General features: G+C 28.8%; 4 protein-coding genes across 11 annotated transcripts; 2 read left to right on the forward strand and 2 right to left on the reverse strand.

Moving 5' to 3' along the window:
- The first annotated feature begins 3,644 nt into the window (after nt 1–3,644).
- LOC109802713 (uncharacterized) lies at nt 3,645–3,992 on the forward strand. The gene has a single exon (XM_020364124.1). The coding sequence runs from the start codon at nt 3,645–3,647 to the stop codon at nt 3,990–3,992; it is 348 nt and encodes a 115-aa protein (XP_020219713.1).
- Nucleotides 3,993–4,722: 730 nt separating this feature from the next.
- On the reverse strand, nt 4,723–12,061 carry LOC145956946 (uncharacterized). 4 transcript variants are annotated; one of them, XR_014433359.1, is made up of 3 exons: nt 11,400–12,061; nt 6,074–6,183; nt 4,723–5,169 (listed from the first exon to the last, which is right to left on the reverse strand). XR_014433359.1 is itself a non-coding variant. In XM_083072954.1 (3 exons), exon 2 carries the CDS (start codon nt 9,550–9,552, stop codon nt 8,527–8,529), a length of 1,026 nt encoding a protein of 341 aa, XP_082929080.1. In that variant the 5' UTR covers nt 9,553–9,555; nt 11,373–12,058; the 3' UTR covers nt 4,777–5,169; nt 8,508–8,526. The 4 variants fall into 4 exon arrangements, 2 of the variants coding, with proteins under 2 accessions (XP_082929080.1, XP_082929079.1); XM_083072954.1 differs by lacking the exon at nt 6,074–6,183 and adding an exon at nt 8,508–9,555 and having other exon boundaries at nt 4,777–5,169; nt 11,373–12,058; XM_083072953.1 differs by lacking the exons at nt 4,723–5,169; nt 6,074–6,183 and adding an exon at nt 6,197–9,555 and having other exon boundaries at nt 11,373–12,058.
- Nucleotides 12,062–22,127: 10,066 nt separating this feature from the next.
- On the forward strand, nt 22,128–36,678 carry LOC109801767 (SPX domain-containing membrane protein At4g22990). Of its 5 annotated transcripts, none has more exons than XM_029272192.2 (13): nt 22,128–22,213; nt 22,371–22,487; nt 27,581–27,697; nt 27,792–27,868; nt 28,528–28,648; nt 29,908–30,219; nt 30,389–30,502; nt 31,091–31,545; nt 32,590–32,891; nt 34,025–34,197; nt 34,715–34,905; nt 35,694–35,827; nt 36,180–36,678. In XM_029272192.2, the coding sequence occupies exons 4-13, from the start codon at nt 27,816–27,818 to the stop codon at nt 36,416–36,418; spliced, it is 2,094 nt and encodes a 697-aa protein (XP_029128025.1). In that variant the 5' UTR covers nt 22,128–22,213; nt 22,371–22,487; nt 27,581–27,697; nt 27,792–27,815; the 3' UTR covers nt 36,419–36,678. The 5 variants fall into 5 exon arrangements, with proteins under 5 accessions (XP_029128025.1, XP_020218482.1, XP_020218481.1 ...); XM_020362893.3 differs by having other exon boundaries at nt 22,162–22,295; XM_020362892.3 differs by lacking the exons at nt 22,128–22,213; nt 22,371–22,487 and adding an exon at nt 26,758–26,992.
- A 10,632-nt stretch (nt 36,679–47,310) lies between these two features.
- LOC109801772 (uncharacterized) lies at nt 47,311–53,147 on the reverse strand. Its single transcript, XM_020362900.3, has 5 exons — nt 52,611–53,147; nt 50,043–50,139; nt 48,430–48,579; nt 48,048–48,155; nt 47,311–47,578 (listed from the first exon to the last, which is right to left on the reverse strand). The coding sequence occupies exons 2-5, from the start codon at nt 50,121–50,123 to the stop codon at nt 47,480–47,482; spliced, it is 438 nt and encodes a 145-aa protein (XP_020218489.1). The 5' UTR covers nt 50,124–50,139; nt 52,611–53,147; the 3' UTR covers nt 47,311–47,479.
- Between the last annotated feature and the right edge of the window lie 7,801 nt (nt 53,148–60,948).

A 60,948-nucleotide genomic window follows, 5' to 3' on the forward strand; every position in this document is an offset into this window, starting at 1 on the left:
TTTTTAAGCCCAAAATGTTACCAAGGTCTGATACAATTCGGTTTTTATTAAATATATAAGATCTAAAGATTAATAAAAAATTGTAGGATTTAAAATAAAAAATTGTGATTTTTAAAAACTTTAAACACGTTTAAATTGATTTATTTGGTTTAAATCAATATATTGAAGACTCTGCTCTTATGTATTTATTTTAAAAAAATATTTAAAATAATTAAAATTAAATATGTATGAGCGGGTAATAATTAGAGGGTGCAAACTGTTTTAAATTGTTATTTAGAAAGTGTGAGAATCTTGAAAAATAAATTTACAGAAAAAGTAGAAAAAAAATAAAAACTAAATAAAAAAAGTATGAGATAAAAAATGTTTTGAAAGCCAAAAATATGTATTGTCTTTATTAATACTACCGTAAGAAACGCACTTTGTGTCTCCATGCCATGCACTTTAAAAAATAATAATAATAAATTATAAAAAAATAATTAAAGTTAAATATGTATAGTTGGTTAATAATGAGAAGGTATGATCAAATTTTAGTAGTTATAAAGATGGCGTGGAAACAAAATAAAAATAAAGTATGGGAGAAAAAGAGTGTTTTGAAAGTTAAGGAGTAAAAAATTAACAAAATATACAGGCCCAAAAAGCATATAATCTTTATTAATAATACTAATGAAATAGAGACACTTTGTATTTTTATAAATTTTATTTAAAAATTAAAAATTAAAAAATAGAAATAATAAAAATTACAACTTATACCATGTAAATCGAGTGAGATAATTTATAATTAGAAAAAAAGGTAAAATAATCTTAAATAAAAATAAAGGTAATTACAAAATAAGTTGATAATTTTTATTTATTGATAGAGTAGTAGTTAATTTTTTGTGCACATATTTTTTCTTTCTATTTTACACTTGAGATATATAATGGTGAGAAAATGATTAATATATAATAAAAAGATATAACTATCTAAAAAAATTGTGGAAATCAAAAGGAAATATCCCTTTTACATATAAAATAAATAACTAGTTATTTACTATATTATTTTACTAAGAAAAAGAGACATTTCGTACATCTCTATTTAAAAATAAAAATAAAAAAGAACACAATGAGTGGTTACTCAAAGGGTGACAGATTGAAAGGTTTAGAAAATAAATGTTATTGAAGTAGAAAAAAGAGAAAATAAATAAATAAATAATGAAAGAAAACGATTTAAAGGTAGTTATATAGATAAATTGGTCTAGAATTTGTATATTTTATTTAAATACAAAATTTGAAAATGAAAGTACAAGAGAGATGGTTAATTATAAAAAAAAATAATCACCTTTATTAATAGTATAAATAAAATTATCTATATATATATATAGTGACAGATCTTCTTTAAGACAGGAGAGCCAAGACTCTCCCATATTTTTTTAATTTTTTTATATATATATACTCATATATATATATATATATATATTATTTTAATATTATATTTGTATGATTATTTTATGAAATGACTAGTAAATAATAATACTTTTTTTTAAAATTTTATTATCATGTATGTTTATTTTAAATAGAGAAAATGAGAAACTCTGTTATCTTTTTAATTAATTAAAAATTTTAATTTATATATAAAAATAATAATTTGACACAAGTTTTTTATTCAAATTTCGTCACTATATATATATACGTATATAAATTAATAAACTCAAAAAACATTCCTATTGTACAACATTTTATAAAATATATTTATTTCATTATTAAATTTCTAATTTATAAACTAGTAGTAAGTGATAAGTTTTTGTCCTCATTTTTTATCAATTAAACTGCTAATCGTGACAAATGATGTATGCTCAAATTTCTCAACCAAAATCCAAAGCACTCAAAATGGTGACAACCACATTTTCAAGTCAACAACCCACTTACAACACAAGTCCTAATTATAATATCTTTCATCAAGCATGCGTTAAATTTGAGTAATCATTAATTCTTGTGAAGGAACACTTTTATAATATTTTTCTCCATATCAATAATCTTACTTTTATAGTTTTTCCCTCTGTCTTTATTATACAAAAATATTATATAAATAAAATTTCTTTTGTCAACATACTACTAGTCTCCTAGTCACCCTCCATTATGTTTTCAAGAATATCAGCAATGCAATTTTAATTCGTGGCTCTAACCCCATAATGATTATCGATTTGAGATCCTTGTGGTTCCACTTGTCCCACTTATATTAACACAAACTTGTTTAAACAAAGTTGTGGAGAGCACCGAAGAATAAAGATGGATGACCAACACGTTTATCTTATTCAAAATCTATACAATGTATCCACTTTTGAATCATTAAAACTATATTCAAATTTTTTTGACATGAATATATGTGCATCAAATAGTAAAATTATATAACTTATCAGTACAAAAATGCAAACACGACTTTGGTCTTAAAATATATATTTATCTATTTCGGGTTTATTCTCTATAATTTGTATGTGGATTTTTATAATTTTAGATTTGGTCTTTATTTTAAATGGATGGTTTGTTTATGTGTTTCTATTTATTAAGAAATCAGTTACTAAAAGACCAAAACCTAAATAAGTGAAAGTATAGGTAGGAAATAGTTAACCTAACAAAAGTCTTGTTTGGATAGTTTTGTCACTAAGCAATTACAGTAGAAAATAAAAAAGATAAAATGATTTATCTTTGTTTGATAAGTTAAAATAAACTTTTGTCCAAGTTAATTTATAAATTCCCTTATTTAATTTCTTTAACGGTTACTTTTAATTTGTGAATAAATTAATTTTAATTTATGAGAAGAGTTTCATTTATTTTACCTTCTTATTTTCTTTTCATATAAATACTTATTGTGAAATTTATTCAAACACGTCTCAAGTGAAAATATAGAGTGATTCTTAAAAATAACAAATTTTAATTGAAATGTAATTGGATGGAAATAGTAAGGGTTGAAATCTTATTTAAATTTATATTATGTTATATTTTATGTCCCAAAAATAAAAGATTTTTGAATAAAAACAGTTTATTATATTTATTTGGTGACCTCAACTTGTTATAATATGTAGTGAATTCAAGTGACTTTCAAAGCCCAGGATTGAGAACCACAAATACTAAGACTAAAGCATTAAAAAAAATGAAATATCTAAAATAAGGGAAAAGTATTTGAGTATTTAACCAGTGATCTACCATTGTCATTCAACAACAAACTATTTTTCATAATAACTTTATCTTCTTTTTTAATAACTAGTTACTTTAAAAATTAATTATATCAACAATATTTTTTTTATTGAATAAAAATATAATTTTTTTAACAAGATGAACTGTGCATAAAAATTAAAATCTACCAAAATAGCTATAATATATATATATGACAACAACAATGTTTGAAATTTTTGTAATCTTTTATTATCATTAAGATAACTTTAATTGATCACAAATTATATATAGTATTTATATTTGACGACTTTTATAATAATTTTTGAAATTAAATTTCTTTAAATTCACTATGAATATCAAAATATTAATAAAAAGATAATTTGGCTTATAAAAGGTGTTAAACTCACGTAGCACATTATACAGCTAAACTCTCCACTTAGGGCAGAGTAATAGACCACAAAAACTCACTCCATATCTCACTATCTCCAATTAGAGTGATGGGTATTATGAAAGCAAGAAAGGCACCAATATTGTCAAGTTCAAAAGCCATAGCTGAAGCAGCCTCATGGTGGTGTGCATGTCTTCTTGTGTCCCTCATAATATTGCTATGCATTAGGGACACGTATGCCCTTCAAGATCAGGGCAACTACTTGATCAGAGGCAACCAGGAGGTGGTGTCCAAGCCCTGTGATGAAATATATGTGGTTGGAGAAGGAGAGACACTTCACACAATCAGTGACAAGTGTGGTGACCCCTTTATAGTGGAGAAGAACCCTCATATCCATGACCCAGATGATGTCTTCCCTGGCCTTGTTATCAAGATTACACCTTCACAACATATATAGCTAGAATTCAAAGTCATTATTCCTATACATGTATGTTTGTATATGTATGTATCTTCTTCAATATAGAAACTAGGAAAAGAATTTTCCTTATGGGCACCACACAAGTTTTTAGTGGTCAATATGGTTTGCTTGTTGTATGTACTAGCTAAACTTTTTTTTTGAATATCAATATAAATCAAACTCAATATTGAAGTTTACAAAATTTCAAACATTGATCAATCAAGTGAGCTAACATAAACTTCTTTAATATATATGTGCTGCAGTCCTTGTTGTATTTTCTTCAAAGATAAAGTTAGATATTGTATAATTATAGATTTTGTTGGTGCTACCTTTCATTAATTTTTTTTTTCATCCAATAATTTAAGTAGGCATTGAAATTTGAAAATAATTCTTTATCATGTAGATTATCGAGATGAACCTGTCTATATGCTCTGATGTTTTTTTTTTCTTTCAATAAATATACTGGGTTTATATATATATGGGTTGATGCTTTTCTATTTTTTACATTTTAAATTACATATAAAACTAATATTTTAGCATGTGTAATAAATGTTTATTACATATAATTAAAATTTATAAAAAAAAAATTATATATGTAAATAAATACTATGTTTGAATATAAAAATTATATTGAAAATTAGTATATATAAATATTTTTAAACATAAACTATATTTTAGATTTATGATAAATAATTTGTATAATAAAAAATTATTTTTATTTATTAATAATTTATTTTAAAATATTAATATTTAATTTATAAATAATTATGATAAATAAAAATTGAATTAAGTAAATACTTCAAATTAAATGGAGTGACTGTTTGCATTTTCTACATTCTTTTAGACTTTTTTTTTTCTTTTTTAATTTTTCTGAGCAAACCCTGTGACACCCTTACTACCCCAACACATATATAAAAAATTTATAATACATTTAAGAAGGTTAAATTTTCTAAGTTGGTAAAAGGGTTCACATAAAAATTCGACAATCACATTAATAGAGATATAAAACATAAAACACAAGAGTTTTACAAATTATTTTCAAAACAATATTACAGTGCCAAATACACATAAATATTTCATCCTAGAAATTCTCTGCCCCGATGTCACACTATCAGAGCATTCCCAGAATTTTAATTGTTGGCATCCTAGAAGCCACTCGTAGCTGGATCTTCTTCTCCTAAAATATCCACAGTTTATACGGTGAGAAAAGAAAATATCTATATGCAAAGTACATACAAACACATCACAATATAATCTCATAATAACTCATTATTTAATAAAATATTCATAAGCATTTATCTATATATATATATATATGTGTGTGTGTATCATAATTTATCAACCATTCATCATATTCACATCTCAATTCACAATTACATCAATCCATCACAATCCACTTGAACATTACAATTCATTCATAATCCACACAAATTTCACTATGTCAAGGTCACGCTACCCTTTTTCCAACCTAGGGTCGTGCTCACCCCTGACATAACACTGTGCCAAGGTCACGCTACCCTTTTTAGTAGCCTAGGGTCGTGCTCACCCCTGACATAACACTGTGCCAAGGTCACGCTACCCATCAGCTTAGGGTCGTGCTCACCCCTGGTCATCAGTACCATAATCACATCTCATTCACATCTCAATCACATTCCACACTTCTCATTTCATAACTCAAATTCACATCACGTACATAATTCCACATCACATACACAACAGATAAGCCCAACAAAATGAGGGTTTACACACCCTTCAAGCAATTCACATCAAGATCATCCATTCTTAACGGGTAATATAGCAATAATATTCATAAATTATAATAATCAATAAGATAATCAATTTAATATAACAGTGAAACTCATAATTATTCCAAATTCTAGTTCACAGCATTTATGATTTCTTCTTTCTTCCCAGATCATTATTCCTACAATTTGGCATATCTATAAACCTCATCACATAATTTCAATAGAACTAATGATTCTTCAAATAAAATAATTATAAAATCATAATCCTAAGAAATTCTTCCTCTACCCAATTCCCTCATGTACTCTACATATAAATAATCCCTTTTTCCCCCGTACCTGGATGAATAGTAACTTGAGCAGAACCTCCTCTTCTTTTTCCTTAAACGGTAGTCAAAATTCGGGCAGAACTTTCTCTCCTTAAATCGGGACCGGAACTAGGGTAGAACCTCCACCCCCTAAGCTCCTTCCATCAACAGCAGGAAGTAGAGAGAGAAAGAAAAGAGAGAAGGGAGAGAAGATGAGAGGTGTGTGGATTTGAGAGGGAGGAGGGGCCTTTTTATAGGCATTTTCGCGGACCTATCCGGAACGGCCGTTCCAAAAAGTGGAACGCCCGTTCTGGACCCTTCAAATCTACGCAAAATTTTCAACTGGAACGGCCCGTTCTGAAATCAGAACGGCCCGTTCCAAAACCCAGCAGAACGCCCCGTTCTCCTTCTGGAACGGCCCGTTCTGCAAGGAGAACGCCCCGTTCTCCTTTGGAGAACGGCCCGTTCTGGGCCCGTTCTGGACGTCCCAAAAATACACAATTTTATCATTTGGAACGGCCCGTTCCACATTTGGAACGGCCCGTTCCAGAAACCAAAAATACCCCAAAAACTTTAACAAAATTACGAGAATGCCATTTATAATAAGTTTACAAAAATACCCTCATTCCTTTATTAAAATTACGAAAATACCATTACTAATTACGAAAATGCCATTAATACAAAAACACTCTTTATAAAAAATTGGGGTGTTACAATTCTCCCCTCCTTTTAGAAATTTCGTCCTCGAAATTTTGCAATGGTAAATTCTTCGCTTCTTACTTCTAATTCTTATGCAACCTCACTACCTACAACTCTATTCATTTTACCAAGGAAATCTAAGGGTAAGACAAGTAAATTTTAAGGAATCTAAATCAATCTCTTAAATGTCTCAAACAAACCTATAATTAAGGTCTATCCATTCACCATCTTACTTCCAAAATGAGACGTCTAATTGCTACAAAATTTGTAAAGATTTCTTGTATATTAAACACGAGTATATGATTTCTTTTCTCTTCACCTTAGGTCACTACACTTCCGCTGCGCAACTCTGATACATCTTAGTAGTTCGTAAATATATTTCAAGAACACTCGTATGTCTTTACTCTAAAATCATCTTTCTTAATTCAAGGTTACTAAACACCCAAATTGGTTCTTGCTCCTCAAAACAACATTGATTTCTACTCAAAAATGGTTATCTATACTTCTACCAATCTTCTCCACTTGGTTCTAAGAAAAGACCTGACTCCTAAGCTTCCCTAATCTCATCCATTAATTCACTAGTTACTTTCAGCATAATCCATTCAATGCTTCTAAGGGTAATCTCACTCATCTAGCATAAGTCTCTAAATTCTTCGATCAAATCCAACCCTTAAATCATCAAAATGATATATCAGAGGTCATCATAATCGAGGTATCTGCTACAATATTGGTTTTACTTCTATGGTTATCTCTAAAGATCAAGTACCTAAGTGTAAGTTCACTAGGTATACGTATCAGATCACTAATTTCACCACTCCATCTACACCCAAGTCAAATTCTTATCCATCACCTTATCCTATAATCTCATATCTTGTTATCAAATGAATCAACTAATTATGCTTCTCCAATTTCTTTCAACGATCCACTTAGTATTCGAGTCATACCTAGTTTTACACTATTAAGAGTAATCTCATAAGTCAAACTTAAATCCCTAATTTGAATCTCTAATCATAAATATAAAGATTTCCTACTCAAAATATCGGTTACCACAATGACTTTTCTCAAATAACAACTAAATTTGAAATATTAGTCCTCTTAGAAGTTTAAACTTAACTTAACTCTTTTAGTCAACAAATAATTAAAGCCCTATCGATCAATAAATACCTCACGCTTAGAATTATATAGGCAATGTCTCTAAATATTACACCTGTAAACTTAAGTCATAAGGTAATCTCCATGATGAGTTTTTAATTGTCTAGAATCACAAGCCACTATCTTTCCTTCTTGCATCAACACTCCACTCAAACCTATTTTAGAAGCATTACAATAAACCACAAAAGTCAAGCAATACTAAAACAGGTGTACTAGTCAACTTTTCCTCAAGGGCCCGGTAAACTATCCTTGCAATTACTATCCTATACAAACACAACTCCTTTCCTAGCCAAACTTGTCAAGGGTAATGTTAACTTGGAAAATCCCTCTATGAACTTTCTACAGTATCCAGCCAATCCAAGGAAGCTCCTAATCTCACTAGCTGACTTAGAGGTAAACAAATTTAGTCAACTATGAATTCTCTATCATCAATAGTCAAGGGACACTTTGGACAGATATCAGAAGTGATCACTGAACCACTAGTGGGTGTCTCTACTAGTAGTTCAAAAGACAAGGAAAAAAAATAGGTAATTTAGACATACACGTGATATAAAAGAGTGAGTCGCACCAGTCATATAAAACAATTAGAGGGGTTCCATTGATGAAACACATACCCTGGATGAAATCTTTGGATTAAGTAGCTTCAACACCACTCAAGGCAAATACTCTTCCTGTGGCTCTAGGCTTGCTAGCGCTCCCTTCAACCTCTGTTGTTTCTTTCTTATTCTTGGGGCACTCCCGAGCTTTGTGTCCCTTCTCGTAACAGTTGTAACATGTTATCACTCTTGGTACCCAACACTCATATGCCTTATGACCTGGCTTTCCACAGTTGAAGCAATTATCGCGTGGAACAGAACCCTCACTCCCCCCTTTTGATGTTTGTCCAACCATTGGAGATTGACTCTTTCGTTGCATCGAATCTTGATTATTCACCTTAGAACTTGAATTCCCAGTAGACTTGGTGTAAGGTTTACTTTTACCTAAAGCACTAGAATTTGTGGTACGCATAGGACCTCCAGCTCCCTTGTAATAGTCAGCACGCGCACGATTGTCACGGTCATAAATTCTACTCTTGTTGACAAGAGTCGGGTAGTGATAAATTTCTTGATAATTGATTGCTGTTTTTATCTCAGGGCGAAGGCCATTCACGAACTTAATACACTTAGCCCTTTCGCCATCCTCACCATGGTAATGAGTACAGTAGCGAACCAAGGCATCAAATTTTGCAGCATACTCTGCCACTGTGTCATTCCCTTGCTTTAGTTCAAGAAATTCAACTTCCTTCTGGCTTCTTACATCATCCGGGAAATACTTCTCAAGAAAAACCCTCTTGAAGTTGTCCCAATTCAATTGCATTTCTGCATCAATCATCCTTTGAAGTGCTCCTTCCCACCAAAAATGGGCATCAGCAGTCAACATGAAGGTAGCCAACCTCACTTTCTGAGTGAAAGGACACTCCATGGCATTGAAAATCTTTTCGATTTCCATTAGCCAATTCATCGTAACATCTGGGTCATATCCTCCTTGGAAAGTAGGTGGATTATTTCGTTGAAATCGCTCTAACCAATTAGGAGCGATTTCAGTCCTATGGTTGTTACTTACAGCTTGTGCTAATGCTTGAAGAGCATCAGCAATTGCACGATCATTCCTACCAGCCATAATCTAAGAAAATAGTACACAATCAAATAAACAACAGACATAAGGAATTATCATACTAGCATTAGTGTACTAACATTTCACAAAATACCTTAACCATTCCAAACTCATTTTTTTTTTTTTTTTTCCACCTTAAACTCATATTAAAGCTTTCCAAAACAGCTCACAAAGGACTTAGAATAAAATTTACATACTACCTAAACCATAAAGTTAACATGCAAGCACCAATACTCAAGGAACATTCCAATCTCTCATCAAAATATCAAAATTCCAATTCTCAAATACAATCACCTTTGATTCAATTGCTTACTACTATATATTCCTAAATTCCATTAACCGTAAACTCTTAAATCATCCAAATTTAAGGTCTTTTTACGTAAAAAAAAAGTATCAAACAAATAAGAAATTATGAAAAGATCAATAAAAAATAGCATCACCAAATTATATCATGTCTATCAGACAAATCTTGAGAATACAATGCACACAAATAAATAAATAAGAACATAATTAATCATCTTATTAGCACATCAATCAACTCATCACATTATTAATCTACCAAACAAGCATAGTAGACTCATTACTCACGGCCGATTGGATCGGCCTGCTCTGATACCACTAAATGTGACACCCTTACTACCCCAACACATATATAAAAAATTTATAATACATTTAAGAAGGTTAAATTTTCTAAGTTGGTAAAAGGGTTCACATAAAAATTCGACAATCACATTAATAGAGATATAAAACATAAAACACAAGAGTTTTACAAATTATTTTCAAAACAATATTACAGTGCCAAATACACATAAATATTTCATCCTAGAAATCCTCTGCCCCGATGTCACACTATCAGAGCATTCCCAGAATTTTAATTGTTGGCATCCTAGAAGCCACTCGTAGCTGGATCTTCTTCTCCTAAAATATCCACAGTTTATACGGTGAGAAAAGAAAATATCTATATGCAAAGTACATACAAACACATCACAATATAATCTCATAATAACTCATTATTTAATAAAATATTCATAAGCATTTATCTATATATATATATATATATATGTGTGTGTGTATCATAATTTATCAACCATTCATCATATTCACATCTCAATTCACAATTACATCAATCCATCACAATCCACTTGAACATTACAATTCATTCATAATCCACACAAATTTCACTATGTCAAGGTCACGCTACCCTTTTTCCAACCTAGGGTCGTGCTCACCCCTGACATAACACTGTGCCAAGGTCACGCTACCCTTTTTAGTAGCCTAGGGTCGTGCTCACCCCTGACATAACACTGTGCCAAGGTCACGCTACCCATCAGCTTAGGGTCGTGCTCACCCCTGGTCATCAGTACCATAATCACATCTCATTCACATCTCAATCACATTCCACACTTCTCATTTCATAACTCAAATTCACATCACGTACATAATTCCACATCACATACACAACAGATAAGCCCAACAAAATGAGGGTTTACACACCCTTCAAGCAATTCACATCAAGATCATCCATTCTTAACGGGTAATATAGCAATAATATTCATAAATTATAATAATCAATAAGATAATCAATTTAATATAACAGTGAAACTCATAATTATTCCAAATTCTAGTTCACAGCATTTATGATTTCTTCTTTCTTCCCAGATCATTATTCCTACAATTTGGCATATCTATAAACCTCATCACATAATTTCAATAGAACTAATGATTCTTCAAATAAAATAATTATAAAATCATAATCCTAAGAAATTCTTCCTCTACCCAATTCCCTCATGTACTCTACATATAAATAATCCCCTTTTCCCCCGTACCTGGATGAATAGTAACTTGAGCAGAACCTCCTCTTCTTTTTCCTTAAACGGTAGTCAAAATTCGGGCAGAACTTTCTCTCCTTAAATCGGGACCGGAACTAGGGTAGAACCTCCACCCCCTAAGCTCCTTCCATCAACAGCAGGAAGTAGAGAGAGAAAGAAAAGAGAGAAGGGAGAGAAGATGAGAGGTGTGTGGATTTGAGAGGGAGGAGGGGCCTTTTTATAGGCATTTTCGCGGACCTATCCGGAACGGCCGTTCCAAAAAGTGGAACGCCCGTTCTGGACCCTTCAAATCTACGCAAAATTTTCAACTGGAACGGCCCGTTCTGAAATCAGAACGGCCCGTTCCAAAACCCAGCAGAACGCCCCGTTCTCCTTCTGGAACGGCCCGTTCTGCAAGGAGAACGCCCCGTTCTCCTTCTGGAACGGCCCGTTCTGCAAGGAGAACGCCCCGTTCTCCTTTGGAGAACGGCCCGTTCTGGGCCCGTTCTGGACGTCCCAAAAATACACAATTTTATCATTTGGAACGGCCCGTTCCACATTTGGAACGGCCCGTTCCAGAAACCAAAAATACCCCAAAAACTTTAACAAAATTACGAGAATGCCATTTATAATAAGTTTACAAAAATACCCTCATTCCTTTATTAAAATTACGAAAATACCATTACTAATTACGAAAATGCCATTAATACAAAAATACTCTTTATAAAAAATTGGGGTGTTACAAACCCTCCTCTTTTTTTTTGTCAGATTTATTTCCTACAATACTCTTGTACATGCAGTATTATTATTTTGAAAATATATAAAAACTTTGAGAAGAGATCTTCTCCAATGAAAGAAAAAACTTTGAAATGATCAATTGATGATCTCACCGTTTTTTTTTTTTAATAATAGGAATATCTTGTGTAATAATTATTAAAAAATATCCATTTAATTTTTTAATGTATTATTAGAAATTAAATAATGAAAGTATTAAAAAAAATTCTTCTAGAAGCTCTCCAAATTTTCTTACTTTGAAAAACTAAAATTTGGAATTCTTTAATTTTTACATTTGTGGATGGTGCTGTCAATTAGGAGGCTCTTAATATTGCTGTGCTCAAAAGTTTAAATTCGGGTAAAATATGTTTTCGGTCATTCGAAATATTTCAAAATGTTAATTTCAATCCATATACAAAATTAATATATTTTTTAGTCTCAATATTTTTTAAAAAAAAAGTGATGCGAATATATATATATATATATATATATATATATATATATATTTAAAATGATGCGATTTTAATCCTTTGACAAAGATTAAAAAACGTGTCTTTGAATAAATGTATGAACTAAAAAATATATTAAATTTTTATAGAAACTGAAATTATTTATAAAAAAGAAAAACTTTATCGCATTCTGGAGACTAATTTGAAAAAAGTGTTGAAATGTAATACTTTTCTTGAAACTAGAAGGGGGTGAGTGATAGATAACAAGAATTGCAGTTCATGGGACAATAGTTTTCTTCCATTGGTTGGAATGGGAGCATAATGCATGTGTCTATAAATCTATTAAGCAATTACTATGAACTTGAATCTTCTATGGGGGAAAAAAATCAGATTAAGAAGAACAATCCATGCAAGAGCCAACAAGGAGAATCCGAGGATGAAAACAGGCCATTGTTGCTATGAGAATCACTGCAGGCAAGGGAGCTTGAGTGACTCAAAAAAAAAAACATTACAAAAAATATGAAAGGGATCTATTAGTAAGAATGGGGAGTGCTAATAGCAATTGATAAATACACATTGAAGTTTATACATAATAGATGTCCAAATGAAGCCCAAAGTGGAATTTTATTTGTATGTATGATATTGATCGATGCCAAAAGTTTGGATTTTCAATTCCAAAATTAGGCTTTTGAAGGAAAAAGGTATAGTTAAGAAGCCGGGTTTCTTTGTCAAATTACAATACTTGAAGAAATACTCTCCTTATATTTTGTAATAATACAATCTTTTCAACATATTTTATTTTATTGTTTGAGATTCACCGGAATATACAAGATTTTTTTTTATAAAGATAAGAAAAATTACAAGATAATTGCAATGAAAATTGAATCTAAGTTCTCATATTTTTAACTACTATCATAATATCTCCTCACCTAACTACTAAGCTAATCCCAGTAATTCTAAATATACGAGATTTAATGAGTTTTTTTTTTTTTTTTTAATTTTTTAATTTTTAATAAATTTTAATCCGTAAAAATTAGTGTAAAAAAAGGTTTTAAAATGTGCTGCTAACACTATTTTTCTGAGTCTTATTTTTAGAATGTCTTTTTTTTTTTGTGTAGACTACAACTTTTATCATAAACAATAATGTTTCAATAACATAAGATTGCTATGGACATTAAAATTTTCCATCTAAATATTTAATACAAACTGCATACTTAAAATTTGATCTCAAAACTACTGATTAAGTTAAAACATTAACCATTGATTTTGTGTGCTAAACGTGATGTGAAGAGGCAAAGGGTTTTAATTTTAATTTGACCCTTAGGGAGCAGCAATCTCAAAATCGTGGCCTTACTACTATTGACATGAAAAGACTGAAAGTGTCATGGACCCTTACATGCATATATATTGTGAGTATACTGAAAGTCTCATCCCCAAAAAAGTTGTGGCATGGGATCCTCTACAATAAAATTGTCTTTTTGCTTTCATGATATAATTACCTTATTGAAGATGGATAAAGTTCAACCATGTCCCTTCCATATCACTAACTAGGGTTTCAAAACTGTTGAGCTCTCGCATGCAGTGTAGTGTGTCCCTACCGTGGGTGTGTCGACCCAGGGACTATAAGGAGGTATATGAGTTGCTAGAGGGAATTACAAATAAAGTTTGTCAAAAAGAAGAAAACCCAAAGTGCCTGGCTATATAAAGCAAAAAGAAAATTTTTATTTAAAACTTTATGTTTTTAATCATTTGTATCATAATTGTGTAATTTTAATTTTTTAAATTTTACTTATATGATTTTAATATTTTAAGTTTTTTGTACATGAATGAAAATTATAATATGTATAACTTAAGTAGGTTAATTGTATAATTTTAAAATTATATATATATATATTAAAATTACTTAATTAAAACTTGGAGGTTAAAATTACACAATTGTAAGATAAAAAATACAATCCAGCCAAAAGTTTAATTTTATATATATAATTCCTTGTTGGGGACAAAAAAAAATCTCATTCTTTTATAAATAAGGATGAGAGAATAAAAATAAGACAACACTATTAATTAATAAATAGAAAAATCACAAAATTTATTTAGTATAGCCCAACATCTTATGTTTATATTTACGAGGTTGATGTTTATTGACAAAATTTGAAAATCTTCAACACAATTTTTTTTTTGACAAAATTTGACAAATTCTCTTTCATATGTTTTTATGACGAAACTTGATACATTCTCATTCATAAGTTTTCTATTAAAACTTTGTAAACACTTTTTCTCAAATTTCTTTGGTGAAAGTTAAAAAATCCTCATTGACTCTCTATCATTTAGGAGGTAGTGACACCGTTTTATAAGTTAGGTGATTCTTCCTATTTCAAGAACTTTTATTTATTAACATAACATCCTAACATTAAAAGAGAAAATAAATTCCTAAAATAAATACAATGTATTTTAATTCTAAATAATACCCTAAAGCAAGAATAATATGTTTTAAAATCTAAATAACATCTTAATAATTTGAATTTAGAATTTTGAATTATTTTTCTAACAATTGTTTTCTCAATTAAAATTTTCAAACTCCATCTTCTTGTCATCATGAATACTTATTATAATTATCTTCAATCATACTTTTACTTTACAACATTGTATGTCAAGTTCCAATATCAAGTGACAAGTTATCAGGTTAGATGAACCATGAGCTCTAATATCATTGTTAAAAACAAAAAAAAACTAAACTCTTTCTTTTATGTATAAGGATGAAAAAACACAAACAAGTCAATGCAATAAAAAATCACAAAAAATTATTTAACATAGTTTGACACCTTATGCCTACATTTACTAGATGTTTATTATATCTCAAAATGTATTACACGTGTTTATGAAAATCCTCCCTTCAAATTATATGAATTGAAATTTGAAAATCTTCTTCACAATTTTTGTGACAGACAAAACCTGAAAATTTTCAATACAAATTTTATGACAAAACTTAGTAAACCTTCTTCTTTTAGATTTTTTTTTGGGTGAAACTAGGTAAACCCTACCCCTTTCATTTAGGACAAAAACTCCCTCTACAAGTCAAATAATTCTTCCTAAATCAAAAAATTTTATTTATTTACCTAATATCCTAACCTTAAAAATGGAAAAAAAATTCATAAAATAAATAGAATATACTTTAATTCTAAATAATATTCTAAAAAAATAATAATATTTTAAAAATTTAAATAATATCTTTAGGATTTGAATTTAAAAATTTGCATTATTTTCCTAATACTTAATTCTTATTTTTTTAATTATATTTATATGTTTATTCATTAAAATTTTATACCAAATTAGTTTATTAGTCTCTGTAATCTTTCCAAGTTTTTAATTAGATCCTGTAGCTAAAAACATACATCCTTATAGTTTAAAAATCTTACAATTAAATTTTTAAATAATTAACATCGTTAAAACTTTGTTAATTTATGGTGACGTGATATGTTAATTAAATATTGTAATTAAGTTCTATACTAATTTGAATAACCATTTTGGGCATGGATTACATAGTTCAAAATAGATGCAAAACTAATTTTATCAACTTTTTAAAACAAATAATAAGATATACTTAATTTTTTTTATTATTGAAATACCAATATAAATATCTTTATACATTACTTTGTCTTACTAATTAAATTAAATATATTGTGACCAATAAAATATAATATCATAATAAATTTATTACTTGATAAATCATTAATAAATAAGTTGTCAAAAGACTATGAATTTTTTTATACCTCAGATATTTGTAGGACCTAAGAGCACCTCTAATGGGGTTACTTATAAGCAACCCCACTTGCCACATCAGCCTAAAAAGAAGTAAGTGAGTTGCTTAAAATTTATCAAAGTTGTTTATATAAGCACCAATTCTTAAGAAAAAAGGAAAAAGTGAGGCTAATGTGGCAAGTGGGATTGCTTATAAGCAACCCCACTGGAGATGGCCTAAGAGTAACTCTAATGAGAGTTGCTTGTCTCATGAAGCAACTCAAGTCCCGGTTTCTTGTCATTGTAGGACTCTGATGTGGTAACATGAGTTGCTTGAAGAAGAGAGAGAGTTGTTTCCTCAAGCAACCGTTCCTTACTAGGTTTTAAACAAATCTTATTGAACATATTTAGGAACGTTTCGGAAATAATAATGATGAAAATTAATTTCGCATAATGTTTATGTATTTACTATTACTTTATTTTATTTTTAATATTTACTTATTGTGTATTTTTTTCTCGTAATTTATTTTCTTTCATTGTAGTGCAATTATCCTTTTTAATAAAAATTTAAATTTGGTTCATAAATAATTAGAAAAAAATTCTAAAAGTTGAATTTCTTAAAATTTTTTATTATTGGAGTAAATCTATATTTGAGTTGCTTAATACTGACATGACACACTAGAAATTACTTTTTTCATTTTTCAATGCATGAAACAACTCAAATGAGTTGCTTCCATTGAAATTAAATGCCCTAAGACAATTGTTTCATTGAGCTTGTACTTGTGTGGGCCTTCCCTTGGGTGAAATACTCGTCCCTGTTGTTTCCATCCATTTTCATTCATTCAATCAATAAAATTTCCTATTCATTAAAAAATAATTAGTTTATAAATATTTTTTGAGATTTTTTTGCGAATAACTCCAAATAAATACCAACTTGATTATAAGTTTCTTAATTAACACTACTTTGAGCCTCTAGAATTGATCTAGTTGAAGTATTAAAATAATATACAAAATATCTTAAACTTGAATTTTGTTGCTATCATTGCAATATTATTATTTTCTATTGGTGAAAAATTTAACACCAACTTGGTCAATTTTTTATCCATCATTAGTGCAAATTAACCTGTTTAGTTTTCTTCATTACTCCTAAAAGTGCAACCCAATTGCATTGTAAAAGTAGGGTTAATTATATGTATGTGTAAAATATGCCGAATTCCAACATCTTCACTCTTGACAATCCTTATCATTAGCTAACTCACAATTAGCATGTTGAAGTTTAATTAATGGCTAAAGATTACAAAAACTATAGCTAAAGATTTGTTTCAGTGCGTAACACTATTAACTAATAGTATATGATTCTAGACACTAAAATAGTATCCGACCTACTCACAAAATCTTAGCCTAACACTTGTATCTAAAAAAGAAAGCCCCCACTAACGTAAACTAGAGTAGAGACTATTAGCCAAGGTCCATTAATTATTATCTTGTAAATGAAAAAGATTAGTAGTACCACAACTTTTAGATGAAAAGTTTACGAATTGATTGTGACTGTCGGATCATATTGTATTTTTATTTGTCTTGAAATAAACTAATCTAACTACTCTCATGATTTTGTATTAATTTGTCATGTTTTGCCGAACCAAGTAAATATCTATAACAAAATTTAGTATTATTGACAATTATTTAATGATAATAAATTAATTATCTCTATTTTATTATTTAATATAAATATTAATGATTATTATATAATGGTTACTAAAAATGTATTTACATTACATCAAAATTTATTATTAGCGACAATTATTTGTTAGAAAAAACTTTAGTCCCACATCGACTAGAAATAAAATAATTAAAGAGTATATAAATGAATGATAACTCTCACCTCAAGTATATTTTATAAGGTTGAGTTTGACCTATAACTACTATTTTAAGTTGGTATTTAGGAGATAAGATAATTAAAAAAATTAAAGAATATACACTTAAAAGATAACCTTCATCTTCTAAGTCCCACATCAATTAGAAATAAGGTATTAAAGAGTATTTGTGCTCATCTTACAAGTCCTACATCGACTAGAAATAAGATAATTAAAAAGTATTATAAATGTTTTAGCGACCCTGCATACAATGGCTAATGTGTGAAATGCTGGTAAAAGATTTTGTAGTAATTTTTATTATCACTAAAAGTCATATTAAATGCCACTAAAAGTCTATTTTATTGTAGTATCACTTCTCTTTTACGAGTACAATTGTTTTGCAACTTGATAGTTCGAACCTATTGTATTGAAATCCTTTTTAAAAGTCTATTTTAAAATTTAATATAAAACATGAGTTATTGAATGAAGTGAGTCTAGATAGACTTCTGCCCGCAAAGTTAGGCCCATACTTTTCCACCTTTATATATCTTGCTGATTATAGGTCCTTAGGTTCAATAGGTGACATTGATGTTAGAAAAGTCACAATTTGCAAAACCAAAGTATTGAGTCTTTCGTATTCTCACTTATTATAGGAAAGAAAACAAATAAAAAATAAAATAAAATCAACTATACCAGATATCATTATGTGAACTCAGACCATTTATATTAGAATAAATTACATTAAGAGATTTTGAAGTTCTACAAAATTGTATTAATAACTTTTTGTATTTTTTTATTTTTATTTTTATTTTATATTTTATTAACACTTCTTATACATTACTTTAATTCTCCTAAATTATTTAAAAATATTATATTATATATGACTTTTATAAAGAAAGTTTCTCTAAATCTTTTATAAAAAGAAATATTAGTATAATTTTGTAGAACTTTAAGGGTTTTAGTGTAATTTTTTCTTTACATTAATACTTTTTATGTGCCTCCACTTGGGGTTTGTCACTTACTTTCTGGCAAATTTCCATTCACGAATAACTTCTAGACAACACAAAAGCTAGCACGCTCTTATCCATGTCTTAGTGACCCACATTTATAGTTTAAAGAATACTTAAAACAAAGAATTTGTGGGAAAAAGGGAGACCATGTATATTATTCATCATTGATAATTTGATATGAATAGAAGAAGGATATTCTCTGTAGACCATACAAGTTATGGATTTAAAAAAGGTAGAGGGCACGTGAAATTGACATAAAAGGTAGGGACACCCGGCATCTGCCACGAAAACGACTTAAGGACTTTAACAAAGATTTTGTTTTGTGATCAAGGTTTGGTGTTTCAAAGGATAAAAAGGAATGGAGAGAGATTTTAATTGAGGGATGAGATGGGAGAAGGATGGGGTTGGAAATTTTGTTTGGGTGAGAAAGAAGAGAAGTAACTCTTTCTTTAGTTGGTTCAAAAGAAGAAAGATTTTAAAATTAATTTACTTTTGTATCTTTATTTTATAATTTTTAAATTTAATTACATAAATAAGAATATTTAAGATATTATATTATAAAAGTTATAAAATTCATTCTATTATCTTCAAATCCTTCCAATATTAGAGAGGAAAGGGCGGGTGTTAAAATTGGGTTAGGAAGAATTTTGTCTGTTTTTCTCTTAAAAATGGAATCAAACAATTTTTTTTTTAAAAAAAATTCCTCCCTTTTCCTTCATCTTCACCTCGCTCCAACAATAATGTCCTCCACTCTCCTCCATTCCCCCTCCAATACTAATTTGTTTGTTTTAAAAATTAGGTAGGTTGGACTTTAACTTGTGGTCGGCTCGTTGGTTTGTCAAAATTTGGTGGTTAGACATCTTAACTTGTTTTATCCAACCTATTAGTCTATCGGGTCAAATGGGGGGTTGACCGACCAACCCGCCTAATTAATATTATTATTATTATTGTTGTTGTTGTTGTTGTTGTTGTTATTTTATAATTTTAATGTTAAGTTTAAATAAGTCATATGAGATTCATTATGTGAGTAATTTGTGACTTATTATGTAATAAATATATTATGTATTTGATTTTTTTATTATATGCAATTTGAGATTTTTTATGTAACAAATTTGTTGGAAGAGTTATTATTATTATTATTATTATAATTACATGCTCATTTTATTATGTAGCAAATTTGATATTTGTTGTGCACTAAATCAAATCAAATCTGTTGTAATTTGAATTTTATTATTTAAGTATACTAATTTATGTGGGTCCTTTAGATGTTTTTTTGACACCATGTGGATCTTTTAGATATTGTGAAAAAAAACATTTTTGAAGAAGTATTCAACATATATATGCAAATGTATTTTTCTTTTATATATATATATATATATTTTGATAAGATGGTTTGCTAGAGTACCAAGCCACCCTTAGGTGGGGTGGAAAAGAGCATCCAACCTATTTTTTCTTGGTGGGCTAGCCTGGCCCCACCCATTTTTGGCAGACAAACGATAAGGTGAGACCTTAATGGGTCAGGTAGGCCCATTTTGTCATCCTTATAGGAAATATATAACTTAGAAAGTATACAAACACATTAGCTCATTAGTGTTCTATATTAAGGATGTATTTAGGTATATTTTTTTATAAGTATTTTTAGGAGAGAAAAATTAAAAAGAAAAATTAAAATAAAAATAATTTTTTTCATAAGCTAAAATTAACTTATGTATAAATTAATTTGTCAATTATGCTTGTAACTAGTTTGACCTTTCTAAAAAGGGTCAAGGTCAAAATGTGTCACTCTATGACATAATCTAGCAAATACGAACTTCAATTTTTTGAACCTCTTGTCTTATTACATCACCAAATTTCACCATAAGTAACCATTCAATCGGTAAAGTCGTAGATTAAAAGTCTAAAATCACTTTGTTAAGCCATCAATTTCTCCAATCAAACACTAATTCACTACATCATTTAAATAACATCAATCTTCTCATATTCTATAAATCAAGGGTTTCTACATACACTTACAGATTCATAAGATTCAAGTAATTACATAAAATTAAATATGACTAATAATCAATTGCATCAATTAGAATGCCAAAGAATCATGTAGAGAATAAAAATACAAGTTACAATCATAAATTGGAATTGCCCCCTCATACAACGTATTCTACAGAGAAGGAGATTTAAATCAATCTCACTACGCAACCTATATCTCATGCCCCCATAACGAGATTACTAACCTCCCCTTACTTTAGTGAACACTAAATGGGTGCAAATTTCTAGGATGATTTTCAGTTATTTCTAGTTCTCCTAATTCTTCAAGCATGAAAACTAAAGAATAATAAGAGTATAAAATATAAAAATTGACATAACCCCGGCCCTTTAAAAACTTCTCAACTCATATTTAACCCATCATTAAAACAATTAAATCATGGTTACGTTTTTCTTCACTTAAAATATTTAAAATTTATAAATAAAAATATATAAAATTAACATATTTCTATCACTCCAATTATAAAAAATAAAATATCTATATTTAAAATATATTTAATTACACAATTAATTGAAACACATATTTTCTCCGAAATACATTCTATAACATAACTTTACAAACCTTTTTATATTTAATTAAAAATACTCATAATAATTAAATTTTTTTAAAATATTTATAAAACTTATTTATAAAACCTATTTAATTAATAAAATGTCCTTTTAATAATTAAATTTTTTTGAGATTTTACACTCATTCAAAAAGATACTGTAGTTTGTTCCTAAGTTGAGTTAAAACAATATAGTCGCGACAATTATGGATGGTAATTACGAAACTGCACAAAGCCACTTTTGGACTAAGATTGAAACACCTGTCCACTAAGATTGAAACACCTGTCCACTATAGATAAAAAAGTGGTAATTATCATTTACAAAGATCATCATGGTGATTCTTACCCTGCTGCTAAAAATATAATAGAGGCTTTGGATGATAGCACATGAGAACTTGGCCTTTTGTTTCCCCCTAAGGCAAGAGTGTGTCAGTGGTGTGTACTGTGGTGAGTTTGGCCTCTAAACTTGGATTCTTTTGACTGTCATGTCACTCACTTTGATACATCTATATCCATGAGCTTCTGCCATGTAAGTTAACATTACCACATGCATTTGGTAGCTACCTAGCTAGTAAACTTTCTATATATATATATTTGTTTTCAGGTAAATTTTACTCCGATTTGATCTACTCCTCTCAAACTCAAGTGCCTAAAGTATCAAAGCAAAAACGTTATACTCATGGAATGATATCTTCAATCTTCATCTCAGCTATTGTGACTTGTAAGTACAATGCATATATATATGTTCTTAATTTCAATATGTACATATGTTCTTTTTCTTTCATTTTCTTTTTCACCGACAAATTAAAATACACACCATATTTTGAATCCTATGTTACCTGGATATATAGAAGCTGTACATAACTTTAAAAAAAGACCAGTTTCTGATGGTGGGATCGATTTGGATTTTGGATGTTTTTCAAGTTATGTTATTATAAGCTTTGTTCATGAGTGTTATGTAATTGTTTTGAAAAAAGAACTCATGTCTCTCTCCCCCATGCCAACATGGATTCCTTTAGTTCCTTTGATTCCTTTGTTATATCAACAAGTGAACATGACATTAACATAAAAGATGTATGAAAGAAGCATCGACAAGGAAAAATATGATTGAAGTCTTTTATAGTTTATGCAATATATTAAAATTGATAATTAAAACTAATTTATATTTACATATCATAACTTCTACTAATCAAATATTATTTTAGAATAACTCACTTTTAAAAGATAAAATAAGTAATTTCAAACTATGATGAAAAAATCGAATGTTGTTATTACGTTTCATACATATGCATGTTTTAGAATATCAACCTTTAATTTTTTCATTTGATATTACTTTTTTTTAATGAGCTAAATCAGGAAAGGTACATCTTATAACTATAACAGGAAAAGGAATTGTATATTTATGTATGTGTTAACGGAACTTTAATTTGTGTTATATTAATTACCAGTCATAATTTTAACTTATTTACTAATTAAAAGAGTCATTGGGCCACTGATTCATCAAAAAATTAATATTTTAGTTAGTGTCACTTAATCAAAGCAAATTAAACGGATGAGTCACTTATGACACCATTTTTGTGTGTCTTATATATATGCTTTTGAAAGAACAACTTTGTATATATGTGTGTGTCCTTTATCAGCAACATGGTGCTGTATGATTATAACTAACTTTTGCACCAACATTTACATCCGCAAATATTTCCTCTATGTTAATATAGTTTTTTGCTTGGTGATCATTCTTTCTTATAAAGTTCTCTTAGCAATATACCAGGACCACAGGTAACTCTCATGTGAAAAGATTCTATCCTAAAAGCTAAATCTTCTAATTTGATTTCTCTATATCATTTCAACTCAAAAACGTCATTGACACTAAAATATATAATAAAAAATATTCTCTATATCTATAATTATAAATACTCTATAATGATATAATATTTATTATAAAAATTATTTTTATTTAAATTATAAATATAGTATATGTTAATATATTGTTAAAAGTGTAAATATATAAGTTATATATAATTAATAAAATATATATTATTAAATTTTATTCAAATTTAACATTAAAATTATGTATAATTCTATGTCAAATAGATTTATATCTACATATTTTATATTTATAATGATATTTTTTTTATATGTAACTATATATAACATTTCTTGTAAGAAGAAAATGTAATAAAATTATATTCTTATATACACTAGATTAAAAATATTAACCGTATGATTTCATATTTAATTACAAAACTCGTGATCTTTTGAGAATATATCACGTGATTTTATTAAAAGGAAGAGAATTATGTGGATTAAAATTAGATTACATTGTAAATAAATGTTACAAATTGCATGGGTTTTTTCTCTCTTTATTTAAAGATAATGTAAGTTAGAAAGTCATGTGAAATTTGTAATTAAATATGCATTCATGACTGTTAATTTTATTTTTAATAATTGTGGCTGTTCAAAGGAAAAATTGTCACAAATCATTTATAACGTCACAAATCATCGTACCGTTTCTAAAAATTTGCCTCTTAATAATTAAAAACGTTACAAATTTTGGATTCATTCACGTTCTTTGATTGTTGATTAGATAATACTCTTAATAGAAAAGGCTTTTCAATAAAAACGTTACATCGCGGTCGGAATGACAAATGTTATAACGTACGATTAAATAATTCAATAACAAATAAGTAGAATTAAACTTAAAATGCGGAAACAAATAAATATACATTGAAAGGTAGGAAAGAAATTTCAAAGGAATAGAAAATGAATAATCCATAATGTATGACATCAGTAAAGAGATTTTTTTTCTTCTACATTTTATTGGGTCGGAAAGTTTAATATCGAGAAATACTTTAATAAATAGTGAGTAAATTACATAAAAATTATTATTATAACATAACTTAAAATTTTAAAGCATTAGATAGATAAATTTTTCTTACATATATATTATTTAATATATTCAACTTTAATCAATGTGAAACTTATTTTATATTTGAACTTCAACACATTTCGTTAGACAATTTTATCCTTGAATTACAAAATATATATATTTTTTTACCTTCTTTCAATTACATATGTATTTCACTTAAAAGATAAAATAGAAACAAAATTTTGTGATGGCAACAAGTAAAGGTAAAAGTGTAAAACTGTTACTTCTCTCATTTCAACTTCCACATCTATAAACATTAATCTATAACATTAATAAAAAATATATTTTCTTTTGTTGTCCACATTTCGTTAAAAAAATTTGTCCTTTAATTATATGACAACTCTCAATCCTCTTTCAATTATGTGTTTCACTCAAAGGATAAAATAAAAACAAAATTTAATGAAGACAAAAATTAAACTAAAGGTTAAACCGCTACTTCCCTCATTTCAACTTTCATATTCACATAATTGTAGTTTTATTTTATTTTTATTTTTATTTTTGAAAGATGGAGATACAAAGTGTTAGAGATTTCACATCGATTAAAAATAAAATTATAATGGTATATATATATAAGTGGAGAACAATCCTTACTTTACAAATTAATTTTGTAAAATTAAGTTAGACTTTCAATTCATTTTGTTAAGATGATATCTTAATGATTGTTGATTGTCAATAAATTTATCAAACTACCCGCTATTAGGTGGTTATTGAACCACTCACATTGTTACTAGACTTATCATGATCACCAACTATTAGATCACATTATCAATTATAAGTTTACAAGATTAGACATTTGTAGTGATTCAATAAACTCAACAACATTTGTTAAAATAGACTTTGATACTATCTAAATAAAGTGATGATTGTTCTTTAATTATATACATTATTATAATTTATTTTTAATTAATATACAATCTCTAACACACCCCCTCACATCAAAAATTAAATATCTCACACATAAAATTTATATGATCTTATTTTTCAACGATGTAAGATTTCCAAAACGATATCTCTTCCTCTAAAATATACATAATGAGAGGCAGTGTACAATTCTTTTACACCGTGTACTCATAAACGGTGATTTATATATTTTAATAATAATTTTATATTTTTTTAAATGAAATTATAATTATTTTAAAAATGATATAAAAATAATTTCTAATTATACTTATCCAAAACTTATAGAAAATTAAAATAAACTTTTGAGATAAGTAACAGGAAGATTTGTCTTGACATGTTGATGCAAGGTGTCACGTAGTGAGAAAATCCCTGTTCCTACTCACCAGATCCCTTGATGCCACGTGCCTATTCTCTTTAGTTAATTATATTCTCAATTATATATATATATATATATATATATAAAATTCTGTATTGTTCATAAATTTTCGGGAACTTTTGCCTCAACTTGGAAAATTCAGACTGTCACCTCCTGCCGTTGAAACATTTCTGTGAGAAGTAATTTTTTTTTTCAGGAACTCTTTTATGATAATTATTTTTAAATGATAAATGGAAAGCAAAATTCCCCAAAAAAAATCGTGCATTAAATAAAAAAATAGTCGAAAATTAAAACTGAATAATTTGAAAATTAATTTTTTTTATTGAAATTAATAAAATTTCAAATTTGATTTTAAAAACTGTATTTTGTGATCCAATATTAATTTTTGGTTATAATCTTATAAATATATTCACATAATATTCTAAAAATGAAAATAAAGGATTAACATTTGATTTTAAAAATTGATTTTTTTAATAGACCACTAATTCATCGAGGTAATTCAATTTAAAAATTCACTTCTTTCCACCAATATTTTTTTTTAATAAAGTACTAAAGCAACGTTTAGTATATAACAAATTTCCATTCCTGAAATCATAAATTTAGATTCTTAATAATCATAAAAAAAATGTTTAATTGGTCAATTTTTAAAAATATGTTTTAAATATTATTAAACAAATAGATAAAAATAACATAATATTTTTCTATAAAAAATAAAAACTTTTCATATACCAAACCTCTGATTAATATGAAATTGAAAGGAAAATTTTATTGACACTGAACAAGACATTTCCAGAGCCTAGCCCTAGAGCTCTTAACAGAGAATATTTCTCTGTTCAAAGGGTTAACACTAAACACACATATTCTCTCCCTTTTTAATTACAGAAAACAGCATTTTTTTTTTCCCTTTCCTACAAATAACTGCCTCACACAACCCCATAAACTGCCACTAACTACCCTACATGGATGGTTTGCTTGGACTTGGATTCAGCAACTGATCCTCCTCCAACCCAACACAATCATGGTTCCTATCATTTTTCCATTTAAAAGCTTATTTAATCCGATATAAACTTGACTTTTATATATAATATATATGTGTGATTTTAGAAACCCTTTTCAGTAATATGTAATTACAGTTTAACCACATTTCCTTGGTTCGTCTTTGTCATGGGAACTTGAGCTTCTCAATTGTTTATGTATAGTGTTGTTGTTGCTGATAAAACTATAACACACATGAAGACATTGCAGCAATGTCCCTGACAATGACATGGACAAAGGTGTTTCAATGTATTGAACTTGGGATTGGTTTCTCTGCTTTCTGACTCTCTCTCTTCCTCATTTCCTGGGATCATTTAGTTTTGGAAATCATCAACTGGCCATGTTTGGTGTTTTTTCTTCTAATTAAAGCCACTATAGCTGCTTTGGATTTTGAATTTAGTGCTGATTTTCTTCTGTCTGGCATTACAATATGTGATTTTTGTGTTTATAGAGTCATATACGATCTCAATAGTGCATGGAGAAGAATCAAGATCATGTTTTTCTCTTGAATGTTGTGCTTCCCTTATTGATCACTAAAGTGTTCCTAATTGAGCTTTAACGACTATCGTTTCAGCCTTTCAGCTACCAAAGGCCATGATTTTCTACCCTTACGAGTATTTCTTTTTTTTGGGGTCTGCCAATTGAAGTATTGATCTCAAAGAGGAAAGAAAGTTGCTGCTTTTATTATCAGGTTTGTGTTTCAATTTTCAAATACTTATAAAGCTTGAAATTGTTGTTAAGTAGCTTAGTAGGTGTCTTAATTCTTGTTACTGGTTTTGCTACAGGTCACTGATATTTCTGTCTTTAGTATGGTTGGCTTCGGCAAAAAGTTGAGAGAATTACAAGTTCAAGAATGGAAAGGGTACGTTTATTTGACTGAGACTAGCTACTTTCGAATTCTTGAAGGTTTTTTTATTTATTAATATATTATATAACATGTCTTCTCTATTTTGCACCACATCGACTCTGCTCTGCATCGCAGTTTTTGTTTTTAATATCTTTGGCTTATTTTGAACTTGACTTTCTATGACCTATGCCTTCTTAATAGTTAACACTTTGGCTTTATAGATATTAGCTATGCTTCTGAGTGATAATTTGGCTTAACTTCACTTGAGAAGCTAGTTTTCAAAATAAAATCTTCTTTACACAATTCTGGGCACTGGCACACAGAGAGAGAAAATTGTTTGTCAGTTAGCTTTTGCCTTCAGAATTATTGCTGATAAGAAGCATCTAAATAGAAGGATTTCAAGGAACAAAGGCAATAAAAGCATCACTTGCTCTGAACCTCCAATCAACTCTAAATAAGTGCGATGAAAAGAAATAATGATTAAGATGATATCATAATATTATTTCTTATTCACCTTTCTATGGCATGATTAATGAATTTTAATATTGTTGAATTCATTCTTTTCTATTTTGTAAACCTTTTTATTTGATCGTGGTAAATAACACTTGCACCAAAGTGAAAAATGATTGTTTTAATTCAGGTAATGCCTGTTTAAACTTTTTTTATTCTTCCAGATATTACATCAACTACAAGTTAATGAAGAAGAAAGTCAAGAGATATATAGAACAAATGGAGGTTGGAGCTCAAAATCGCCATAATGTTCTCAGAGACTTCTCATTGCTGCTAGATAATCAGGTAACTGCATCTTAACTCAATGTTCTCACTTATATGGCTAATAAATAGATATTAATTATAAATGTTTCATTTGGTTTATGTTATGGTCATTTAGTATAGGATTTTATTGTAATTTGTATTCCACTTTGTATGAAAAAGTTCATCTTCATCCCATCCTTATATTTTTTTGCTTTCATGTATTTATCAAACATATTCCAACTCATATCTACTACTACGGATGAATCAGGGTAAGCACACAAGGCATGTGCATCATTTTTATGTTAAAGGAAAAATATTATGTACCTCAATAAAGTCCTTTTTTTTAATTGAAAAACACATATTTAACCTTGAAATTTAGAAAGCAATTACATGAATTTTTTTAATTGAAAGACATATATTTAACCGTGAAATTAGAAAGCAACTACATGAAGAAAACCAATCCAAAACTGAAACCCCCCACTGTATAATACTTGAATACATATATAGCCTTTTCTGATATCCTTCAATTTGATTTTCCATGTATATAACTGTTACTTTAATGTGTGTTTAGACGAGAATTTAAATAGAATAATTCATGTTTTTTTAAGAATTTCAAATTTCTTGAAATGAAATATTTTATTTAAATAAAAAATTTACAAAAAATTTAAAATTCAAGCATTTGTAAAAATTTTTAAAATAAGAGAATTTTAAATTTTCTACAAAAGTAAACATTTAAAATTGTTCATGTTTTTTTTTAATCTTATATATCTTTTATTTCTCTCTCTCTTATCTCTTAATTATTGAATATTCAAAAATATTTTTAAATTATTAAATATTATCTTATATTAATTTTTAAAACTATTAAATATTTAAAAATATTGGCTAATATTTATTTTTATAAAATTTAATCTTAAAATCGTTCTCTCTATATATATAAAATCAATTTTATCCATAGTGAAAATCAAATTATCATATCCAAAGTAAGAATTTAAATTTTAAAAAATTTAAATTGATTTATCCAAACAAATAAAGAATGATGGAAATTGAAAATCAAGCAATTCAAATTTAAAAAATTTCAAATTTTTTAAATTTCTAAAATGTATCATCTAAACACACCTTGAAAATAATTGTTTAACAAGAATGGTAGAGAAGAGAAACAGAGCTTGTGTTACCAAAATGTCACTTAAAATTTTCAAAATAAATAAATAATTGAGGATGACTAGATGAGTCTTTTTAATCATATACTATCTATCCAATAACCAATAAGTTCTAATTAATCTTTCCTCGATCTTGAATTTCAGATTGAAAAAATTGTTTTATTTCTGCTTGAACAACAAGGAGTACTTGCACATAGGCTGTCAGATATTGGACAAGAGCACCATGCCCTTTTCCAGCAGCCAAATAGTTTAAACATCTCTGAACTCCAAGAAGCATATAGAGAAGTTGGAAGAGATCTTTTAAGGCTTCTTAATTTTGTGGAAATGAATGCTATTGGCTTGAGAAAGATCTTGAAGAAGTTTGATAAGAGGTTTGGCTATAAATTCACAGACTATTATGTGAAGACACGTGCAAATCATCCTTATTCCCAATTAAGGCAGGTTTTCAGGCATGTGGTAATGTTTCTAACTCTGAATACCACATTTTTCAAATTTTACTTCAAGTTATTTGAAGATAATCTATCATCCTGTTTAATGTTACAAAGAGTATATCATGTAGTAGCTTCTTTTTGTTTGCTCTTTGTTTGTTTATGGCAGTAGTATCATGTAAATAGCATCTTTGCAGGGCATTGGGGCTGTTGTTGGAGTCTTATCTCATGGTCTTGCAGACCTTCAGGATTTACAACATTGTCAAGGAAGCTACATTTCTATATATGACCAACCTTCTTATACTCATCAAGTTAGTTCTTGATCCATTATATGGATGATACTGCTATGCCCTACCATATATTGTATTTGCTGTAAAACCAATTTGAGGAAGAGAAAAGAGAAGCACAAGGATATTGAAAATTTTGTGTATCAACCACACCACAGGCTATGAATATATATATATTGATATATTAGAATACATGGCTCTTATTTTCCTTGATTATAAAAGATATCTGACTAACATATATGCATTCAATCTGAAGCTAGAATTACTAGAGTTAACTTAATAGTAAGAGATTAGAGTAGATGCCTGAAGAATTATGTTCAATCTTCATTTTTATCATTGTAATATTTCCTATTGATAAAAAAAAAAAATTCAATCTAAAGCTAAATAAATACAAGGAACAAACCATATTTGCAAGGCAGAATCGCAGTTTGATTTTTTGAGGCATAATGTTTTTATTTTTGAAACTTTAGTTAATAATTGTAAAATAAATTCCTAATGTTTTTATTTTAAGTTTTCACTTTTCACAACATTAATTTTTTCTTCTTTAAAATTCATAACTTCGAAGGTATTGTCGCAACACTTGATGACAATCTCTTTTGACTTCTCTTGAAGGATCCTATTCTTGATTCTATCAAAGTGGCTGTAGACAGATTATCAAACTCAACAAACTTCCTTCAGTTTTTGGGAAGACATGCTTTTATCATGCAAGAGGAGCTACCATCTCCATCTGAAGATCATATTGTTGATGAACGTTATCATTTTATGTCACTTCTTTTGAACTTGGCAAATACATTTTTGTATATGGTGAACACTTACATCATTGTACCTACGGCAGACAACTATACTTTGAGCCTTGGAGCTGCAGCAAGTGTGTGTGGTGTGGTCATCGGTGCAATGGCTGTTGCACAGATATTTTCTTCAGTTTATTTCAGTGCATGGTCAAACCGATCATATCTAAGGCCACTTGTATTTAGTAGCATGGTTCTTCTAGTTGGAAACACCATGTATGCATTGGCTTTTGATATGAATTCAATAGTAGTTCTACTGATGGGACGTCTTTTTTGTGGGTAAGTTATTCCTGTCACTCAATGTTTCATATTTTCCATGTTGGAAACTTATATGCTATTTTCTTGCTAGCAAAAAACTGTTATATATCATGCTCACAGCTAGTTGATTATTTCACAAAATTTACAGGACACAAATGTGTAAATTTGGGATGTATCTTTTTGGTAAAGCTTCAAATTCTGGTATATTGTATAATAACTTTGTAGCACAACTTAGACTTATTGAATCAACTGTGTCTAATTTACCTAAGATATCATAACTTAGTTTAGCGTAACTTCAGATTCAGGTATTCCTATGTTACCTTGTAGCTAGATATCTTTTATTGCAAACGAAGTGTATTATATGCATACCTTAAATTTTAGGTAGTACTACTACTAGTACACGAAACATTATGGATTAATAAAAAAGTATGGTCATTTTCAGGTATACTTATGTTACCTAGGTAGCTAGATATCCTATAATGCAATCACAGTGTACTATTTGCATACCCTCTTATCACAGTTTTAGATGAAAATTTACACAAGTACTTAGCTATGTTCTGGTGATTGATGCCTTTTATCTAAACATGTTTCTTTAAATGAAATATATAGCAAAATACCATCTTTCTTGAGAGACTAAATTGTGAGACTATGTATGTTATGACTCATAGGAGTGATTCTTACGGTTAGATTGGTTATGAGTATACTATTATGCATCTTAGTATTCCTTAACAGAAATATTATTTAGACCATCAAAATATTTTAGGGGGCTATATTGGCTGTGGACTTAAACAAATATGTTCTCTTTGGTTCTACCCATTGTAGTGTAACCAAAGTGTATAACTTTTCAACCTCATGTGTCACGTCCTGTCTTGTTCTCTTTCTAACATGAACCAAACATAGAATAAAAGTCTTATGGTATGTTCTATCTTGTTCTAACATGTATACAAAACACTTCCAAAAGAAAAAAAAAGGGATGCATATACTATGCCATCATTGATTTAAAAAGTAATTGCCATTTTTTATTAACTTGACATTATTGATGTGGTCAATTGTGTTTTATTTCAGGTTAGGCTCTGCAAGGGCAGTGAATAGGCGTTATATAAGTGATTGTGTGCCGTTGAAACTTCGGATGCAAGCTTCAGCAGGTTTTGTTAGTGCAAGTGCTCTAGGAATGGCTTGTGGTCCAGCTCTTGCTTGTTTGTTACAGAAAAATTTTAGGATTTACAAGTTCACCATAAACCAAGACACTCTCCCTGGCTGGTTAATGGCTCTTGCATGGCTTGTCTATCTACTGTGGTTGTGGATTTGTTTCAAGGAACCCGCCCGTGAGAATCAAGCAAATCATGTGTCATATCAAGCAGATACAGGTAAGTCAGCAAGATCACTTGTTTCTTTTGGTTATATGAAAGATACTGTTACTCATCACACATCGACTAATGAGATAATCATAATATATATAAGTGGATAATAATCTTCACTTTAAAGCCAATTTTAGAATTTAGACTCACAATTCACTTTTTAAGATGGTACCAATGTCGATTCTAGTGAGGATTGTTGGCTTTATCAGACCACTTGCTATCATACTGTTATTAGGTAACCCTCATATGTCTAGTGCTTAACATGAGAGGCGTGTGTTAGAAATCTCACGTCGACTAGTAAGATGACCATAATAATATATATAAACGGGGAACAATTTTTATTTGAGTTAGGCTCATAATCTATTTTCTATAAGACACTTTTATTTATTATTCTTTTCTTGATATTAAAGCTTGATATCTTTTCTTAGACTTGACACATTGATATGAGAAAATTCATTGCGGTCTTGTTTTGTCTATCAGAGTTCAATAAATGATTCTATAAGATCAAATTTTCTTATCACTGTTATATCTTCCATTTCTTGACACACACCTCCATTCCTTCATAGTTTGGGAGATGAATAAGAAAAACCAAAAATTTTGCTAGAAGTGTTGGGTACCATTCACAATTTTACTTCCCCATTCCTGTAGGTATCAGCCATATTTGTATCCTTGACCTTGAAAATATATTGAGATGAATAATTCAATATATTTGTTTATTTTTATTGATTTTCTTCCTGGTTCCTTGTCTGATCCCCACCTTCATGGTTTTACCGTGTACTTGAAATATCCTGCCACAAGATTGGAATATCTGCCTCTACCACTTTGAACAGTTAACTAAAATGAAGTAAATCAAACATGTTTGCTTAAAGTATAAGGTTATATGAAGTTTAGTAGATGCTTATTGTGATTCAATTATTTTCTGCTTAACTTGTGTCAAGTGTTTTCTGCCATATCCTATGCCACATGTAGTTTTATTCTTAAGATTTCATATTAGTAAATCCAGTCTCCAATCATGCTAAACTTAGAAGACAGAGTTGATATGAAGTGATACTCACACACTGTCAACTACTTTTTATATCTATTTATTTATATTATGCTTCATCCTTAATTTGTTATTTTTTGCATTTTCTCAAAATGCATAGGACCAGCAATACATGTTGCAGTAGAGAATGAACATACACTACCATTACTAATGAACTCAGAAGCAAAGGAGCAGGATGATGAGGGAGAAGAAGAAAATGACAATGCTGAAGAAACTAAGAAACCTGTGACTTCTATTGTGATGGCATATAAGTTACTTACACCATCAGTCAAGGTGATAAACCCATCATTATGACTATTGTTTCATGTATATAATTTTATTTGTATTTGTTGAATTTATATGGATTTAGGAAGGGAAAGGAAGAAAGAGATTAAGCAATTGAATAGTCTGAAGTGAAAACAAATAATTTATTGCTTGATTGAAAAGAACATAACAGGAGAAAGATTTTTCCTTGTAAGGGTTTCCCCTTTACACAATTGAACCACTGCTCTGTTTTCCCAAATTAACGAATCTGAATGTGTCTACCTTCTAATTCTATTTCCTGGGACTTACTCATATCTGCTTTTAAGAGATCATTTATGATCCTATAAAATATTTTAAGGTATAATAAAGATATAATGTGATACTTTCTAGATTTTCTAACAGTATCATTTCTAAACTTATTGATTGAATAGATAGATTGTCTCCTTTTTTATTCCAGTAGTGTCCTTAAATACGATGTTATCATTTCAATTATGATAGTATGAGCTCAGATTCAAGCTTTTGCACTAACTATAAATATATTTATCAGGTTCAATTGTTTGTGTATTTTATGCTCAAGTATGCAATGGAGATCGTCCTTGCTGAATCAAGCCTTATCACGGAATACTATTTTATTTGGTCAACCAGCAATGTCTCCATTTTTCTTGCATGCCTTGGTCTTACTGTACTTCCCGTAAATATTGTTGTTGGAAACTACATCAGCAACATGTTTGAAGAAAGGTACAGATTCAAGTATTATTAAAAACATCATGTCTTTTTAATCATCAACAAAATTCAATTCATATTCCTTCATGTCAGTGACTACACACTGTTAAGAATGAATCATATTCTGTTAATGAACACCGGTACTTTTCACTATAAAGAATAGTAAATGTAAAATCTAAAGTGATTGTTAATTATATTGGACCAACATAGGCTCAAATTAACATTACAAAATATCTACCTTTAGCTTTAGATTCCTAGTGATCCTTAAAATTCCCATTTTGAACAGTTATTTTGTCTGATACTCAGAAAGCTCCACATTTGTCATCCAATATATCAAAATGAAGACTCTTGCTTGTTAGCTATCGAGATTCTTCCACTATTATAATTAAATATTTTAATTTTTTTTTATAATTTTCTGTTTTGCTTGTAAGTTTGATTAAAGGTTATTATGTCTAGAAAAAGTAAGTTGTGTAGGCAAGTGATGCTTGTTTGTTAACTTAGTCATATTTTGCTGGTTTTTTTTTTTATTTGATCAAGGGTTTAGTCAATTTTAGTATTTAACCACTTCCTATAAATACTTTCAATGTGTGCAAAATTGAGTTTATAACTCAAATAAATCATATTAACTTTTTGTCCCTTTTGTATATGTGATGTTGCAGATTTTTAATCTGAACCTCTATTTTGTTTAGTCATACACCTCTATTTTTCATGTTCTGTTCTCAACGTTACTTTTTTTTTTTTTTTTTTCTCGTTTATTTGCTTACATAATTGTTCTTTCCTTTATGGTTGGTTTCTGCTTGCAGGCAAGTTCTACTGACTTCAGAAATCATGGTTTGCGTTGGACTACTCCTAAGCTTCCATATAATTATTCCCTATTCTGTTACACAATATGTTGGATCAGCCCTTATCACGTTTGTATCTGCTGAAGTTCTTGAAGGTAAATTGTTACGATTCTTAGCAGTGTTGCATTGCATGAACAAGTCCATTATTAGTTAAACTGGTTGATTATTTCTCAGTTATTGAGGATTAAGAAAAGGAAACATAAGGGTATTTTCATTGCCATTCAATGGCAATAACATGATAGTTTACCTTACATGACAATCTAAAATTTTAGGATGTTGCCTTTTCTTCTCATCTGAAAATATTTTAAATCCATCTGCTTGCCTCATCAATCATTGCTAGATGATGACTGGTGTAACATTTAAATCGGTTCACATCTTGTGCTAAAATCTGAAGCTGAAATATTCATTGAATGTGCCATCTAATTATTGTTTGCTGATTCAATCCAGGAGTGAACCTTTCACTTCTATCAAAAGTGATGTCATCAAGGCTTTCACGCGGAACCTTCAATGGAGGATTGCTTTCAACAGAGGCTGGAACCCTAGCCCGTGTAATTGCAGATGGAACAATAACAATCTCTGGTTATTTCAGTGAAAGTCAACTTCTGAATACCACTTTACTCCCTGCACTCCTCATCTGCATCTCATCAATTGTTGCCACCTGCTACAGCTACAACTCTCTTTATTAGAGTAATAGTAGTTTAGTAGTTACCTTTCCATAAAAATCTGAAGTGTATATATATAGTAATTGTGTAAACCACTGTCATCAGTGGCTAAAAATGCTGCATTATCCAGTGTCACTAAATCTGGTTGACAGCATAATGATTTTCAACTATTATGTTTCTATCCATAATTCAGGAGCAAAATTCTCCTAATGTTGAGTTGTTTCAATCAGAAAGTTGAACCAAACATTGTTAAAAGAATAATATAATCAACATGGAGAATACAACTTGTCAATTCTTGCAATAGTGAATTTAAGTTTAACTTCCCCTCCCCTATTGAGTTTGGTACGTAGATTAATGATGAATGACCTTTTTTAATGATTTAGGATTGGCGAGACTTGGGTTTTTATTTTAAATACACTCCTCAAGCCCATGGTGCATGTATCAAAGGTGGGTGACCCTTTTAGAGTGGATCTAGATGACTCTGATACCATCTTAAAAAAGTAGATTTAAGCCAACCTTATAAAACCGGTTTGTAAGTTGAGAGTTGCTCTCCACTTATATATTCTTTAATTGCCTTATTTTTAGTTGATGTGGAATTTGTTTTTTTTTTTTTTTCAATACACTCTCTCATGTCAAGCACTAATAGACTTGATACGTGGATTAATAATGAGTGACCTTTTTTAATGATACAGGGATTTGAAAAAAATTTTTAAGGACCAATGTAGTATGGATATATCATTGCTAGTTTGACCAAGTAAATGGTTAGATTTGGTGGGAACAGTGAACCTGTTCCTTCGGTGTCCATTGTTTAAGGGATTCTCGTGTCCTCGTTCTAAAACCAATGGCGCATTGACACGTGTTAAATGTGCACCCTCACTCATGTTGTAGAAAATAAACGTTGATAAATGATTCATACATTAGCACGCCATTATTCGTTAGTAAGAAGAATACCAAAACCTCTCGTAACAAAGTGCATCGAAGGAATATTCTTATTCAATATATGTTTCAATCATTTGGACTAGAATTAAGATCACTTCAGCAATGTCAGGCCAAAGTCCAAATAAACTGATAAACTAAGAAACAAAAAAAAATAAAGTTCACGGACTAGAATTAGTGGATCGAGCAAAGCGAAGGTTGCATGGGTAATTTGTGTTTATGAATTGTGAACAATTATAAAATTAGCAAATTGAAAACTTGGTACACTTTCAAACTCTCAAGAAATGGATTCCACTTGAGAAAGAAAGGATAAGTCACGGTACCTTTGCATAGGAAAAGGAAAAGAATGATATCAAATTTTTGTTGTTTGATTGTTTGCAAGGCATATTGTCTACTAGTATAATTAGAATAATTTAATTGCAAAAGGTAAATGAAACAATATATACTTCTCTTGAATCATTTTCTTGTAGTCATTGTATTTCCAATACTTTATATTCAATATTAGTAATTACTAAATTCAGTGTCAAGAGCATAGTACCTGATTCTCTCGGCATCCCTCATTTACACAATTATTAATTTATGGTCTCACCTACACGTATTCCATGGATATACACATTTTAAATAATTTTCTTAAATTTAATTACCACTCTTTCAAATTATTGGTTATAAATCTCATCCACTTAATATATTTTTTTTTATTAAATCAAGGGAATTAACTAAAACATTGATGGTCCAGCTTTTGTTGGAATCATTGAAGTCAAATCCATCCAAAGAATAACTTGAAACCATTGTACTTTGGTGTCCTCATGCTAACAACCAATGGCGTACGTGTTGATCCATTTGTTACATGTGCAATCTCACTCATATTTTAAGAAATGGAAGTTGAAAAATAATTCACACTTCAACATGTCATTGGTAGTTAGTAAAAAGAATACTTAAACTTCTCATCATAACATACAAGAAATATTCTTTATTGAATTCAAATGCATCCAAAGAATGACTTGAAACTTTTGTACTTTGGTTCCTTCCTTGCAATTATACTAAATGTTAACCTTGATATCATGGTTAACTAGATTAGCATATGAATTCACTTATATGATATAAGTTGTTCAAATTTAATCATTGATCCTAAGTTCGAGTCTTAAATATATAATTGTGTTAAATAGTTCAAATTTAATCATTGATCCCATGTATTAATTCACTTATCATGTATTAAGTGAATTTTTTTAATTTCTCCTTGATTTACTTATTTCTCTTTATTTGACTTTTATTAGTATGATTTACGATTTCTGTAAACTATTAAAATTGTTTAAATTGTTATAGTTATCTTGATTATTTGAGTTACCATGTTTAAATTGTTTCACATTTTAACCTAATACATAGCCATGAATGGTAGAACATATCAAAAGAAAATATCAAAATAGAATCCACACAAGAGAATGACTTGAAACTTTGATTGTTAGTAAGAAATGAGAATATGTCAGGTCAAACTTTGAATATATAGAGTGAGTTTGTTGTTCTGCAAAATTTAAACGTAAGTTTGGTCTATTATTTATTATAAGCTTTTTTTATAAGTCTGGTCTAACATTTCTAAAGTTTGCCCTGACTTATTAGTCTATTTAAATTACTGCTAAGTAGGCTAATAAACTTAACTTTTAAAAATTGATAAAATTATTTTTAAAATATAGTTTACTCAATATTATTAGAATTTAAATTTAAAAGAAATAAAGGTGAAAATTGAATCATTTTTTTGTTGAAGGGACAATTCATGTATAGTCATGTATGTTAATGTACACTCATGCATAAGTCATAAACTTATAAACCTATAATGAAAAAATATAATTGTATAAAAAAATATTTTAAATATTGATAATTTATTTTTGTTTTACAAATTTATTTATTTATTTATATTTTTAATAATATATATTAATTTTTATTATATTATATAAATAAATAAGTTGACCTATCAAGTCTAATAGACTTTTTTATAAGCTTAAGCCTAACCTTTTTTATTATATAAATAGATTTTTTTTAAAATTTAAACTTGACATTTTTATTAAACGAATCAGGTCATACCATATTTTAAAGAGGTCAGGTCAAAAGCTCTTATTTAAGGCCTAACCTATTTCCATTTTTAATCATTAGTTTAGTTCCTTCCTTGCATTTGTATTCTAAGCTTAATACATTTTTTTTCTCACCGTTGGTAATGTTAGGACAATTACGAGCCTATTTTTTCTTAAGCACCAATCCTCATTTATTATCAAAATTATTTTTTCTATTTCTCCTTTTTTTTATTACATATTCGTTATATTTCTTTTGTCTTGTATATCTCTTTCCCTCCAAAGATAGGTATTCATGCATTTATTGCTTGTACTTATTACTCTGAGTTAAGTATTAGAGTGTCTTTTGTAAATACTTTAGAGATTAAGTACTTGTTCGCAAAGACTTGGGATAGCAAAAGAGAGCACGAGATAGTTATCGAAGCACCCTTTGGCAGGTAAAGTAAGTGTTTACAGAAAACATAATCTTTGTAGCTGCAAAAATGTTGTGTAACACTATCTTTGTTTTATTGCAGTTGGAACTAAAATTTCTATTAGAACGAACATCATGAAAGTAGTAACAACGATACTAGTGCGTGAGGAGCATTTTCCTTGAAAGGGAAAGAGATGAATCATTTGATGGGAAGTTGAACAAATTGACATGGGAATTGAACAAGATAGAGGACCTGTTTTTGAGAGGGAAGAGGAATGAAGATGAACTCCTTGACACATTGAATGAGGTGGATGACCATCTTAGAAAGTTAGACAGGAAGAGGTTGGGTGAAGAGATGAATGACATTTTTGAAAGAATAAGGGATTCTGCTCTGTTGAAAATATATAGAACATGAAAAATAGAGGTGTATGACTAAACAAAATATAGATGTTCAAATTAAACAATTTGCAATATCACACATACAACAAGGGTAAAAACTAATATAATATATTTAAGTTATGAACTCAATTTTGCACATTTTGAAAGTGTTTACAACAAGTGCTTAAGTATTAAAAATGACTTACCCCTAATTTGGTAAAGTAAACAACAAAATATGACTAAGCTAACAAGCAAATATCACTTGTCTGCATAATTTACCTTTTCTGAACATATAAAATCTTTAACTAAACTCACAAGTAAAACAAAAAATTGTAAGGACTTTAAAATATTTAATTATGACGATGAAAAAATCTTAAATATGGTTGGAATTGATTATGTTGATATTGTTAGGCATGAAACAAATAAATTAATTGTTGCATTAGCAGCTCAATATGGATGAAAAATCATTCACTTGGATGTTAAATCTACCTTTTTAAATGAAGTATTGTAAGAAGAAATATATGTTGAACAACCTACTGGTTTATTGTTGCAGGTCATGAAGAAAAAGTTTATATAGGCTTCAGAAAGCCTTGTATGGTCTGAAACAAACTTCGAGAGCTTGGTACAACAAAATTGATTCTCATTTTCTGTACAATAGTTTTAGGAAGAACCAAAATGAGCTTACTCTTTATGTGAATGATTGTGGCAATGGAAAGAAAATTGTAGTTTCACTTTATGTTGATGACTTGTTGATTACAACAAATGGTGTTGATGAAATTGAAGAGTTTAAAAATAGCATGTTACGGGATTTTGAAATGACAGATCCTGGAGTGATAAGGTATTTTTTGGAAATGGAAGTGCATTAGATTGATGATGAAATTTTTCTCTCACAAAAAAAGTATGTAAATGACTTGCTGAAAAAAATTCAAATTGGAGAATTGTAATCCTATTTCAATTTCACTTGCTATTAATGAAAAACTCTCCAAGGTTGATGGTAATGCAATGCTAGAGTGACTTAATATAAAAATTTGGTTAGTTGTCTTCTTTATTTGACTACAACAAGACCATATTTGATGTTCTATAGTAGTTTACTTTTCAAGATTCATGTATTCACCAAGTTTAACACACTTTGGTGTAGGTAAAAGAGTGTTGAGATATTTGAAAGGTATTGCTGATTTTGGCATTTGATACAACAAAAGTGATGGGAAGGTTGAAGGTTTTGTCAACAGTGATTGAGTTGGATCTATTGATGACTCTAAGAGCACAGTAGGGTATTTTTTTTTACTTGGTAGTGGAGTATTTTCATGAAACTCTAAGAAGCAAGATGTGGTTACTTAATCCTTTGTCAAGGCTGAATATGTAACTACAATAGTAGCCTCAATTCAAGTTATATGGGTTAGGAAAGTCTTGGTAGATGTGAGTCATGTGCTAATGGAGCATACTATGCTATGGTGTGATAACAAGTTAGTAATTTCAATTGCTAAAATTTCAATTCAACATGGTTGAACCAAACATATCAATGTCAAATTTCATGCTATAAGGAAAGCTGGGAAGAATGGAGATGTTTATTTGATTTATTATAGGTTCGAGGAGAAATTGGTAGACATACTCATTAAGGCACTTCCAAGTACTAAGTTTAATGAGCTAAGAAGTAAGTTGGGAGTTCTTAAGAAAAGTTTTAAGGAGGAGTATTAAAACAATAAAGCTTTTCCTTTGTTTTTACTATAGTAATTAATTATCGTTGTTTGTATTAGTGGGTAAAAATTCTGTTGTAATTATGTTTACTTATTTCAATGGGTAATAATATTCTGCTAAGTATTTAATTTTAGGTAAATAACACACCTAATGATGGTAGGTACATATGTTTTACTGACAACATTTATAAACATTATGTATGACTGTCATTTTTTATGTATATGTTTTATATATGAATGAAAAACATGCATAACAATATAGTTATCCAAGCGAACACAAAATTGTCCCTTTTCCTGAAATTTCCTCTTTTCTGTTTTATGATTTTATATGATTTTTATATTTTATGGTTTTGTTATCCATTGCATGTCTTAACATGCTCACAAGTTGCTCCCATTAGATGTTTTTCACTCGTCATCTTAGGAGGATCACAAGAGTAATGAAAAACTGCACTCATTACATCCCTCTACAACCGAACACATCATTCATCCGTTGTCGCTGCTGCCTCAAAATGCAAGACAGATTCTGGACAGGCAAAATTACCATGTACAGTTTTGTTTGAGGTCTCTTTTAATTTTTCCTGAAAATGCTATTTTAAAGAAAAGACATGCAATTTATTTGTGGATTGCACTTCGAATAGATATTCTTACAAATATAACAAGGGAAACATCAAAGGAAGAAGAATGTGAGAAAATGATTGATAAAATTTCGAATTTATAAATCTGATTGTCCCATTGTAGTTACCTAATACCCACTTGGAGCCACTTGTATCAAGAGAAAATGCACAACATCTTGGATCTTATCTCCTAATACCCATTGTGTATAATTGCTTTGAACTTAAGCAACAAAAAGTTACACTAGGACGTGATTCAAACCAATAGATAGATTCTATTATTAATGTTGGTGCAAATTCTTTGAATTTTCAATCTCAATGGTTGAATAAAATGGCATATTTACAAGTGCTACAACTTGGTCGTTGGCAAAATTCACCTTCACATCACATTGAGATGGCGATTGAAGAATTCCTAAATGAGTTGAGGGATCGAAAAGAATTGAAGTATCTTAGTCTTTGTGGGATATCAAGAATATTTGAGCTTCCACCCTCCATTGCTCAACTTGAGGAATTAAAATTTTTTATCTCAAAGCTTGCCACAGTTTGGAGACACTTCCCAATATATTTCATCAATGAAGCCTCACACATCTCATTTTATCCTAATGTTACATGTTGAAGGGCATGCCAAAGGGGATTGACAAGCTCACTTATCTCCATGTTCTCAAGGGATTTTTAATAAGTAGTTCTAGAAAGACTCCCTGCAAAATAGTAGACCTTGCCAATTTGAAAAGAGACTAAGGAAACTCAGTGTATATATATATATATAATTTGAGGCTGTGATCAAAAGATATATAGGGAGTTTGAAAGCTTGGAAGAGTTTTCATTAAGTATCTCAAAATATCATGGACTGTGTCTGACAGAAGTTACAGTAATATTCAAATTAACCACTTTGATTGAAAAAATTGCATCTTGAATGTTTTTCTGGACAAAAAATTCCAGAATGGTTGAAGCCTAGTGAGGTGCCCAACGTTTTAAAAGAGCTAAAAATAACTGGAGGAAAACCCCAAAATATGAATTGTGACAATGATATATACAAGTGGCATGTGAAGATTGTGCGTCTTAAGTACCTAAACCATTTGAAAGTTGAATTAACAGATTTGCAAGAGTTGTTTCCTACGCTTAGTCATGTAGAAATAAGATAAATCTCAAATCATTCTTACCTTGAATGAAGCAGATGAATTAGCAAGGTAAAAGTAAGCCTATGTCATAAAACTATCCATGTATTTTGTCCAAAGAGCAGTGCTATTTACACAACTGTGTTTTACAAATGTATGTATTTATCTAGAGTAAGGACAAGTTGGGAAAAAAAAATGCCAACCATTGTAAATAAATTGATGTGAAATGTATGTATTGTTAACCTGCTATGAAAATATAGAACTTTTTGAGAAATACTAAGTTTATATTCTAAAATATAATATTTTTTTAATGTTGTGCAGATTATAAGAATTTATTTTATGCATTTAAGCTATGCATATAATGTTTCAAATAAGGGAACTATGGTTTCAAATAAGGGAAAATACTTATATTTTATAAGTAAAGAAATCATAACTTTTAATATAATTAAGAGTTTAAATATGATTTATAGTGTGTGTGAACTATGGTTTCAAATAAGGGAAATGTGCGTGTGTTTTAATATAAGAGTTTAAATATGATTTATAGTGTATGTGAGCTATGGTTTCAAATAAGGGAAATGTGTGTGTGTAAAGCTTATATTTAATATATAATAATTTTCGCATTCAATTTACAAATGCTTATGTTTTTTACTTTTTGAGAACATGGTAATTAGTGTTGCCTTGAGAACCTTTGATGAGGTTGATGTTGGTGTTTTGAGAATGCAATTAAGCTCTTAAGTTTTCCTTTGTTTATGTTTGTTGTGTGTTCCTGTGTTAGGATACACACTTCAATTATCCTTGTTGTAGCGGGTCTGATCCTAGGTTTCGGTCTTCTCGTTCCTCTCCGAGCAGTCCGAAGTGAGGGAGGGTGTCTGCAAAGACACTCCAACACTCAAGTAAGTGCTCGACGTAATAAATGCGGTAGTTGAAAGTTAGTTACGTACCTCGCTGGGGTTCTATTTATAGTGATTCTTATTGGGCCGCGATTAAGGACTGGGCCCCGGAAATTAGGGGGCTAATCCGGTGCATTACATAAATTAACCTCTTCATAATTATCCTGGCGTAAATCCGTGACTTGGCCGAGCACACCGACACGTTCCGTTCAGATTGTGAGTGGTCGGTGGGCTCGGGTATTCGATCTAGTCGGCCACGAACTCGGGTATTCGGCCTAGTCGGTCACGAACTCGGGTATTCGGCCTAGTCAGCCACCATACAGTATATTGTGGGTTAAAGTGATAAAAAGTCTCATTTGTTCCATAGAAATGAGGATCAAAGTACAACGTCTCACTGCATATATATTTCCTCCATTTTCTTTTGTATAACGTGCATTAAGCGAAAATGGGATTGAACCAGCAGTGGGACTGGTGTCTCTTCAACGACTTGATTGTTGACGTTTAGGGCTAAAATTAAGGAGTAGTATAGCTAGTTAGTAGTTAGAGGTTTAAGAAACTTCCTAGTAGAGGTCTTTTTGTTTTATGGGAACCTTATATATGTATCAGCTTCTTTTTTTGTATTATTTTAGTTCCTTTGTTGTAATCATTTATTTATTTTGATAAATAAAAAGGTTATGATACTAAAGTTATCATTATATCATTAATTACACTTGTCTTTTATTACATGTTAGAGCAAACCTTTGCTAGTACCGTACTGAAAACATGTCAATTTGACTCATGGAATAGAAAAAGAAGTAACAAGGCATATACCAATTACAAAAGCCTAATATTGTTAAAGGCTTAAAAACAAAATGGTGAACAAGACTTTGGTATATATTTTAAATAGCTTGGATTTGTAACATTAGAGTACATCTCAATCTCACAACGGGCAGCATGCTGCGTACGACATATTATTGTATACCATTGAATGCAAATCACAAAATATTATGAATATTTAACATCTCAAAAAGTTTATCACACGTTTCATCACCCGATCGACTTTGGCATGAGAATGAAGGATTTCTCATTATCTTTTAATAAAAACTTCCTCGATATGAACTCGTGATTTAGGTCACATGTGATTGAAATAACTTATAAATGTGGCTACTTTCTAAATTAGGAATACGATATAACTTATTATTGGGAAAAAACTCAAGTCCCACATCGACTAGAAATTAGGCAATTGAATAGTATATAAGTGGAAAGCAACCCTCACCTTACAAGCCGGTTTTATAGGCTTGAGTTAAGCTTAATCTACTATTTTATCGACTAGAGATTAGGCAATTGAATAGTATATAAGTGAAAAGCAACCCTCATCTTACAAGTCGGTTTTGTAGGGTTGAGTTAGGCTTAATCCACTATTCTAACACTTATTATTAAAAATGATGGTTTATAACCCTATCAATATCTTATGCTATCTGTTTTATAATTTATCTTCTGTTTTATAATTTATCTTCACAACCTCTTTTTCCATTTCTTACTATTGTGAGTAGCGGGAAGTAGGCACTGCCCAATTTCAAGGTCAGGGTGCAATGCAATAAATTTCTGCAAGGGTTTAAAATAATACTTACACAACCTACGTGTTAACATATTTTTTAAATGATGACTAAAAGTAAATCATGAAGATATAAGTTTAAAGTAAACAATATCATAATCATGTGGAGATGTGTGAAAAAGTCTATAAATAACAAGATGTAATAACATTTCTTGATAAATATATCTCATTAACAAACATCATCACATAATCATAACAATGGTATTAGAGTCGTTAATTGAATTGTAGTGACAACTAATAACTCATAACACATACATATAACTAATAATAAATTTACGTTTTCAATTTATATGTTTTCTATATTTCTCCTATTATAAATAAATTTATGATACTCCGTATACCTGATTAATAAATTTCTTTTGTTGTTAAAAAAAATACAAACAATAATAAAAATATAATACAATGACAAATTTTGCTAAATGTGAAGTTAGATCTTTTGTTGAAATAGAATTAAAGTCTCATATTATTAAAACAAAAGAAGAGAAATAAGAATTTATAAAAATACTTCCATATTTCATTGGTAAAAAATCTTTTAAATAATGATCAAAAATAAAATTATGAAAGTGTAAATTTAAAGTAGATAATATCTTATTAATGTAAAAATGTGTGTTTAGATACCTTGAAATTAAAATCATGTGGTCATTTTTAACATAAGAACAATATTATTTTTAGACTAGAAATAATATCTAACATTAATGGTGTGCTCGAATTAATTAGATAAAGATTTTGGTTATAGATGCCCAACAGGTTGAAGAACTTCTCCTTCTCTTTCTTTGAATGGTCCATGAATCCTATGGATTGTTTAAAAGGATTGTAGGACAAAAATATGACACAACATGAAATTATTCATAACGAGACATGTTGCTAATAGTGTAAAGTGGGTTATGTCAAACAAAACTGTCAGATGAATTATGCTGGGTCTTCTACCAACATACATCTGATGTTGTTGGAAAATAATAACTCAAGTAAACGGAAGGGAATAAGAATATTGTGTGTAACTTAGTTGAACTATTAATTTACTTAAAGAAAATGAACAACGGGTTAAGTTTATCGTAAACTAGTTATTTATGTAAAAGTTTGGTTAAGTACGTAAAAGGGTTTGAGTATCCTTGTACTCATGTTTAATAAAAATTTCTTTTGGCTTGAAAAAAAAAACATAAAGCCACCGATTATGTTGGATGGTTGTTTATACAGCATAACAAACAACCAAAAATCAGGCATCAACACAAATATTCTTTCCATACAACTTAGATTTCAAGGAAACATCATTTATATTCTGATCTACCAAAGAAGACAAGGTAAAAATAGTATCAAAAGTTGTGCACCAAGAATAAATCATCCAAAAGTCTCAGATTTCAAACGATAAAAATGTCAAGGCATTGTTCACATGAACGTTCAGTTACGTCCAACCTTCAAACATGTTCGTCGATTATGTCCAGGTTTCCCACATAATCCACAATGCACTGCCTTCCTCTCTTTAGGAGTAGGATCGTGCTACAAATTGAGAATAACAAATTAGAGTATCAATATATAAAATAAGAGTCCATGTCTCAAACAATGCTACATGCTAAATTCCTACTAAGCAAATTTTCCTCCAAAGATTTCACTCTCCTTTTAATGACAACTTTCAAACTAAATGCATTTCTTGTCATTTTATCAGATTTTCATATGTTCCATTTGATTGCCATGTTTAATAATTATTGATTAGTTTCTTAGGCATGGTCAAATGGGAAAGCAAAATCACTCAACTTTCCAAAGGTACTACTTATCTTCTGCATTCATTACTTCTACTATTTTTGACAAGCCTAATGAGTTTAATATTCGTGTGTATTTTCTTTGTGTCATGTTATCCAATTAATAATAAATTTCATTCTAAACACACAACAATGTTAGGGTAATATACTGGCTGGCATCTATTAAAAAGTGAGGGGAAGAAAAAGTAATCCATGCTTCGAGTACGTACCCATATGGGAGGTATACCAAGAAGATCACAATCCGGAGTTTTGTGTCCATATAACATACATCGGCCACAAAAGTAATACATCTCTTCTCTTGTTACTCTACTTAAAGCCTAAAATTATGAATGCATACGAAAAACTCGTTAGAGCTATATACTCTGGGAAATAAAATGAGGACAACAAATCATCATAAACCAGACTAGTGTAAATAATTGTATTCATTGTCATTAGTCATAGTAATTAAACAATATAAATGCGGACATTGAGTATGTTTGGATAATGTTTAGAAATTTTTTTAAAATAAATTTATCAAAAAATACTTTTTATTTTCAATAAAAAATTCTTAAATGTCATCGTAAATTATATCCAAACAAACACTTTACATACCCACTTTCGGAAGGATGATGAAAAGCAAGTTAGTTGTCCAACTTGCCCACATTCTTCACACAGTCGATCAACCACACCATATTCAATACACTTCTGGGCATGGATTCGTTGACCATTCCCATAATACAAACGCAATGGGAGTTCTCTCGGCTGCAAAGGCAAGAACAGGAATGAAAACAACAAACTACAAATGTTAGAATAGGCATCAAGTATTATCAGTTTGACAGATAGAGTACTAAACTAAATATCCATGTAATGGTCATTCCAAAAACATCATCCCAAATAGTATTTTTTTTCTTCTAAAATTAAAAGATTTAATAATTTATTACAGAACTAACCCAAGAAACGTTATAGTGGTGCATGCTTTTTGTGGATAGTATTAGCTTTGGAAAGAATTAAATATGTTCTTGGTTATTAAATTTTTATTGAATTTTATTTTTAGCTTCTCAACAATTCTTTACTAATTTTATGCTCCAAACTTTTGTAGATTTTTATTTTTAATTCTCAAAATTTTCTTCTCATTATACTTTGGTTTCTAGTGTCAATAACTTTTTGTTCATGAAGAAAATTTTTAGGAAGTACAACTAAATAAAATGTGTTCAATTACTAAAACTAAAAATTATTGACAAAAATTTAGAGTCTAAAAACATATATAATCTTTTTGAGAAATTATGAAAAGAAATAAATGAGAAGTTAGGGATTTGGAGAGGAGCCTTGGAAAGGAGTAGAAGTATAAGACAAAATAAACAGAATGCAATTTTAGCAAAAATGCATAATTCTCTAACTTTTTTAAAAATTGGAGAACATACAATACCACAAATTGCACGTTTTAAGTGTTGGAATAAAATTTTTATCAGTAGAAGAAATATTTGAGACCCATAAAGAATAAAAGTTTTAGAAATAGACAACAAGAACTAAGTAGGTTTTGTTGTTATTGTAATATTTTCTTAATTTTGAGAAATGATATAATTAAACTATAAGAAAAGTCATAAAGCAGTACATGAAATAAACAAAAGCCCAATACCCAATATTTAGTAGGAGTTAGAAGCTATCCGAGAAGAAAATCCCATCCCACGTATTACATCAAAATAGACTAAACCATTAATTCCAATTGAAAATCCTGGCATTTTGGTTGAACCAAATACACAAACTACTGCAGGAAGCACAAAGCTTAACAAAACCTCCTGTTACTTTTCCATGCTGCATCTTCTCAAAAGTACTTCTAATTACTAATATATTCAGTATCAAGTGTATCATCTACTCAGAAAACGGATATGAATTATCATCATACCTTCTACAAATTACAACATAACTCCTAGAAATTTCCTATTTTGAGGCCAGAGATTAAAAAAAAAAAAAAAAAAACACACACACACACATAACTAATAAATTCCTTATTTACCTTAGACCTAAAAGCTTCGGTGCTGACAAAAGAATGAAACAAATGCTAAACCATGACTAGGCAATGCTTAATATGCCACAAGAATTCAAATCCAGGCAACTTGACCATGAAAGAGAGGAAGGTCAGTAGGAAATAAACTTTTCTGATTATCCTTAATTAGTGATAGAGAAAAAAAAAATGAATAAACAGCATCAAAAAATGAAAAACTCACTTTATTGGGACCAATCATCGTTGGTGCAGTTTTTTCAAAATGTCGGGGTTTTGTTGAACTTAATCTATCTTCCACGTCCATGTTAGGGTCACCCTACCTACACAAATTGCATACTTTCAATTTTGCATTAATAAAAAGTCTTAGTGCATGTACTAAATCCAAGTCATCCGAAAATTGATATATCAACAAAGTTTCTATTATACCAAAAAGAAGTGCAGGAACTTTTTTGTAAGCAATTTTGATAAATTCTACGAGAAAAAAATGCATTAAATTGTTTTTACACACAGCACGTGATGTGGATTGCTTAATTATACTGACAAGGATTTGATAAGACAGAATATTTTCTTCAACTTTTTTTTTTTGAAAAATGAATACCAAATTAAGTTCCAGCTTCCCAAACAAATTGATTTTAGTGCACTCACACTATTAGAGCTTGCAACTCATGAAAAGTTGTTAATGAAACCCACAAAAAAATGTTGAAATCATACTGTTAAATTAGATCCACTAGATCTAGAAGTAGCTTCTAATGAATTTTAAGAATTTAGATATTCAAGGCAAAAATAGGTTTCTTTTAACTATGTTTAAGAAGTGATTAATGGGCTAATAATGCATTCATTGAACTAAAATTTCCTAAAGTCCATAATACTTCCTAGAGAAAACATTTACAAATTAAACTACTAGATTTTTTTTTTCTCCTTTTTCGCGGAAAGGCTCAATACAGAAAAAAGGATCTCAAACATGATAGATTGTATTCAACATTTCATAATTTCAAGTCAAGAAAGGAAGGTCAGAATAGTAAAAGCTCAAATCTTTAAAGCAGCTCCTCACTTTTACCGAAGGTGTCCCTTTGTGTCCAAATTTGTCCAACATTTAATCATAAACTCAAATCCATCATTCGTTAAACAACTATATTAATTTTCTACATGTATCACCACCTATCCTAAAGAAAGAATTGAAAACCAAATCTTCCGAAAATGGTTCAACAAAATAGAACTCACCCATGCATGTTTACCTCTCTATAGAGAAGTCTTGTCCACGGTCAATAATAAGAGAAAACTACTAAAAAATATATATTATAATCAGATCATAAAAAGGACAAGCTTAGAGTGTATTATTTCTAATAATATATTCCGTTTTGGCCACTAAGGATCCTATTAGATAAACAATAATTGATTCTAGTATGTTGTGCATTTGGTTTTATTATTATTATTATTATATTATATTATATTTTATTTTATTTTATTTTTTTGTTGTGACTGGCTGCTTATAGGTTAAATTTGTAACTTTTGGTATTAATCGTATTTTATTAGATAAATGCATGTTATCATCATTTATATGCAATGAGTTTCTTAATTAGCACTTCCCCTCTCAAAAACTTTATCCCACACACCGATTTTTAATGAGACTGAAACAAAAAATAGCACGGGTAAAATTTGACATGTAGTACTTGTGGATTGTAATATCAATTATATAAATAGTACAAAAAGATATCTTGACACTAAACATTTGTGTTCCATCTTTACACCTGCTAGATTGGATTATTTTTTGTAAGTTGGCTACTGAACTTAGTTGTGAGTCTTGTGACAAGTATTGCATAAGAACCAAGATCCACTTAACCTAGATACCTAAGGTGTTTAATGCAGCACCTTTATAATGGTATTCATAACTCTAACCAATCAAATGAGTTTTCAAATAGATGACCAAATATCTAACACATAAATCATCAATCAACTACAAAATCCTTTCATAATAGATCCAGGACATAAAGATCATAAAGTTTGGGTCCAAAAACCACTTTCCCAACAAAATATTGAAATTATACAAAATAATAATAAAACAAAGTCTGTAACTGGAGAAGGAAAATAATATATCAATAATTAACATTATAAAGAAAATGACAACTTTGACGGCTAAGCAAGACAGATCATCAAACATAACTACATAGAATTCAGATTGTTGGTAAGTATATGGCCAAATACCTTTTATCATTTAACAACTTATCCATTTAACCAAACACAAGTCAATTTTAGTCCTCATCAAGAAGCACAGACATTGAAAAAAAAAAAAAAAACCGCAATAACAACCCCAAATTACACTGGAAATTAAGATCAAGAACCAAAGTCTCAAAGGCCAACTAATTACAGAGAGTATTTGCAAACAAATAAAGAATCAGTCTAATTGATGGATGGATTTGAGCATTGAATTAATTTAGATTGAATTTACCATCCCACACAAGTAAATGAAAAGAAAGTGAACTGATTTATGTTCTTTTGCATAAAAATTGAATACTCAAATTTTATTATTTTGCAAAATAAATCAACAAATTTATTTATTTATTGGTGAATAAATTTAGGGCAGGAACAGGGATCCTCCCCAAAAAAAAAACAATTGAGGGCTTTTTTTATACCAAAAGAAAAATCAGATGGAAGAGGAAAATCAATGGGACTGCAGAAAAAAAAAAAAGAGTAAAAGAAATATCAAAAAAATTAAATCCCCACCACACAACCCTATTCCAAGATGATTTAAATTCAAACAAACTAAGTAATTGAGTTAATCAACAAAGTTTACCTCAATTTGAGGATTAATGAGCCAGCTGATTGAGGAAATTCAACTTAGGTTTCAAAGCCCTTTATGCTGCCGCTCAGACAGAATGATACACAACACAAACCTATCAAAGATAAGAAACATATACCTAGAATAGTCCAAATATGGTAAAAAATACAACTGGGATAATGAGTAACGCTTACAACACGTGTCAGCCATGCAGACAGAGAAAACATAATGGCCACAACGCGTACAATGTATGAAACATTAATTGGAATTCATAAAGGGTGTATTGTTTTATGATTGAATTTCATTCTGGGCAGGGTGTGGTTTGAAGTTTTGTTGATAGTTTCTGGTTTCTTAAGTAGCAACAATGAAGAACTTAAGGAAACAGGCATAGCTTTATTTAATATGGATTGCATTCTTGCAACTCAGTTCAATTCCACCGGTTGTTCAGAAATTTATGTAGTTGAATTAGTTGACTATGAACAGCGAAGTCTTACATATTTACTAATTTTCTCTCCGTTTTGACTGCATCAATGAGTTTATATATTTTATTTCTTCCTTCTTTTTGGATTTCTATTAAATTATGAAAAAATTGAACTTGAAATCAATTTTATATTTTGTGTAATTTGAATGTAGTCACTAATGTTCATCTTCTTGTTATAAAACGTGCAATCTCCTCTTGAATATATGGATGCAACCAATTATATATATATATATATATATATATATATATATATATATATATATATGAATTTTTAAAGTATTTTAAAAAAAATTCATGTTTATAATCAACACATGATAAGAAATGAGAAAAGTATTAATAAAATTTCCTCTTAAAAAGTTTATACTATTATTTCCTCATTAAATTTTCTTCTTTAATTATCTCACTCTTTCCTCCCTCTCTCTTTCTTTAATTAATAAAATTCTAAATTAATTTAAAATTAATAAATATTAATTAATAAATAATATATTATTAATTTAATTAATAAATATTAATTAATAAAAATATTAAATATTTTTAAACAAATATTAATTAACCATTTTTTTTATTAATATGAAGGGAAAATGTATTTGTATTTCTTGTACTTTCCGAACCTAAACAAGGTTTCTATACATTTATATCATTGAATTTGGTCCTTACTCCTTAAACTTTTATAAGAAAAATGTTAATTGATTTTATACTCTTAAATATTATTTTAAAAATCTTAGTTCTCGTTGTGAATTGGCAATACTTAGCTCCGGTATACCCTGCAAGTACTTCAATGTTTAAGTATATGACTTAGGTGAATGTATGAATGTGTGTGCGTGTGCATGTATGTAAGAAAAAGTATCAAAGTGAAAATTTGATTATTTAATTAAAGAGAAATAGATAAGAAATAAGATATATAAAAATACAAGTGAAAAAAGAGAGAGAAGAAAGAAATTAAAAAGAAAGAATAAAAAATAAAGAAATGAAAACAAAAATATTTGAAATGAATTTTTATTTATTATTTTATTTCTATCAATTAAATAAAAAAAATTAACTAAATAAATAATATTTTGAAATGAAATAAATAACTATCAAAAGTATGTAAATAATTCTCAAGTAATTCTTTAAATTAAAAACTAAATAAAATCATAAATTTAAATTAATTAATTAAATTTAAAGTATATATATATAATAAAAAATCATATAAAATTTTAAACTTTCAACCGAAAAAAATTTGTAATCAATTCCATAAACATTTTTGTAAGAAAAACATAATCGAATAAGACTTTTATTTAACACTTTTTGATGATTTTCAAGCCACTAATATGTGTTTAAAAAAATTAAAGAAATTAATTGTAACGATTTCTTACAACTAAAACTTTAATAAAAAAATTCAATTAATGTTCATCTTATGATGGTTCTAAATTCATCAGTAAATGTGATGACAACAGTTTTTCTGTAATATTCCAAAAATTTTATTATAATTTTAATTGTTTTTTATTTTTTTTTATGAATCTATATAATATATAATTGTTAATAATTTAAATTCATAACTATTTATAATATTATAAAATTATAATATTTTAAATTTCTAGTATAATATTCTAATTATATTGATGAAAGTATTTTATTATTTTAAATTTTTATAATTAAATTGAAATTTTTACTCTTTATAAATAAATTTTTAAGTTGGTACAAATTAAAACATGAAATGATAAATTTACTAAATTACAAAGAAATATCTTAAAAATTTTATTATATAAAGAAAATTGTATTATGAGGTTCCATTATCTATAGTTTAATTACGTTATTAAAATAGAAACTGTTTACGTTACTAAAATAAAGACTTATAATATAGTAATAATTAAAATAATTATAATTTAATAAAACAGAAGATATTAATAATTTGATTGCACATGCATTAGAGGTGTAGGAGTCATAATAATAAGGTGTTATTATTTTATGTTATTTTATTATTTTATGATATTTACAACTGTTGTATAACTAATTTAATATTTTTAAGCACATTTTATTATCATAAATTATGTTATTTTAAATTTTAAATAATTAAAAATATTCTAATCTATTTAGCTTAAGTTTTTTTTATTAATTCTAACTATAATCTAACTTTGTTAATTTTTCTAAGCTCATCTTATTATTATTTCATCATTCATTATAAAGATTAATGTTAATTTATGATTATAAAAATGAAAGTTTGAATTAATTTGTAGTTAGAGGTTTGACCTTGAAAATTTAAATAAGTAAAAAAAAAAACTTAAGTACGTTATTTCAAACCAAGATTATCGACTTTTATATTTTCTTGAAATCAAGAAATTCCTACCGTTATAGATGACCTCATAGCAGTTGCCTTCTATTTGTCCCAATCAATCATGTCAATCCAATAGTAAATTTATTTTAACTTAATATGTAATTATTATAGTAAAAATGTATAAATAAATAGTTTATAAATAAGTACGTTATTGTAAATATTTTATAATAATACCTTATGTATATAAAATCTAACTATATGTAGATTATTTCATTGAATTTTTTTATATCTTTATTATAAATATTATTATTTTTATAGTTACGTTAATAATCTATAAGAAAGACACGGTTAGTATTAAAATTTAGAATTATAAAAATAGGTGTTACATTTTCCACATTATTTCCATGTATATCATTAAAATAAAAAAGTGTGGAATTTATATTTTTTTATTCTCATCCCACACAATTAATATCAATCGAACAATTTTTTTTAACCACTAGAGTTAGACTAGTAATTGAGTAGGGAAAGATTAAGATAGTTAAAAGCATGAGAATCTAGGTTTAATATTTATTACAATCATCTTTATAATCCTTTATATCTTTAAAAAAAAATCAAACAATTTTTTAATTTTATTTTTTACTTATTTCTTTTCCTTCTAACCAATTTCTTTCCTATAGAAGATTAGGAAGAAAAGGTTATTTTTACAATATTAGTTATATCACATGTTCATTATCATCATTATCGATTCATGTATCATATATCAAGTTTATTGTCTTTAATATAAAACTCTAGTACAGTTTTATCTAGGGCTTGCTTCGGGTAAAATCTAACTAGTTATATATAACATCTTTTTAAAATGTAGGTTAAACATATGCTCGACCTCTGTAATAGTTATTCATGATAGTATATGTTATACCTAATCTCTTAGGAACATGGTAAAAAGAACCACCCAAAAAAAAAGGTCAATTAATTGCTTTGATCCTTTGAGTGAAAGACATGCATAACCACCTTTCCAATATTGGATTAGTAAAAAAATGGGAGTTGCTATGGTACCCTCAAAGATTGAGGGGTTTCAATACATTCTTTATGTAAACTTATAAAAATTAAAAGAAAAATTAATTTACTTATAAAATGAATAATCTAAATTATATTTATAAAATGAAAAGTAAGATAAAATTATAGAGATTAAAATTATAAGATTTCAATAATATTATAAAATATTAAAAAAAAGAAAAAATTAATAAATAGTAGAAATAAAAAATTATTAAAATTATAAATATAGAAATTCAAAAATTTAGGACAAAAAGACAAAAAATATACTTAAAAAATTATTAAAATTAAAATATAGAAATTCAAAAATTTTAAGTGAAAAGATTAAAATATGCTTAAAAAATTATTAAAATTAAACTATTTAAATATATAATAATATTATTATAAATAAATTAGAATATATAAAATAAAAATAAAATGACTAAATAATTTAAAAATTAAAAGAATAAAATATTATAAATATTTAAATAAATTATTAAAAATATAAAATATAAAAAAACTGTACCGATACTCTCTCAAATAATATGGGTACCATAAAATTTCTCTAAAAAAATTCCCTAAATTATATATGCACTGCGACCACCGGAAAAATCGCTCCAAGCTGCCCACACAATCAACCTTAGCAACACAAAAAAAAAAAAAAAAAAATGTGACACAAATTCAGCAGAGAAGGTGAAAGAAAGATACAAAATAGAACATGGAAGAGAAGAAAAAAAATCAACTTCTTGTTTTATTTCTCTTTCCTGTAAAGTTAAAAAAAAATGATATATCACCGATAACTGAAAATCAACAAATAAAAGAAATTGTTGCAGATCCAACCAATGGTGCCTCATTATGTCCCTTTTTTGACAAATCAAAGAAACCATAATCAGAAAAGTAGGAAAATAGCAACAGTGTACTTTACCCATAGTGAGCATGAACCATGCGACTAATAACAATTAAAATTAAATACAAACAATTAACAAGAATCAACAGAGTTAAAATTATATATAAGAACAGTTTATATTATAAGATCAACAAATGAATGGCTCAATATTTAGAAGAGACTAACACCTGAATGACAATTGCGGATTCCATATTGATGCATATAGATATAACTTTGGTAACATTGGAATGATTGGCAAAAAAACAAAAACATTCTCTTACCAGAATCTTTCTGTATCTTTCCGTTCCTGCCTTAGCAGGTAAATATATTGGAAAATGACAAAATTTGTATTCGGTTAAAATGATCTCCTTCTTGTAATACGACATGCACCCATCCACACAACAATCAATCTTTTCAACTTTCAGCCTCAATTTGGACACCAACTATTTTGGTTCGTAGTAGCTGTTTGGTGTTCTAAAAAAATGTTTTGAAACCAAAATGGGGTTTATTGTTAAAGCATATGATTGATAAATTGTTAAATGAGAGCATTCATTATTGAAAAGTGGTAAATGAGTATGTTACATGATGGCGTCTTGTTCTTCAGTATTGTCGTTTCTTATTCCTAAGAACCAAGCGAGAGTTGAGTTAATTAATTGTGTGAGAGCATTCAGCAAACATATGTAATGACTCAGCAAGCATAGTCTTGTGCAAACAAAATATGAACGTTGAATCCATTGTTGAGAAAGCAAATCTTCCAATAAAAACCTCATATTCAATACCAGCGTTAATGTCTTTTCACTAGGAATTTCGAAGGTACATCCATTGGCTCCTTCATTCCGTTGAAATGCAAAGTTTTCATGCAAAGCATATTCCACACCAACATTTGAAGGAGTATCACCTACATCTAATATTTGTGTCCTTTTACTTGTTAAGACTTCCACCCACATACTCAATGTGCCCACATTTTTGAACAAAATAAGAACCTGTCTTTCTTACAGAAACTTTCCCATCAAATATTTAAACAACAGATATGATTTTCATCATTGTACTTAAAGAGTCTAGGAAACCATTTTCTCTTTCAATAAGTGATCTTTCACAAATTGTTCATACCCGAAGTAAAAGGTATCATCACTAGTAGTCAACCCTATATTATTTCACGCAGGACTCTTAAGAACACATCTTTCGGCAACTTCTTTAAATTATTTGAAAATGATCTCAAAAATGCATGTAATTAAACTTCAAATTTCATCATTGAGAAAAATATAAAATAAGATGTACAAGCATACAAGTAGAATAATTTCACAGTGAGGAAATTTGAAGTTTATATTGCATGCATTTTTTTAAAAACATTTTCGAATAATTTAAAGATGTTGCCACAAAAATGTTTGTTAAGGGTCTCCATGACATTGTGTGGAATAATATAGGGCTGACTAATAGTGATGATACCTTGGACTTTGGGCTTGGTTATGAACAATTTGTAAAAGATCACTTACTGAAAGAAAATGATTTCCTAGTCTTTAAGTACAATGGTGAATCTCATATATGTTGTTTAAATATTTGATGGGGGAGTTTCGGTGAAAAGGCAGGTTCTTATTTTGTTCGAAAATTTGGGCACACTAAGCATGCATGTGGAAGTCTTAACAAGCAAATTAATGGACACAGATAATTTGGATGCAGATAATGCCCCTTCAAATGTTAGTGAGGAATGTGCTTCACATGAGAAAACTATGCATTTCAACGGAATGAAGGAGCCAATGGATGTACCTTTTGAAACTCCTTGTGAAAAGACTTTCAATAGGTGTTGAATGGTGTTCTTGGAAGATTGGCTTTTGGAGTAACCATTGCCTACGCTGGTACACTTTCCTTACTCTCATAATTATACTTTTGTGAACACTGTTTGGGTTGAACGTTCATATGTATTTTGTTTGCACAACTATTCTTGTTTTTCCTGTACTTGTTCTCCAAATGCTCTCAAACAATTAGCTCAAATCTCGCATGGTTCTTAGGAAGAAGAAATGACACTACTGAAAAACAAGACAACATCATGTAATATACTCATTTTTCTACTTTTAGTTCATATATAAACTTCATTCTTCATCTAAATTAGGAACTATGACAATTTATAAATTATATACCTTAACAATCTTATGTATACATATGTTACTAGACAATTATAAATGATTTAAAATTTCTTTCACCCCTCTTCAAATCTCCTCAATATATATTGAAAGACGGTTAAAATGTTATACGAGGAATTTTATTCTCCTACTCTCTCTTCCTAAAATTTAAATCAAATAAGACAAATTTAAAAAAGTCTCTCCCTCCCTTTCAATCAAATACTATGTAAGATATTTGTGCATATTATATACAATTGATGAAAAATATTTATTTTTTATTTCACATTTGCCCTTGAATCATATTTTCTTGCATGTAGTTAATGATGGACAACTTCAGAAAACACACATAATAATATCCATATAAAATATGTAAGGTAATCAAGACATTAAGAAATCCATATTTATTTTTTAAAAAACTTTATAAAAAAAATTAAAAAAAAAAACAAAGAAAACAATATACTCGCACCAAGTTCATGTTTCACCACATGTAGTAGCATTCTAGATGGATGATAAATTCACACCCTTAAGCTAGAATCATAAAACAAAAGAAAATGAGAAAACATCTTTAGCGATTTCTATTTTTCTGTTATTAAAAATATTTGTTTAAGAAACAATTTTCAAAACCTAATAGATTTTTTATGAGAAATTACTTGTTGTGTGGCATTAGGCATAGAATAATTTTTAAAAATTAAAAAGAGAAAAAAAAAAAAAAAAAAGACACACTTAATATTTTCTTTTTTGTTTAAAAGAAAGATATTCATGTTAATTAATGTTTTTCCAAAAGTTTGGAAACCTTCACAGATCCTAGCTAAATCAATACTAAATGCATATATATTACAAAGCTATAATTTTTATCTCTACTGGCTAAACTATTTTGTGAATTAGTTTTAAAACTATTTGAATATATAACAACTTTTAAGCACGAATCAACACAAACAGGCTGATTCACAAAATAAATAAATAAAATTCTATATTCGTCCATTTTTTTTTTCTCGTATTTAACAAGGGAATACCTCATGTGAATGAGTTTCTCCAACTGACCAAGTGACTTATGTTTTTATAATAAGCATGCCAATATAATAAGCATTTAGAAATATGATTTTGTTAATGGTGATAAAGCTTAATTGTTTTTATTCCCCCTGCTTTTAAGCATTGGTGCATTTGAAAACATTGTTGAACTCTTCTTCACCTCTTTGGTTATTGTGGAGATTATGGAGTTTTGATGATATACCTACAAAGTTTTGAGTTTTTTCAGTTAATGTCTTTAAAAAAAAAATTATTTGGTGGCACATATGGTTTACAGCTATTTATTGCTTAAATTAGTTTCTCAAACATAAGAAAATGCAGATAGATAATAAATAATATCGATCATTTGCCGCTCCCCAGCTATAAAAGATTAATTGACTGGGAGAATTTGTTCAAGCAATATACGAGAATTTGAAAGCAAATTAAATAAATAATAAAGTATTTTATTTATCATTTTCGTTGCATGTTTTAGGCATTTTCAACAGCTTCCAGAAGTCACTATATCAATTGGAGGAATTAAATCATTCGGATGAGGTATTCCCTTGCTAAATATGACGGGG

The sequence above is a fragment of the Cajanus cajan genome, chromosome 4 (assembly GCF_000230855.2).
Source record: "Cajanus cajan strain Asha chromosome 4, NIPB_CcT2T_4, whole genome shotgun sequence".
Classification (NCBI taxonomy): domain Eukaryota; kingdom Viridiplantae; phylum Streptophyta; class Magnoliopsida; order Fabales; family Fabaceae; genus Cajanus; species Cajanus cajan.

Coding starts and splice junctions, on each gene's coding strand:
- LOC109802713 (XM_020364124.1), top strand. CDS start 3,645: ATGGGTATTATGAAAGCAAGAAAGGCACCAATATTGTCAAGTTCAAAA.
- LOC145956946 (XM_083072954.1), bottom strand. CDS start 9,552: ATGGCTGGTAGGAATGATCGTGCAATTGCTGATGCTCTTCAAGCATTA.
- LOC109801767 (XM_029272192.2), top strand. CDS start 27,816: ATGGTTGGCTTCGGCAAAAAGTTGAGAGAATTACAAGTTCAAGAATGG. Junction 32,892..34,024: donor GTCATATCAAGCAGATACAG/GTAAGTCAGCAA, acceptor CAAAATGCATAG/GACCAGCAATACATGTTGCA. Junction 34,198..34,714: donor TACTTACACCATCAGTCAAG/GTGATAAACCCA, acceptor TATATTTATCAG/GTTCAATTGTTTGTGTATTT.
- LOC109801772 (XM_020362900.3), bottom strand. CDS start 50,123: ATGGACGTGGAAGATAGATTAAGTTCAACAAAACCCCGACATTTTGAA. Junction 48,156..48,429: donor CATCATCCTTCCGAAAGTGG/GTATGTAAAGTG, acceptor TCATAATTTTAG/GCTTTAAGTAGAGTAACAAG. Junction 47,579..48,047: donor TTGGTATACCTCCCATATGG/GTACGTACTCGA, acceptor CTCAATTTGTAG/CACGATCCTACTCCTAAAGA.